Raw genomic sequence first — 70,358 nt, 5'->3', positions numbered from 1 at the left:
ATGTGCCTGTGTCTGTTAGGGGTACTGACTTGCCTATGGGGGGAGCTATCCCAGTCTCCAAGCCGTTGTCTGTGAACAGCCCTGTGTGCTGGGACAAGGGAAATGAAATCCCAAGCTATGTGTCTGTTAAAAGGGAAGGTTTCTCCAGCTCTTCTTTGTCTGTGGAGCAGACAGAAGGGGCCTTTCAGCCTGTGATGGCTAAGGATAGTGCAATTGTCTCAGAGTCGGTTTTGGATTCAACTAAAGCCCAGGAAGGGAATGGTCCTAAGTTTGTGTCTGCTCGGGAGAATGGCACTGTAACTAGGCTGCATCCAGTTAGTGTCCTAAAAAATCCCAGAGACCAGACAATTCTGGTGCTTGTATTTTGCCTGTTGCTAATGTGTTGCTGGAAAAGGTGTAGCAACTCTGTCTGATCAGGGTGAGATCCTAGTCAGGGCACAAGAAGAGCATAAAAGTAATTTGATTGTGTTATCTACTGACAGTTTGGAAACTTGTAGCAAAAAGGAAAACATTCTTGAACTTGTGTGTGGCAAAGGGAAGGAGAATGCTTCTCACCTTTTGACTATGAAATCTAGCAGTTTGCGTAAAAGGGGATTGTGTAGGAGTCCGCCTGATAAGCCAGAGGTGATCTTGGATTTAAGTGAGACCCAGAAAGAGTCTGTTTTTGCTCAGTGTAATGATACTGCCTTTGGTGGGACACTTCTGAGAGTATCAATTCAGGACAAATTGCTTAGAGCAGAGCAGTTACAGCCCAAGGCTGGGGTTTCTCCACTTCTAAGGCACACCAAACCAGCCAGCCAGAGAGGACCATAAGTATTACAAGCAATTCCCTTAGACACTCCAGTTTCCCAGTATCACCACCAATGCCACTCGTTATGGGGGTGAATGGTTATGAAAACCAATGTTCCCGTAAAAGAAAATAGGTTCTGCTGATCCCAAAGGACCAAGCCCAAGACCCAGGTCAATATACAAATCAGATCTTACCCACAAATCATGCTGTTCCCAATCCTTTAGAATCTAAAATCTAAAGGTTTATTCATAAAAGGAAAAAGATATAGATGAGAGCTAAAATTGGTTAAATGGAATCAATTACATACTGTAATGGCAAAGTTCTTGGTTCAGGCTTGTAGCAGTGATGGAATAAACTGCAGGCTCAAATAAAGTTTTGAGTACATCGTGTGGCAAATTGCCGGCACTACTATGATGGGTCTCGTGCGTTCTCTTTTTGCGGGGGGGGGGGTTCAGGGCACCATTTCTTGCCCCTGAACTGGGGTATTAACTGCCCCACTAGTGTCCTAGAAGAGGGGAGTGGAGAGGGAGGGACCCGGGCCTGCCCTCTACTCCAGGTCCCAACCCAGGGGCCCTAGGGATAGCAGTAAACCACTTGAACTAGTGGTTCCTTCCCCTGGGCTACTTCTCTGTCCTGCCCTTCATCTTGTGGGGCTTCCTGCCCTCCTTCTGTACAAACCAGGTGTCCCTTTACCTAGGGTCTTGGTCTTCTTAGCCCACCGCAGCACTTCTCCAAACTCTCCTCTTCTCCTCATGCTTCCCTCCAAACTGCTCTCTGCTCCAACATTCCAATCCATCCAATCCATCCATCCAATCCATTCTGCTTCAACTCCTCCTCTTGTCTGATTGAAGCAGGGGGTTTTTATCATGTGACTGGCTTCAGATGCTCTAATTGGCTTCAGGTGCTTTACTTAATTTATAGCAAACTTTCTTCCCTCTACAGGGAATAAGGCTCCCTTCTTTCACTCTCCTGCTGCCCTCTGGCCATGCTGTATCACATATCCCTCCCCCGCACACACACACACACACACTCAACACCATAGGGTTGGGCTACTTGGGACGAGAGGCAGTGCTGACTTGATAGGCCATCAGCATTGCCGTGTTGGCTTCCGGCCCTATGCTGTACTCAGAAATGAAAGGGTTGCAGAGATAGGAACCACCTAGTCACTCTTGCGTTCTTCTCCTTGTTTCTGTGCATCCACTGGAGTGGGTCATGGTCTGTCATGAGGGTAAACTGCCGCCCCAGTAGGTAGTAGCAGAGAGTCTCCATCGCCCATTTTACCGCCAGACATTCCTTTTCAACGATGGCATACTTTTGTTCCCTGGGGAGGAGTATCCGGCTGAGGTACAAGATCAGGTGTCCTCCTCCCCCACCATCTGCGAAAGGAGGGCTCCTAGCCTTACCTCTGAGGCATCTGTTTGTAGGATGAATTCCTTCTTGAAGTCTGGAGCTATGAGTACTGGATGGCAGCAAAGGGCTGTCCTTTAATCTGCAAATGCTCCTTCTGCCGCATCAGTCCACTTTACTATCTCAGGGTCCCGAGCCTTTATCAAATCCATCAATGGCCCTGCTCTTGCAGCGAAATGAGGGATGAGTTTCCGATCGTATCCTTCTATCCCTAGAAATGCTCTGACCCACTCTTTGCGGACTGGTTGAGGCCAACCTTGTGTTGCCTCCACTTTGTTCTACTGGGGTTTCACCAAACCTCTCCCTACTACATACCCGAGGTATCTGGCCTCAGCTAGTCCGATCACGCACTTGAGAGGGTTGGCAGTGAGGCCAGCCTTCCGTAGGGTGTCTAGAACCGCTTCTACTTTTCCGAGGTGCGTTTCCCAGTCAGGGCTATGGATGACTATGTCGTCTAGATAGGCGGCGGCATACTTAGCATGGGGTGGCAGCAATTTGTCCATAAGTCATTGGAATGTTGCCGGGGCCTCATGGAGTCCGAAAGGGAGGACAGTGTATTGGAACAGGCCATCGGGTGTAGAGAAGACAGTCTTTTCCTTGGCATTCTTGGCCAGGGGAATTTGCCAATATCCTTTGGTCAGGTCCAGAGTGGTTAGGTATCGGGCCTTGCCTAACTGATCAACTAGCTTGTCAATGCGTGGTATTGGATAGGCATCAAATTGGGATACTTCATTCAACTTCCGGAAGTCATTGCAAAACCTCAGGGTGCCGTCAGGCTTGGGGACTAGGACGATAGGGTTGGACCACTGGCTGTGGGATTCTTCAATAACCCCGAGTTCCAGCATCTTCTCGACTTCTGTCCTAATTTCTTCCCTCTTAGCTTCCAGTATTCAGTACAGTCTTATCGTCACCCTTACTCCGGGCCTGGTGACAAAATGATATTGGACCAGTGTTGTACGGCTCGGCTTTGTACAGAAAATGTCCTGGTTCTGTTGGATCATATCAATGACCTCTGTTCATTGTTCTGGAGTTAACTCAGGAGATATCTTCACCTGTCCCTGTGGGTCGTCTGTCTGGGGTGGAGCTCCCCGAATGACCAGACACGTCTCTTGGTCACGCCAGGGCTTCAGTAAGTTGATGTGGTAGATTTTCTCTGGCCTTTGGCGGTCTGGTTGTCTTATAGTCCACCTCCCCAATGGCTTCCAGTATCTCATATGGTCCATGCCAGCTGGCTAGGAGTTTGCACCAGCACCAGCACCTGTTTCCCCAGCTGAAATCTTCGTACTTTCACCCGACATTTGTAATATGTCCGCTGGGCCTCTTGTGCTTTTTCCAAATATTCTTGTACTATAAGGGTTACTCGAGTTATTCACTCTCTCTTCTGTGTCACATGCTCAATGACATTCTTTCCTGGGTTGGGTTGTTCTTCCAAATCTTCCTTGGCAATATCTAATATTCCACGTGAGTGGCGTCCATATAGTAGTTCAAAGGGAGAGAAACCAGTGGACGCCTTGGGGAATTCCCATATGGCAAACATTAGATACGGTAGAAGGGTATCCTATGTCCTGAGCTACCACCTTCCAGATCATACTTTTAAGGGTATGGTTAAACCACTAGTCCAGTCCATCTGTTTGTGGATGGTAGACTGAGGTCCGTATGGCCTGGATGCGGAGTAGGGTACATAAGTCTTAATTTTGACATGAAAGGGATTCCTTGGTCTGTCAGGATCTCCTTAGGGATGCCCACTCTAGCAAAAACCTTGAGTAGTTCTTTTGCTATTGCCTTGGATGTGGGGTTTCTTAAAGGAGTGTCTTCTGGATACCATGTGGGGCATAGTCAAGGATGACTAGTACATTTCGGTGGCCCTGTGCCAGAGGGCCCACTATGTCCATGGTTATCCTCTCGAAAGGGACTTCAATAATAGGCAAAGGTACTAATGGGGCCCACAAGTGAGGTTGAAGGCTATGCAACTGGCATTCAGGGCAGGAGGCACAATGGCGCTGGACCTCTGCTTGTGTTCCTGGCCAATAAAATCTTCTTAGGACTCTATCCAGTGTCTTTCTACTCCTAGATGTCCCCCAAATAGATGTCTGTGAGCTAACTCTAGTACTGCCCCTGTGTTTGTCCATGGGACTAAGAGTTGCTTTACTACTTCCCCTCGTATTTGCGCTGTCTTGTACAACAGATCACATTTGAGCACATAATATGGCCTTGGGCCTTTGGTCTTTCCTTCCACCGGTACGCCATTTACTTCCACTACCTCCTCCCTTACATTTGGAAGTCTCTACCAATTAAGACAGGGTAGGGGAGCCTGGGGACCACCCCTGCAGTCACCCTGGTAGTATTCCCCTGGATCTCAATCCGTACCAGGATTGTGGGGTAGAAATTTAAGGTGCCATGAACGCATGTTACCCCTGTGTTTTTGGCCTGGGTTAGTTGGTCTTGCCCCACCAACTTCCCCAAGACCAACGTGACAGCACTCCCAGAATCTATTAATGCTATGGTCTCAATACTATTCATTTTTACTGATCTTGTATGCCCAAGCGAGGTCATTGTGATTCCTGCTGCATCCGAGTCACCTCCTGTTGGGCGGTTGCTTGGGCTCGGGTAGCCTCCTGCTGGGCTGCGGAGGCTCGTATTAGGGCCTTGACTACATTGTCCATCTTAGAGCTGGGAGGGTTTTGGCTAACCCTGGTTTAAGTCCCCAGCATGTAGATCCCACTGCTCACACCACGGGTGGCAAATTGCCGGTACTACTATGATGAGTCTCACGCTTTCTCTTCTTGGGGAGAGGGACGTTCAGGGCACTATTTCTTGCCCCTGAACTGGGGTATTAACTGCCCCACTAGTATCCTAGAGGAGGGGAGTGGAGAGAAAAGGGAGGGACCCGGGCCCACCCTCTACTCCGGGTCCCAGCCCAGGGGCCCTAGAGATAGCAGTAAACCACTTGAACTAGCAGTTCCTTCCCCTGGGCTACTTCCCTCTCCTGCCCTTCATCTTGTGGGGCTTCCTGTCCTCCCTCTGCACAAACCAGGTGTCCCTTTACCTAGGGTCTTGGTCTTCTTAGCCAACCGCAGCACTTCTCCAAACTCTCCTCTCCTTCCCTCCAAACTGCTCTCTGCTCTAACACCAATCCACTCTGCTTCAACTCCTCCTCTTGTCTGATTGAAGCAGGGGTTTTTTATCTTGTGACTGGCTTCAGCTGCTTTAATTGGCTTCAGGTGCTTTAATTAATTTATAGCAAACTTTCTTCTCTCTACAGGGAATAAGGCTCCCTTCTAACACTCTCCTGCTTCCCTCTGGCCATGCTGTATCACAGTCCACAACTGGGATAGGTCATTCAGGCCTTTGTTTAGAGCTTCAGTTTGTAGCAAGGTTCCTCCAGAGGCAAGAAGCAGGATTGAAGACAAGATGGAGGGGTTTTCAGGGCCTTTTATATTCTCTGCCCGTAGAAGAGTTGTTCTTACTGTGGAAAATCACAACAGCAAGATGGAGTCTGGAGTCACATGGGCAAGTCAAATGTCCATGCCTGACTCAGTTTGCAGGCCGACACCATTGTTTACATGTTAGTTTGAACCTTCCCAGGAAAGCTCAGATGTGGATTGGCATCTCCCTAAGTCCATTGTCAGTTACATGCACTGCTACAAACTAGGGACCGAGTGGCTAGGCAGCAGTTCTGCGGAAAAGGACCTAGGGGTTACAGTGGACAAGAAGCTGGATATGAGTCAACAGTGTGCCTTTGTTGCCAAGAAGGCTAACAGCATTTTGGGCTGTATAAGTAGGAGCATTGCCAGCAGATAGAGGGACGTGATCATTCCCCTCTATTCAGCGTTGGTGAGGCCTCATTTGGAGTACTATGTCCAGTTTTGGGCCCCACACTACAAAAATTATGTAGAAAAATTGGAAAGAGTCCAGCAGAGGGCAACAAAAATGATTAGGGGGCTGGAGCACATGACTTGTGAGGAGAGGCTGAGGGAACTGGGATTGTTTAGTCTGAGGAAGAGAAGAATGAGGGGGATTTGATAGCTGCTTTCAACTACCTGAAAGGGGGTTCCAAAGACGATGGATCTAGACTGTTCTCAGTGTTATCAGATGACAGAACAAGGAGTAATTGTCTCAAGTTGCAGTGGGAGAGGTTTAGGTTGGATATTAGGAAAAACTTTTTCACTAGGAGGGTGGTGAAACACTGGAATGGGTTACTTAGGGAGGTGGTGGAATCTCCTTCCTTTGATGTTTTTAAGATCAGGCTTGACAAAACCCTGGCTGGGATGATTTAGTTGGGGATTGGTCCTGCTTTGAGCAGGGGGTTGGACTGGATGACCTCCTGAGGTCCCTTCCAACCCTGATAGTCTATGAAAACACATTGAGATACAAGTACATATCCAATATTAATAATTTCAACTATAAAAATGATACTCACATACAGACAGCATAATCATAACCAGCAAATCATAACCTCTTTATAGACACCTCACACGACAACCTTTGTACAATATTTGCTGCAAATATATAACAGTGGTTGCAACAATGACCTATACGGTCACAGTTTATGTCAATAACATCACACTCCGGAAAGTGTTCCTTTAGAGCAAGCCCTAGATGAAGAGGGTAAGGGCAGAATTTCTGTGAGGAGTGAGGTTTCAGAGTAGCAGCCGTGTTAGTCTGTATTCGCAAAAAGAAAAGGAGTACTTGTGGCACCTTAGAGACTAACAAATTTATTAGAGCATAAGCTTTCGTGAGCTACAGCTCACTTCATCGGATGCATTTGGTGGAAAAAACAGAGGAGAGATTTATATACACACACACAGAGAACATGAAACAATGGGTTTATCATACACACTGTAAGGAGAGTGATCACTTAAGATAAGCCATCACCAGCAGCAGGGGGGGGAAAGGAGGAAAACCTTTCATGGTGACAAGCAAGGTAGGCTAATTCCAGCAGTTAACAAGAATATCAGAGGAACAGTGGGGGGTGGGGTGGGGGGGAGAAATACCATGGGGAAATAGTTTTACTTTGTGTAATGACTCATCCATTCCCAGTCTCTATTCAAGCCTAAGTTAATTGTATCCAGTTTGCAAATTAATTCCAATTCAGCAGTCTCTCGTTGGAGTCTGTTTTTGAAGCTTTTTTGTTGAAGGATAGCCACTCTTAGGTCTGTGATCGAGTGACCAGAGAGATTGAAGTGTTCTCCAACTGGTTTTTGAATGTTATAATTCTTGACGTCTGATTTGTGTCCATTCATTCTTTTACGTAGAGACTGTCCAGTTTGGCCAATGTACATGGCAGAGGGGCATTGCTGGCACATGATGGCATATATCACATTGGTAGATGCGCAGGTGAACGAGCCTCTGATAGTGTGGCTGATGTGATTAGGCCCTATGATGGTATCCCCTGAATAGATATGTGGACAGAGTTGGCAACGGGTTGGTGATGGCTTATCTTAAGTGATCACTCTCCTTACAGTGTGTATGATAAACCCATTGTTTCATGTTCTCTGTGTGTGTGTATATAAATCTCTCCTCTGTTTTTTCCACCAAATGCATCCGATGAAGTGAGCTGTAGCTCACGAAAGCTTATGCTCTAATAAATTTGTTAGTCTCTAAGGTGCCACAAGTACTCCTTTTCTTTTTGTGAGGAGTGAATTGTTGTTTAGAGAAGCTCCTAGGGAAAGGAATCCTCGTGGTAATCGGTGCAAGCAATTTGCTGTAGCTGTCAGGTGTGGAAGTGATTTGATCAAGGAAGTTTCAGTTCCTGACAGCCAAAAAATTTCTGTTGCGAATGGATCCACTGCCTTTCCTTTTGAAAGATCCAGTGTGGATCACTTAGAGAAGGTCTCAGATGAAATGAAAATTGTCAAGGAATTTAAACAGCCTTATGACCAAGTGGCTGTGTTTGGCCAGTTTGTTGGGAAGACAATGGAGTTGGAACAGGAATGTCTCCATGCTAATTCTTTAAGTGAGCAGTCTGTGCTTCAGGGTCTGAGGACAGATTTGGTTACTGATGTTTCAGAGCAGAACAGTTTTATGGCTGAATGCTTAAGGATGCAGGGGAAAGAAAGCTAACTCTCACCCTTAGGTACTTTGAATTGATTTGGTATCACTTTAAAACAGAATCCAGTCTCTAAGCCCTGGTCTACACTATGAGCTTAGGTCAAATTTAGCAGCGTTAGATCGATTTAACCCTGCACCTGTGCACACGACAAAGGCATTTTTGTTGATTTAAAGGGCTCTTAAAATCAATTTCTGTACTCCTCCCCGCTGAGGGGATTAGTGCTGAAATTGACATCGCCGGGTCAAATTTGGGGTAGTGTGGATGAAATTTGACGGTATTGGCCTCCTGGAGCTATCCCAGAGTGCTCCATTGTGACCGCTCTGGACAGCACTTTCAATTCAAATGCACTAGCCTGGTACAAGGAAAAGCACCGGGAACTTTTGAATTTCATTTCCTGTTCGGCCAGCATGGCGAGCTTATCAGCAGAGGTGACCATGCAGTCCCAGAATTGCAAAAGAGCTCTAGCATGGACCGAATCGGAGGTACTGGATCTGATCGCTGTATGGGGAGAGGAACCCGTGCTATCAGAACTCTGTTCCAAAAGACAAATTGCCAAAATATTTGAAAAAATCTCCAAGGGCATGATGGACAGAGGCTATAACTGGGACCTAGAGCAGTGCCGCGTGAAAATTAAGGCGCTCAGGCAAGCCTACCAAAAAAACAAAGAGGCAAACGGCCCCAGACATGCCACTTCTATGATGAGCTGCATGCAATTCTAAGGGGTGCCCCTACCACTACCCCACCCCTGTCCATGGACACCTGCAAGGGGGGAGTCTCATGCAACAGGGATGAGGATTTTGGGGATGAGGAAGATAATGATGATGAGGAGGAGGATAGCGCACAAAAGGCAAACAGAGAAACCGCTCCCCCGGCAGCCAGGAACTGTTTATCACTATGGAGCCAATCCCCTCCCAACCCTCCCAAGGCGGGCTCCTGGACCATGAAGCCGGAGAAAGCACCTCTGGTGAGTGTATCTTTGTACTTACAATACATGGTTTAAAAGCAAGTGTGTTTAATGATAAATTTGCCCTGAAGACTTGGGATGCATTCGCAGCCAGTACAGCTACTGGAAAAATCTGTTAACGTGTCTGGGGATGGAGCGGAAATCCTCCGGGACATTATTATGGGGACATTCACAGGTAGCCGTTTCTGCTGGGCTGTTTGCCTGTGGCCAAAAAGAAATCATCTCTGCTTTTAGCCATATGGTGGGGGTGGGGAGACCGTTCACGCTGAGCTGTTCGCGTTTGGCTGGCAGGGATCTTCCGTGATACTAGTCACGTGGGAGGTGGGAGGAGGGGTGGGAGAAGGGGTGAAGCGATCATCCCAGAAAATTGGGGGGGAGGGGTTAGTTGGGTTTGTGCTGCACATTAACCCGAAAACCGCATCCCCTCCTTTTAAATGGCCAACCCAACGGGCGCTTGGTGTGGGAAAGGAGGGTGCTGCTATTCGAAACCATTCCCACGTGTTATGAAGGTTGAAGAAGCCGAAAGACTGTGGCTTACCATGACTGCTGCAAGCCGAATTCTGTTGCCTGGCCCTGCGTGTGTGATCTCTCACACCAAACCAGCAGGCCCTCAATATAAGAGGTAAAATGCAACCTTGTACTGAAAGCACATGTGCTATGTAATGTTAACAGCTTGGTTCACCATGAAAGAGTCTACCCATTGTTCTCTAAAATGTGTCTTTTTAAATACTACTCTCCCTTTTTTTCCTCCTGCAGCTGCAAATGTTTCAATGCTCCCCCTATCATCTCCCAGAGGCTAGTGCAGATAAGAAGGCAAAAAAAAAATGCACTCGCGATGAAATGTTCTCTGAGCTCATGCTGTCCTCCCACACTGAAAGAGCTCAGCACAATGCGTCGAGGCAAACAATGGCAGAGTCCAGGAAAGCAGAAAATGAACGCGAGGACAAGAGGGACAAGCAAGATGAAAGGTTGCGGGAGCAAGAGGAGAGGTGGCAGCAGCGCGATGAGAGGAGGCAGGATGCAATGCTGAAGCTACTGGGGGATCAAACTGATATGCTCCATCATCTGCTGGAGCTGCAGGAAAAGCAGCAGGAGCACAGACTGCCACTACAGCCCCTGTGTAACTGCCCGCCTTCCTCCCCAAGTTCTATAACCTCCTCACCCAGACGCCCAAGAACACGCGGGTGGGCGGGGCTCCAGGCACCCAACCACTCCACCCAAGAAGACTGCCCAAGCAACAGAAGTCTGGCATTCAATAAGTTTTGAAGTGCAGTGTGGCCTTGTCCTTCCTCCTCCCCTCCTCCACCACCCCACCCGGTGCTTCCCTCCTCCAGCACCCCTCCTGGGCTACCTTGGCAGTTATCCCCCTATTTGTGTCATGAATTAATAAAGAATGCATAATTTTGAAACAACAATGACTTTATTGCCTCTGCAAGCAATGATCGAAGGGGGGAGGGCAGTTGGCTTACAGGGAAGTAGAGTGAACCAAGGGGGCAGGTTTTCATCAACGAGAATCAAACAGAACTGTCACACCATAGCCTGGCAAGTCATGAAACTGGTTTTCAAAGCTTCTCTGATGCGCAGCATGCCCTGCTGTGCTCTTCTAATCGCCCTGATGTCTGGCTGCACGTAATCAGCAGCCAGGTGATTTGTCTCAACCTCCCACCCTGCCATAAATGTCTCTCCCTTACTTTCACAGATATTGTGGAGCACACAGCAAGCAGCAATAACAATGCGAATACTGGTTTTGCTGAGGTCTAACCGAGTCAGTAAACTGCACCAGCGCACATTTAAACATCCAAATGCACATTCTACCACCATTCTGCACTTGCTCAGCCTATAGTTGAACAACTCCTTACTACGGTCCAGGGTGCTTGTGTATGGCTTCATGAGCCATGGCATTAAGGGGTAGGCTGGGTCCCCAAGGGTTACTATAGGCATTTCAACATCCCCAACAGTTATTTTCTGGTCTGGGAAGTAAGTCCCTTCCTGCAGCTGTTCAAACAGACCAGAGTTCCTGAAGATGCGAGCGTCATGTACGTTTCTCAGCCATCCCACATTGATGTCAGTGAAACCCCCCTTGTGATCCACCAGTGCTTGCAGCACCATTGAAAAATATCCCTTGCGGTTTATGTACTGGCTGCCAACGTGGTCCGGTCCCAAGATAGGGATATGCGTTCCATCTATAGCCCCACCACAGTTAGGGAATCCCATTGCAGCAAAGCCATCCACTATGACCTGCACATTTCCCAGAGTCAATTCCCTTGATAGCAGCAGCTCAGTGATTGCGTTGGCTACTTGGATCACAGCAGCCACCACAGTAGATTTGCCCACACCAAACTGATTCCCGACTGACTGAAGCTGTCTGGTGTTACAAGCTTCCACAGGGCTATCGCTTCTGAACTGTGAGGGCTGCTCTCATCTTGGTATTCTTGCACTTCAGGGCAGGGGAAAGCAGGTCACAAAGTTCCATGAAAGTGCCCTTATGCATGCAAAAGTTTTGGAGCCACTGGGAATCATCCCAGACCTGCAACACTATGTGGTCCCACCACTCTGTGCTTGTTTCCCGGGCCCAGAATCGGCATTCCACTGCATGAGCCTGCCCCATTACAACCAGGATGTCCAAATTGCCGGGGCCCGTACTTTGAGAGAAGTCTGTGTCCATGTCCTCATCACTCTCGTCACTGCACTGCCATTGCCTCCTCACCTGCTTTTGCAGGTTCTGGTTCTGCACATACTGCAGCATAATGCACGAGGTGTTTACAATGCTCATAACTGCCTCGCTGATCTAAGCGGGATCCATGCTTGCTGTGGTATGGCGTCTGCAGGAGAGCAGAGTTGCAGCGGAAGCGATGGCTGATGACAGATGCCACGAGAATAGATATTTATAGAGAACGACGAGAGGACCTGTGAGGTGTATTCATGAGAGCAGAAGAGCGGAGTTGCAGCGGAAGTGGTGGAGGACAATGGTTAGCACCGCGCACATTTCCCGAGGAAGAACACACATACCCGGGAGCCCATGACAGACAACATGGAGAAATTCACTATTGAGACAATAGCAGCAGAGCAGAGTTGCAGCAGAAGAGGTGGATGACAACGGTTAGCAGTTCTTCTGCACCGTCTGCTGAAAGCAGTATGGCATCCGCACAGAAAAAAGGTATGAAACGATTGTCTGCCATTGCTTTCACGGAGGGAGGGGCAACTGACGACGTACTCAAAACCACCCCGACAATGTTTTTGCCCCATCAGGCATTGGGAGCTTAACCCAGAATTCCAAAGGGCGGCGAAGACCGCGGGAACTGTGGGATAGCTACCCACAGTGCACCACTCCATAAGTCGATGCTAACCACGCTAGTGAGGACGCACTCCACCGACTTAATGTGCTTAGTGTGGACATACGCAATCGACTGTGTAAAATCAATTTCTAGAAATCGACTTCTGTAATATCAACCTAATTTCGTAGTGTAGACACACCCTAAGTTGCTGGGGGTGGTAAATTCACATGCAAGTAGGCAGAAGAGCATCTGTGTAGATGTTCAAATACACCTAGCCAGCAAAGGAATTCCTGTGAGCAGCAAGTTTCAGTTTTCAACCTTCTAGAAAAAAGGTCTGTGGGGAAAGAACCCAATCTTGCTAAAGGAAAGATTAAGTGTCCAGCCTTGAAATTGGTAGCAGCTGAGAATTTAAAAGCTAGTGTTTGTGTTGATGCAAATTACCTGACTGACAGGGGGAAGAAAGGTTTCAGATGAAGTGAGCTGTAGCTCACGAAAGCTTATGCTCAAATAAATTTGTTAGTCTCTAAGGTGCCACAAGTCCTCCTTTTCTTTTTGGGGGAAGAAAGACTTGTTAATAGCTGTTAGCACGGAGAGCACACCCAATCAGCCAGTGGATTCTGTTAAGCAAGAGAAATCAGGGTTTTATCCTTCAGGACAAGAAGGAAAAAGAGAAACCCCAATGGTATTGAGCCAAAGGTGTGGCATGACAAAAATGATTGTAAATGGAGACTTGCAATGAATTTGTTGTTATTGCTAATGGTAATTTTTATAACTAATGTGTTGCTATTATCAAGAAACTGTAAAAATGTACAATGTGCCTAATCTTTTGGAAAATCCCTTGAACATGTTAAAAGTGATACATAAAAACACACCTCATGTTAAAAGGCCTTGTAATGCTTATGTTGCACAGTTAGTGCCTGTAAACAGTCTTGGAACTTTTCACAGGAGAAAAGACATTCCAGACCCGATGTGCAGTATGAAGAGGGAAACTGAGCCACACTATTTTATTGCTTTCATGGCTGAATGACAAGATTCCTATAATATGGACAACATATTAGTGAAGCATTTGGTCAGCTTCTTGAGAAGGGGCTATTCTCAGTAAGTGCCCAATCAAGAAAAACTTAACTGACAATGGACTTTGGGAGACGCCAATCCACATCTGAGGTTTCCTGGGAAGGTTCAAACTAACATGTAAATAATGGGGTCAGCCTGTAAAGAACAGTGTCATGCATGGATATGTGACTTGCCCATGTGACTCCAGACTCCATCTTGCTGTTGTGATTTTCCACAGTCAGAACAAAGGGGTGTCCATCCATGGGAAGAGAATATAAAAGGCCCTGAAAACCCTTCCATCTTGTCTTCAATCCTGCTTCTTGCCTCTGGAGGAACCTTGCTACAATCTGAAGCGCTAAACAAAGGATTGAATGACCCATCCAGGCTGTGGATGCACTCCAGAGACTTGATTTGAGCCTGCAGTTTATTCCATCACTGCTACAAGCATGAACCAAGAACTCTGCCATTACTGTATGTAATTGATTCCATTTAACCAATTTTAGCTCTCATCTATATTTTTTTCCTTTTATGAATAAACCTTTAGATTTTAGATTCTAAAGGATAGGGAACAGCATGATTTGTGGGTAAGATCTGATTTGTATATTGACCTGGGTCTGGGGCTGGTCCTTTAGGATTGGGAGAACCTTTTTTCTTTTACTGGGGTATTGGTTTTCATAACCATTCACCCCCATAATGGGTGGCACTGGTGGTGATACTAGGAAATTGGAGTGTCTAAGGGAATTACTTGTGTGACCTATGGTTAGCCAGTGGGGTAAAACCAAAGTCCTCTTTGTTTGGCTGGTTTGGTGTGCCTTGGAGGTGGAAAACCACCAGCCTGGGGCTGTGACTGCCCTCCTCTAAGCAATTTGTCCTGAATTGATACTCTCAGAAGTGTCCCACCAAAGGCAGCAAGCATTGTTACACGGGGATGCAGCCCTCAGCTCCATTCTGGTTGGGCTTTTCTGAGCCCTTTGCTTACTGGGAACATCCCAGGGGCAGGGGAACCCCAGAACTGGATATGGTCCCCACTAGTGGGCTCTGTAATGCCCTGTGCAGCAGTAAGTCCCCCTCCCGACTCCATCTCTGGGTGGGTGTAACCCCTAGCCCCTCTCCCCCGTGGCCACATTTTGCCCCCCCGGCCCCACCCTGGCCCAGCCCCATGGAGCGTTCAGGCCCCTCCATGTCCTGGGGCAGGAAGGAACAATACCCAGGGGTAATGAGTGAAGCACTGTTTTATTGCAGGGAGTCACAGGCAATGAGCAAGGGTCGAAGGAGGGGGAGCTGAGGCAGGGCCAGGAGCAGAGTCGAGTCCAGGGAGCAGGGGTGCCTCCAGCAGGGAAGAGTGGGAAGTCCTATGCTGGCAGAGCGGTGGGGGCAGCAGGACCCCATGGGGGGAGCAGCCCCCTCAGTACTCACAGATAAAGGGAAGGCGAGCCCTGCAGCACACACTTCTCCAATGACCACCTGGCAGAGAGAGAGGGGTTAGTGCCCTCCTGGCTGGCACCTGGAACGCAGCCCCCAGGAAACCCTAGATCCCCTGCCCCAGACCCACATATCCCCAATATCGCCAGATCCCCTGTCCCACACCCTATGGGCCCACCTACGCTTGGATCCCCTGTTCCAGACTCCCAGGGCCCCATGAACCCCAGATCCCCTGCCCACAGATCCCCAGTTCCCCTGCCCCAGGGCTCCTGTTCCCCCAAGCAGTGAATAGATCTCCCTCTCCGCCCTGCCTCCCCCCCCTCCCGGAGGGGGCTTTTCACCTGCGGTGGACAGGGCGACGCACGTTTTCCTAACGTGCTGGGGGTTCTTTCTGGCCCAGTTGGAGTAATTCCAGGAACTGTGGTCGACCCAGCAGGAGTGCAGATGTCGGTGCTATGAGGGAAGGAGCTGGGTTAGGGTCAGTGCTGTCCCATCTGCAGGGCGCCCCGGGGAACTCCCCACCCCCACCTTTGAGGGGCCGGGGCCATCGCTCAGGCTGGGGTCAGGAGCCGTTGGTACATTGGAGCCGGGCAATGGCTGGGGGTCATAGCAAGGAGCTCTGGATTCGCTGGGATGGGGGTCAGGCCCTAGGGTAGGATTCACCCGGCACTTGTTGGCACCAGCCTCTGCCCTGGCAACCTCCCGGGCAACCAAGGTCAACGGGCCCCAAGAAGTCTCCCAGCCATCCGGGGGCAGCTGGACCCACACCTGAGCTGCCCAGGCCTACCTCCCAGGGGGCAAACGGGGGTGGCGTGAGGCTGCCCTGAGCGGGGTCCTAGCTGGGGATGCACTGAGCCGCAGCGGGGGATGGATCCCCCTGTCCGCTCTGCATTGGAGGGGAGGCCAACCTCAGAGGTGGCAGGGCCCCAGTGGGGAAGTCTGGGGGGGGACGGGTTCTGGGCCAGGCCCAGGCAGGGCGGGAATGGGGGCAGCAGGGCCAGACACTCTCCTTACCCGGCGGCAGGTGATGCCTCCGATCCACACCAGGCCCAGCTTGATGTGGGTGTGCGCTATGCAGCGCAGCAGCGCATTGGCCAAATGGCTGTGGATGGAGGCCAGGTGGCCATGGTAGCAGCGAGCACACAGTTTCTGTGGGGAGGGTGAGGGGGACATGAAGCATCCACCAACCACCACCCCGTGCACCATCCACTGCCCCTATGCCCCCTATGTCACCCCCTTCTTCTCCTCCACTGCCTCTATACTGCCTCCGCCACCCCACCACCATCTACTGCCCCTACGCCCCCCTCCACCGCCCCCACGCCTCCTCCACTGCCTCCATGGGCCCCCCATCACCCCTATGCCACCCCTCCACCGCCCCCAACCCCCTCCACTGTCCCCAAGTGCCATTCTCCAGCCCCAAGGGTCTCCCACCCCACTTCCTGACCCGTCTGTGAGTCCTCTCCACCACTCGTCCCCCTTCCCCACTCACCTGGGCTTTCCGAAATCGCTGGTAATTTTTCACAAACACATAGCGAGAAGTGTGAGCCTCCGTGCCAGGCACGATCATCCTAAAGCTCTCGCTCTCTGTGGGACATGGTGGCTCTGGCTCCCCGGGCTCCTCCTCGTCTTGCTCGGCTGGTACGTCCTGCTCCGGGGAGCCCTCATCTGAGGGTGGGTGCAAGAGACACCAGTTGGCCCTTCCAGCAGCAATATGCAGCCCAGATCTCAAACAATCCATGGAGCAGGGAGATGGAGCCGATCTAGTGGCCAGGGACACAGATGTCTGGGATAGAGAGGGTCAGGGTGTCATTGGGGGGCCAGGGGACCCTGATGTTCCAGAAGGAGAGGGTCGTAGGGTTATTGGGGGGGGGGGGTCAGGGGACCCTGGTGTTCAGGCTGCAGTGGGGCTGAAGGTTATTGAGGACAGGGGACTCAGGTGTCCAGAAAAGAATGGGGCTGGGGACTAGCTGAGCACAGGTCTGGGGTTACTGAGCCCCGTACTGTGCTTGCTTGGGTCTGACCCAAGCCCATGGGGCCCATACAGTGTCTGCTGGGGGTGTGGAGGTTCCCACTGGGGGCAGTGACCTGTGGGTCAGGCTCCCCACAGGGTGGAGGAGGGGCGGTAGCCATGGGGACTTCGGCCCCAGGACTTACGGAGCTGGCAAGCAGAGATGGTCCCCAGCAGGACGAGTGCCACGACCAGGAACAGCTTCATCTCAGGCAGACCTGGCGAACTGCTGTGAGACAGAGACAGATTGAGCTCCTTCTACCCAGCCCCCCCGCAAAGTCACTGAGCCCAAACTGACCCCCCTGCCTAGAGCCCATCCCCCTCCCACCACTTCGCTCGGATTGACCCCCGCCCCACCCACCCGTACCTAGGGACCTCCTGCCACTGCACCCTGACCTACCACCAAACCCCTGGGCTGATGACCGCCCTCCAGCCAAGGCAGCCATTCCCAGCTAAGGTAGGGCTGGGCCAAGCAAGGGGGAAGAAGAAAGCCTGGGGCTTTGGCTCAGCTGGTGGGTGGCAGGGGGGCTGTCACTCGCCTGCCCTGTAACAGGGATAATGGGCTATGGGCATCCCTTGACTATGGACAGAAAGTGGCAGAAAGAACCCAGCATGTGCTGCTAGCCTGTGGAACTCCCTGCCACAGGATATAAGGGGCTGAGAGCGCTGAGCAGTGCCAGGCCTTTCTGGGCATCAGAGCAGCCTCAGTGGCCAACAGTGAAGCCTCGTGATCTCAGGATCCAGGGAGGAGCTGAGCAACCCCTGGAGTCAGGCAGCGATCTGCGTCTCCCTGCCACAGAGAGGTGAATAATGGCAGTCACCTCTCCAAGGAAACCAGCACTGACTGCTGTAAGAGCCAGGCCCCAACCGAGTGACTCCACTCTGGAGCGGGTCCCCATCACCCCTGTAGCCCCTGGGGTCACCCAGAGAACACACAAACACACACACACACACACACACACACACACACTCACTCACTCACTCACCTCTGTGATGGCTGTGGGTCCTCAGCAAGCTCCGATGGCTACAGCCATCCCAGCCCCTTATATTGGGCTGGAAGAGGAAGCTGGGGTTGGGGAAAGAGCCGTTATCAGCTCCCAGCCCCTTGTGCTCCTCCTCCCCCCACCCCACGGTTTGTGATACCCCCACACCCAGGCTTGGCTCTGACCCACCAGCTGGCCCATGTCACCCTCCAGGGGCCATCGGAGGAGTTTACAAACGAGCTGTCTACAAAGTGCCCCCAACTCCCATAGAGGGTCCTGGATTCACCCTCTGCTGATGGTAGCAGAGAGCTGGACTCCCAGCCACTCGGGGACCTGCTTTAGAGTGACCCAGACTGTAAGGCTGGGCTAGCAGGGGCTGTGGGTCAGGAGAGATGGGCACTGGCAGAGTTGAGGAGGGGGAGAGCCAGGGCTATGCAAACAGCTGCTGTGGGCAGGATTGAGGAGCGCTGCTGTCACCCCCCCCCCCGTCCCCTCATCACCAGCCCACTCTCAGGCCCTGCTGACTCAGGGCGTCCCTGCAGATAAGCATCTCCCCCAGGTGCTGGGCAGGTTTCACAAGAGGATTTCACAAAGCAACGGCCATGCTGGGACCCCGGGGCTGTTTCACCACTGGCTGCAGCGCTGGGTGCCAGGCCACAGGGAATGGGATAACAGCCAACGGGCTGGTGCCATCTACCCTGTGAGTGCCAACATTAGGGTTCCCTCCCCTCCCGCGGCGGCCCCCTCAGAGCCATGGACCCCCTCCACTGCCATGGGACCCTGCCCAGTGGGGCTGGGACTGGAGTGGGGTGATCACCCAGAGCCTGGCAAGTGGCCCTTCCCTGCCTGGGGTGAGCAGGGGCACTGGGACCCCCAAGTCTGGGGGGGCCAGTGCAGAATCCTGGGGCACAAATGCACCCCCCCAGCTTTCCATAGTGCCACACACACACACAGAGCTAGCTCTGATGCCCCTTGCAGAGTTCATCAGGCCCCATGAGCCCCACTTCCAACCCCCTGGAGAATATGGAGGCTCTGGGGGCCCCGAGTGTGGGCTGAGCGGGGGCTCTGCCACAGAGCTGCCTTTAGTCCCAGCAGAGCTTCATAGACTCCAAGAGCAGGCAGCCCATTGTGCCATCTGTCTGTGCTCCTGCATCACACCAGGCACCGGCCCTGCCCAGGGGCTCCTGCCTCCCACCCCAATGGAGCCAGAGCGCAGCCTCTGGAGAGGGCTGGACTGAAAGTTTCCAAGTGACGGAGCATCTGCTCCCCCGCCCCCCTGCCCCCACCCTCCACAGGCGAGTTATCCCCAGGGTGAGCACCGGGGTTACCCCTGCACCTCCTGGCACCTGCCCAAAGAGCAGCTGGGTCAGGCTGGGCCTTGGCCTGGTGCATCCTGCGAGAATCATTAAGTGAGGAGGTTAAGATGGGCTTAGCTGGCTCAGTGGGCAGGACAGAAGGTGGGAGTCAGGACACCTGGGTTCCTCACCTGGCTTTGCACCCACCTGTGTTGTGACCTGGACCAGTCACATTACATTCCAGTGCCATGCCTCAATTTCCCCTCCCCACCCTTCTCTATTCAGACTGTGAACTCTTTCGGGTAGGGGCTGTCTCTTGATTGTATGTGCAGCACCTAGTACAATGGTGGCCCCGATATCAATCAGGGTCTGTCCGGTGCCTGGCACAAAGGGGGCCCTGACCTTGGTCGGCAAAGCCAGGCTGAAAGGCGGAGGGGATTTGCTGACAATCAGTGCTGAGTGCCAGTTGCCTGGTGGGAGCTTGGGCCCATCCAGAACAGTGAGTTCAGCCAATCTTAAATCTCTGGCAACCAGGAGCTACAGCATGAGGGTAAACTGACACCGTGCTGTGGGAGATAGTAGCAAAATTCCCAGGCCAGTGGTCCTTCCACTAGACCACAAGGTTGCTCTCCAATTCCCCCTACCCCATTCTGTACAGTTTGGTGCAGTGCAATTGAAGCATTTGCAACATGTAGCTGCGAACTGGTCCGCTGTGAGACACCCCACCCCCTCCCGTGGATTCTCTGGTCCCGAACCTTGGCAGTTTGGTGACCCGATTGTCACTGTAGCTGCAAAGGTGTGTGTGGGGATCTCTCTCCTTCTCCACCCCCTGCCCCACCACAGGAAGTCCCCCAACCTTGCCCACTCCCCTCCCCTGCCCAGTCCAGGAAGCCATTCACTAGGTCTGCAGAGTCCCTGAACACGAAAGCGATGGCCCTGGCTGTCTCCTGCCCTAGGCTGTTGTGTGCACCTGTCACAGGCAACTGCTCATTGGGGGGGGCCGCCCGCTGCCGCGTGAGCTTCACAGGGTGTGGGGCCCCCCCACTTTGCTCTCCACCCTTGGTGGGACGCCTGCCCCTGCTGCAACCACGCTTCCCCAGCCCAGGCCCCTCCTCCGAACCCAGCCCCTCTCCCCCCACTCCAGTTGCCCCCCCACCTCCCCAGTGGGCCATTTCCTGCTTTTCAGATGTTCCTGATCCCCTCAGTTCCCCCCTTCCGTCCCCTATCCCAGCACACATGGTGGGCAGGGATGAGGGGCTCAGGCACCCGCAGAGGGACAGAGCCTCTCAGAGCCCCTCCCATCCTAACCCCTCACCTGAGCCTCTTTCCTCCCCTACCACTCATTCACCCCTCCCCGTAATACCCCACCCCTCGCCACAGTCCCAACCCTCTCGCCCCTGCTAGCACCCCAAATCCACCGCCCCGTGAGCATTCCCATGTGCCATTTATCTTCTCTTCCGAAATAGTTTCCACCCATTCTGGCTGATCTGCCCTGCTCAGATCCCCGTGCGAGTCCAAACCCCACACCCTGGATGGAGGTGGCTTTTCCCCACTCGGCTCCGCCTCGTTGACAGATTCCTGCCCAGGGCTAGTTTCAGAGTTGCCTGACCTTTGAACTTTATGAAATGCCGGCATTTTGTTGGGGGCGCTGTATCTCACACTCCATTAAGTGTTTCTTGATTGGCCACTTACTGAGAACAGCCCCTTCTCAAGAAGCTGACCAAATGCTTCACAGAGGCTACTTAAAATTAAAACACATTGATATACAAGTACATAGCCAATATTCATAACTTCAACAACAAAAATGATACATCCATACGATAGCATACTCATAATCAGCAAATCATAACCTTTCCATAGACACTTTACATGGTTAGTGTAAGGTGTCTATGCAACTTAGTTCAATATTTGCTGCAAATATATAACAGTGGTTGCAACAATGATCTATACAGTCACAGGTTATCTCAGTAACATCACAGGGGAGCTCAGGGCTGGGCTACCAGGGGGGCATGGGTGAGGGTTGAAGGAAGTCTGCAGGGCTGGGTGTGTGGGGAGCTCAGGGCTGTGCTAGCAGGGGTCGTGGGTCGGGGTTGAGGGAAGTCTACGGGGCTGGTGTATGGGGAACTCAGGACTGGGCTAGCAGGGTCCATGGGTAGGGTTTGAAGGAAGTCAGCAGGGCTGGGTGTGTGAGGGAGAGTAACAAAAGTGAGAATTGTCTGTAATACTTTTCTCAGGAAGAGGTATCTCCATTCCGCCATTGGCCTTGGCCTGGCCACCTGCTGGGTGCGAAGGGGTTTTCATTCTTCTCCTTGCACAGAGCCAGAGGCACAAGGCCTTTGGGACGGTAGCTGGTTGAGGTGGTAAGAATACACCATGATGAGCTGTTTGCAACTATCACGCACTAACAGAGGAGACAATGGCCACAGCCAATGACCGACTATACCAGCCAGCAGCCCCAGCAGGCTGAATGGGTGTAAAACCTGAGTGCCTACAGCTATGATCCAGGCAATCGCAGAGGGGCTCAAGGCAGCGAGGGGTCCCCTGAAAGCCAGATCTGGCCCGCCTGGCACCAGCTGCTCTGTCCTGCTCACTGTCCTCTGTACAGTGTGACCTGGCAGGTATCATATGTGAGAGCTCACTGGTAGCGGCCCTGGAGTTGCTGTTGGAGCCCTCTGGGACAAACACCGTCACTGTTTCCGGAGACTGTAGGTAGATGGATGGACTCTTTCTTCTGTCTCCCTAGCCATGTCTACACTGGGGGTTAGGTCGGCCTAGCTGTGGTGCTCAGAGGGCAGAGCTGGGGGGGGGGTGCATTTTTCAACACACACACACAGAGTGGCTTAGCTCAGTGGATCTAAATTTGGGGTGTAGGCCTGGGTGAGCTCAGCAGGACTGGAGGGGTCAGGAACCAGCTTTATCAGGACAAGGTTCCCAGACACACAGGAGCTTGGCTTGGGACAGAGGCTGTGTCTACACTACCCAATCTGTGCCAGCACAGCTCCCGGGGTAGACACACCGTAGGCCAGTGGAGGAGCCTTTCCTGCTGCTGTAGAGACACCATCTCCCTGAACAGAGTTCACTAGGCCAATAGCAACACCCGTCCATCGACGTAGTTGAGTCCACTCTGGAGGTTGTGCCAGCACAGCTACTCTGGGTTCCCTGACGTTGCCGTGCCAGTGTTTTAAGTGTAGACCAGGCCTGAGAGGCAAAGGGACGTAGCAAGCCAGAGCCACAGCGTGGCTGGCTGGAGCCCTGGCTGCTGCCAGGCTGAACTCGGTCTCTGTGCCGAGTGAAGTTAGCCCGCTTGGAGCAAGGCTGCCTGGTGCTTATGCGAACACAGGAAGCCTCTGCACCAGGCAGCGCTAGCAGGGAGAAGCTGGAGGGCTGGAGCCTGCAGCCGTGTGGCCTGTCCGTGGGGAAAAGCATGACTTCTTGCGGGGCTGGACAGGAAGAGGCAGACCCAGGAGACCAGGGACAGGGCATAACATATTCCCTGTGAATCCATGACAGGGAGCCCAGGGCTGGGGTGTGCGGGTTGGGATTGAGGGGCACCAGCAGAGCTGGGCGTGTGCCTAGGGATGGGCTAGCAGGGGCTGCGGGGCGGGACTGAGGAGCACTGCTGTCAGTCACAGCCTGAAGCCCTTCCTCCCCTTCCCCCCGCTCCACATCACCACCCCACTCTCAGGCCATGCTGGCTCGGGGCATCCCTGCAGATAAGCATCTCACCGCCGCGCTGGGCAGGTTTCACAAGGGCATTTCATATAGTAACAGCCATGCTGGAACCTCGCACCTGGGTCGTCCTGATAACCCCGGGGCCATTTCACCGCAGGCCACAGCACTGAGCACCCGGCCACAGTGCCCCCTGAGTGCCAGCATTAGGGTCCCCTCCCCTGCCAGCATTCCCTGGGAGGGTTGCCAACCCTTCAGTATTGTCCTGGAGTCCCCAGGAATTAAAGATTAATCTTGAATTAAAGATTATGTCATGTGATGAAATCTCTAGGAATTCATCCAACCAAAGTTGGCAACTCTACTCCCTGGGGCGGCCCCACGGAGCCAGGACCGCCCCCCCATTGCCAGGGGAACCCTGCCCAGTGGAACTGGGACTCGGGAACTGTAAACATGCCCCTGCAGATGCTGGTGGACCTGGGGTGGAGCTGCCCAGCACCCTGGCACCAGCCCTATTCAATGCTGCTATCAGTGCCCAGACCAGGCTGTGGATTGTGCTGTGACCTGGCCTGGCCTGACCCCATCCCTTGCATTCCCACTGCTACCAGCTCCCAGCCTTCCCCAGCCATGGCCACAACCTGCTCACGCGCCCGTCTCTGCCCTGGTCACCACCCTGCTCCCTAACTCTAGCCTGGCGCAGAGAAGCTGTGAGAACTGGGGCAAGCAGAGAGCAGAGCCTGGAGCCCATCCTGGGAGATAGGGGATGGGGGCAGTGGGGCCAACCCTGGTGGAAGATGGGGGGACAGTCGCACGCAGGGCTGGGGGGGCAATGGGGCTGGCCATTGTGGGGAATGGGGGGACAGTCCCATGCAGGGCTGGGGGGGCAATGGGGCCAGCCGTGGCGGAGGATGGGGGGACAGGATTGGGGGAAGGGGCAGTGGGTCAGCCATGGTGGGAGCTTGGTTAGTTCTAGTAGCATTCTTAGACCCACAAGCTGCTGAACACCCTCAGTAGCCCCCTGAGGATGTCCAGGGTGTTACCCTGCCCAACCCCCCCACCCCACCCCAGCAGGGGCATCTCCCCCAGAGATGGTCCCAGGCCTCAGCTCCTGTTCCCACCCGCACTCCTCCCCAGATTGTCCCTCGGGGATCCTGCTCAGAGCTCTCCAGCCAGCAATGTCACGCCAGCCCATCTCACTGGGTTCCCACCTGCCCCCAGCCAGCCCACGGAGCCCAGGCACAGACGCTCCCCCCAGCTCAGGGGCAGCTGGAGTGGGGCGCAGCTGCTCTCGCCTACAAGGGAGCCACAGGAGTCACATGGAGGGCTGAGATCCCACGAGGCCTTTGACCCAGAGGCAAAGGCCCTAGGCACTGTCACGGCAACAAAAGTCAGAGTCCAGCCACTCAACTCTCCTATCCCCACTCGCCCTGGAGCAGGAACTTGAGCTGGGAGCTCGTCTCCTCCCAGCCCTGGGTTCTCACATATCAATTACGGAGATCAGGGTCCCATTGTGCCAGGCACTGCACAGACCCGAACTGAGATCAGGCCCCCATTGCAGGCCTGCCGACAGCAATTCTGGGCCCCAGAGCAGAACAGTCAATGGGCCCCCTAGAAAGGGATGGCTCAGCGTGGCACGGAGCTGGACCACATGCAGCGGCTGGTGCACACACGCACAAGCCGCGCCCCTCGTGGGTTCAGTCCGCCTGACATTTGAGCTGTACTGCACCTGCGCTGGCTGCTGCCCAGTGAACTGCTGCTGGCCGCACTGCTGGTGCCCAGTGAGCTTCTGGCTGCACTGCTGGGCGCACTCTTCCAGCACGGCCAGGGCTTTCACATGCCCATCTGGCTGCCTTTACCACCACCGGTACCACCTCAACACGTGCCTAGGAGCCATGCAGCCCGCCCAGGTGATTGCCCCTTTGCCCTCACCCTCCCCTCTCCCCCGCTGTCGGCAGGCCTGCCCCATTGTGCCAGGTGCTGTACAGACCCGAACTGAGATCATGAGCCTGCTGTGCCAGGCGCTGCCCAGAAGAAAAGCCCTGGCTACCTGAGCTCTCTGTCGACATGACATCTACTGGCAGGTGCCCTGCTAGCTTCCTGCACCTGCTGGGGAGGTCAAATGGAATAGGGGAGGCCCAAGCCCCAGTGGCGTTGCTCCCCCAGCAGGCCCCTTGCCTGAGAGGTCCTGTGAGCTGGGGGTAACCCAGAGAGGCCTCCACCCTCCCCAGGAGGGGTCGCCTCCATGGGAGACAGATGCTCTGCTCTGTATTCTGGCTGGGGCTGCAAACTGAGCCTGCCAGAGGGAGGGGCTTGGGGCTGAGGGTGAACAGGGCATGCACTAGGCAGAGGCCGCTGAGCCCTCTCCAGAGACTGCACCCAGGCCAGGGGATGGGGAAGGATTGAGCTCTGACACAGGATGGAGACACAGAGACAGAGGGAGCTGGGATACATCCAGCAGAGCCAGGGGTCTTGGGGAAGTTGCTTCTGCCCACAGCTGCATCCGTCCTGAGCTTGGCATTGCCTGGCCAATGACGGAGGCATCTCCACTGAGCCAGTCCTTGCTGCCATGCGTGGAAAGGGCCCTGCCGTGTCACAGCAGGACCTCCCTGCCCACTGTGTCTCCCTGATGGGACAAAACCTCTGCCCTGGGGGTCAGAAGCCAGCTGGACGCGCTGCTGAGACAAGGGGAGAGCCAAAGGCAGGAGGGCCTGTCTTGGAGGTGTGTAAAGAGCGAAGCTATGGAGCTCGTCAGCACCAGGGGTGCTCCAAGAGAGACAGATCACAGGCTGGGGCACAGCCCACAGCCTGGGCAGGAGGGGCAGTGAGCCGACCCCGTCCCATGGGAGCAGATCTCTGAGACAAGATGGCTCCAGGCAGTAGTGGCCAAAGGCCGAGTGAGACCCGATGGCCGGAGATGGAGGCTAGACAGATTCAGGGCAAACCTAAGGGGCAGATTTGAACAGTGTAGGGGGTTCTCCCTGGGGACAACTCACCCAGGCGGGGGCAGATGCTCCGTCACTCAGAGTCTTTCAGTCCAGGCTGGGGTCTCTGTCCAGAGGCTGTGCTCTGGCTCTGTTGAGGGGGGAGGCAGGAGCCCCTGGGCAGGGCCGATGCCCGGTATGACGCAGGAGCACAGATAGACGGCGCAATGGGCTGCCTGCTCTTGGAGTTTACGGAGCTCTGCTGGGACTAAAGTCAGCTCCATGGCAGAGCCCCCACATCAGCCCCCACTCAGGGTCCCCCACATTCTCCAGGGGTTGGAAGTGGGCCTCATAGCACCAGATGAACTCTCCAAGGGGCATCAGTGCCAGTCATGTGGGGGGGGGCACTATGGGAAGTGGAAGAAGCCCATTTGTGCCCCAGGGCTCAGCACTGGCTAGTCCTCCCAAGGTTCTGGGGTAGCTCGTAGGTCAGAGCTCAGACTGGGTGTGGGGGTGTCGCAAGCTGTGGGGTGGGGGGAAGGGGGAGGAGCACAAGGGACTGGGAGCTGATTGTGGCTCTTTCCCCAGTTTCCTGTTCCAGCCCAATATAAAGGGCTGGGATGGCTGTAGCCGTCGGAGCTTGCTGAGGACCCACAGCCATCACAGAGGTGTGTGTGGGGGGGTCTCTCTGGGTGACCCCAGGGGCTATGGGGGTGATGGGGACCCGCTCCAGAGTGGGGTCAGTCGGTTAGGGCCTGGCTCTTACAGCAGCCAGTGCTGGTTTCCTTGGAGAGGTGACTGCCATTATTCACCTCTCTGTGGCAGGGAGAAGCAGATCGCTGCCTGACTCCAGGGGCTGCTCAGCTCCCGCCCTGGAGCCTGAGATCACGAGGCCTCACTGTTGGCCACTGAGGCTGCTCTGATGCCCAGAAAGGCCTGGCACTGCTCAGTGCTCTTGGCCCTTTGTATCCTGTGGCAGGATGTTCCACAGGCTAACAGTACGTGCTGGAATTTTCCTGACTGCTTCTGCCCATAGCCAATGTGTGCAGGTACCCCCTTGTTCCTGTGTTTCTGGGCAGGTGAGTGAGAGCCCCTCTGCTCCCACATTGAGCCAAGGACCCGGGTTCCCTCCTCCCTCTCTCGCACCCTCCCTCAGATGAGGGCGTCCCAGAGCAGGAGATACCAGCCAAGCAAGGCGAGGAGGCACTGGGGGAGCCAGAGCCACCATGCCCCACGGAGAGTAAGAGCTTCAGGATGATAGTGCCAAGCACCGCGGGCCACACCTGTCACTATGTGTTTGTTAACAATTGCCAGCCATTTTGGAGAGCCCAAGTGAGTGGGGCAAGGAGACAGGTGGGGAGAGCTATATGGAGCTCTTGCAGAAGAGTCAGAAGGTGGGGTGGGAAGCCCATGGAGCTGGTGGATGGCCCATGGAGGCAGTGGAGGAGGCATGGGGACGGTGGAGGGGTGATGGGGGGGGGCCATGGAGGCAATGGAGGGGGAATGGGGTGGTGGAGGGTTGGCACAGGGATGATGGGGGGCCCATGGAGGGGGCATGGGGGTGGTGGAGGGGTGGCATAGGAGTGATGGGGGGCCCAAAGCGGCAGTGGAGAAGGCATGGGGGCAGTGGATGGGTGGCATATGGGTGATGGGGGCCCATGGAGGCAGTGGAGAAGGCATGGGGCTGGTGGAGGGGTGGCATAGGGGTGATGGGGGGCCCATGGAGGCAGTGGAGGAGGTACGGGGGCGATGGAGGGGGCATTGGGTGGTGGCATAGGGGTGATGGGGTGCCCATGGAGGCAGTGGAGGGGCAGTAGATGGCGGTGGGGTAGTGGAGGCAGTATAGGGGCAGTGGAGGGGAAGAAGAGAGATGGGGGGCATAGGGGCAGTGGATGGTGCATGGGGTGGTGGCCGGTGGATGTGACTCTGTGCCTGGGCCCTGACTGATGGGCGATCCATCCTCCATTGCAGCTCAGTGTGTCCCCAGCTGGGACCCCGCTCAGGGCAGCCTCAGCCCACCCCCAGCTTGTACTATGGAAGGTAGGCCTGGGCAGCTCAGGTGTGGGTCCTAGCTGACCCCCAGATAGCTGGCAGTCTCCTTGTGGCTCATTGACCTTGGCTGCCCATGAGATGCCAGGGCTGGTGCCAGGGCAGAGACTGGTGCCAGCAAGTCACAAGTACTTCCCAGCAAATCCAGAGCCCCTCACTGTGGCCCCCGGCAGGCTCCAGTGCAGGGGCTGGAGGGGAGGGGATTTCCTGGGACACTCTGCAGATGGGACAGCACAGATCCTACTCCAGACACTTTCCCACAGTTCTGGCGTGTGCGCTCCTGCTGGATCGACCACAGTCCCTGGAACTACTCCAGCTGGGCTGGAGGGAACCCCTGGTGCTTTTGGAAAACATGTTTTGCCCTGTGCACTGCAGGTGAGGATCCCCCTGAGGGGGCAGGGCGGAGATGGGGATCTATTCACTGCTTGTGGGAACAAGAACCCTTGGGCAGGGAAACCGGGGATCTGTGGGGCAGGGGATCTGAGCGTAGGTGGGGTCATGGGGTGTAGGGCAGGGGATGCGAGGGGAGGTGGAGCTTTAGGGTGTGAGGCAGGGGATCCAAGGTAGGTGGGGCCGTGGGGTAGGGGATCTGAGGGTAGGTGGAACCATGGGGTGTGGGGCAGGGGATCCAAGGGTAGATGGGGCTGTGGGTTTGGGGCAGGGGATCTGGGGTTAGTGGTGCTATGGGAGTCTGGGGCAAGGGATCCAGGGTTTGCTGTGGGCTGGGTGCCAGGTGCCAGCTGGGAGGGGACTAACCTCTCTCTCCGCCAGATAGTCACTGGAGAAGCGTCAGCTGCCAAACTCGCCTGCCCTTTATCTGCGAGTACTGCAGGGGCTGCTCCCCGCCCCCACGGGATCCTGCTGCCCGCACCTCTCTGCTGGGCTGAGACTCCCCACTCTGCTTTGCCGGAGGCCCTGCTCCCTGGACTCTGCTCTACTCCCGGCCCTGCCCCAGCTCACTGAGGGGGCAGCCCCTACCCTCCACCCTCGCTCATTACCTGTGACTCCCTGCAATAAAACAGTGCTTCACTCATCACCCCTCGGTATTGCTCCTTCCTGCCCCGGGACAAAGAGGGCCCTCCAGGGGGCAGGGGCAGGGTGGGGGGAGGGCAAGAGGTGGCCTGGGGGGAGTGGGGCTGGGGGTTACCTCCACTCAGGGATGGAGGTGGGAGGGGGAGTTACCACTCCACCGGGCATTACAGAGCCCACTAGTTGGAACTGCATCCAGTTCTGGGGTCCCCCTATCCCCAGGTCATTCCCAGCAAGCAAATGGCTCAGAAAAGCCCAACCAGAACGGAGCTGAGGGCTGCAGCCTCTGCCATAGGCCGCACCGTCGGGAAGTGCCAGCCATTTTGTTCAGCAAGAGCAGCTTTGGGGGTTCTTGCGCCCGGTCTGTGCGCCCCATCGGTGGGAGGAGATTTCTCACAGCAGAGGCTCTTCAGTCTTGTAGGGGCTAGGCACAGGCACGCACCAAATTCAGACCAGGAACAGGGGGCATGTTTTTTACATGGAGGGTATCTAACTCCTGGATCCTCTTCCCAAGGGATGGTAGGTTCTCCAGCGCCTGGAGGCACCGAATCAAAACCTGACGCCTGTCTCAGACAATATGCCATACTGGAGCCTCGGGGGGGCGGGGGAGGAGAGCACTGTGGGAGGTTCAGACAGTCAGACAAGATGGGCACAAGCTGGGCAGAGTGGGCCAGGGGCCTCCAGTGACCTCTGGAGAAGGTTAAATGCAGATCTGGATTAGTTCCTCGTTAGCATTTATGTGATTTCAGGGAGGAAGGCGCTGGGGTGTCTCGCTCCCTCGTTTTTTACAAAGAAGCACAGAAATAAATCTCTGTAATAAAAGAGAAGGAAATGGGGGGGATTGAAATACACCCTGCCGATAAGGGGAACTAGAATACACCTCCCATCCCCCCTCCCTCCACCACGCACCCTGGGAGCAGGGAGAGGGAAAGGCTGGATTTATACCAGCCGAGCTATAAAAAAACGTAGAAAATCAAGTATCCGTAAAAATAACCCATCGTGACCCTCCACCCTGCCGCTGGAGAGGAGCGAGTGTATGGCTGGAGCGGATGGTGACAATGCTGGGCTGGAGGGACACAGCCGGGGACTGGCTGGGGCTCAGCTGCACTCCTAATTCCCTTTCCTCATTCCCTTTTGGGGGGGAGAAGCCCCTGAAGATCCCTGCTGGGGGTGGGGAGGTCAGATGGAGGACTCCACACCAGCCTTGGCCAGGGTTAGGGGGGGTGAGTCAATGTGTTGCTTTTTCTGCTCCCTCTCCCGGCGCTGGTACTCCCGCAGCACCACCAGCGGGCTGATGAAGGCCAGGAGGATGACGATGATGAGGCCAATGTTCACCTGGATGGGAAAATCAGGTTCTGAACACCACAGAAAGTGGGGTGTCAATAAAGTTCCCCAGATCCTATATGGGGCACCCCCTGTCTCTCACTGTCGGGTGTTGATAAAGTTCCCTAGGCCCCAGACAGGGCATTCCCCGTCTCTCACTGCTGGGTGTCAATAAAGTTCCCCAGGCCCCGATGGGGCACTCCCTGTCTCTGACTGCAGGGTGTCAATGAAGCTCCCCAGGTTCCAGATGGGACAGGACACTCACATAGAAGGGGTCGTCGCTGAGTGGTCCCTTGATGAGTGCGAAGCAGGGGTACTGGAGGAGTGACACCACGGCTGACATGCCCATCACCAGCCCATATAGCTTCCCAAAATGGTCCAGTGGGAACCTGTGGAGAGCCGACCCGGGGGGGCGGTAGGAGAGGAGGGTGTTATAGATGCGGGGGGCATTGTTGTGAGATAGGCCAGAGGCGTACCCTGCCCCACTGCCAATGGCTTGGCATCTCTGTGCCCTGCGATCCCTCCCCTCCGTTTTCTCCACCCCAGCTCTGCACCCCTGCCTCATTCTGCCCCCTCCATATCGAGGATCTTCCCTCCCTCAGCCTGTGCCCCCCAGGTGACTCACGCGATGGCCAGGAAGGCGGCGTTGCCCCCGTACAGGAAGGAGCGGCTCAGCACCTGCAGGATAAAGGTGACGTACTGCACTGGCAGCACTGGCACGGAGGCACACACTGAGAAGGCCACGCACTGCAGCACCGTCACTGCCAGCGACAGGACGCAGGAGTGCAGGTCCGCCAGGGAGTCCGAGCCACCTGAGAGACAGGAGACACACTGGCAAGAGGCAAGGGAAAGGCATGGGGCACTGGCTGGGGGAAGCTTGCAGCACCGGGAGGAGCAGCAGTGGGCAGAGCTGGGTCCAGCAGCTGGTGACGGATGGGGTGATTACCTTTGGCACTGCCATCCTTGCTCTTCCCACGCTTGTGCCGGTCTAAGATGAGCCCATTCCAGGGGGCGCACAGGACCCCGCAGAGCTGGGTGAAGGCGAAGGCATTGGTGTAGGTGCTCACTGGGAACAGAGACAGGCAGCAAGACATAATGCTTGAGACTCCACCCCGCATGCCCTGCTCACTTCCTGATCCACTGGATGTGAGGATGGCCTGCATTGGCCAGGCACTCCTGGGTCCTGCACCCAGCCCTGGGTGACCTTGGCTAAGCACTGCCCCTCCCCCTGCCTCAGTTTCCCATGTGTGACAATAGTACCAACCTCCTCAGGTCACTCGAGACACTGGGCAGGAAGGGCCAAGGGTTTGTACTTGTTCCAGCCTCCCTCCCCTCCTCTGAAGCCTACCCCATTCTCCCCTTCAGTTCTCCTCACTTCATCCATACCAATAAGTACAATGCATTCATCAGACAGCAGGGGGCAGAACTGCCCAGCTCAGAGACACCACTGCCTATCCAACCTTACCTACAAAATCTCTCCCCATCCCACCTGTTCTGTTTCCTCCCTGGTTCCCTCCATCATCTCTCTTCATCCCTGTCTGCTCCATTCTCTCTGACCTTCCCTCGATCATCTCTCTCCATTCCCGCCTTCTCCATTCCCTCCGTCCTTCCCTCGACCGTCTCTCTCCATCCCTGCCTGCTCCATTACCCAGTCTTCCTCTCAATCATCTCTCGATCCTTCCCTCAATCATCTCTCTCCCTCTCTGCCTGCTCCATTCCCTCCGTCCTTCCCTAGACCATCTTTCTCCAACCTCTGCCTGCTCCGTTGTTATGTTCTCCCCCTTCCCTTGTACCCCCACTGTGGTAGGCCGGGTGCCCTGTACCTAGCGTGGTGTCGCGGGTGGCCAGGTGCTCCAGCATGGGGTTGAGGGTGCCGATGAAGAGGTAGTGCCGCAGCTGCATCACCGACAGCCACATGAGGTGCCAGAAGAAGAGCTTGGAGAAGACACAGGCCCGGAAAGACATGGCAGGGAGCTCTCCGTGGCCTGGCCTGGCGCCCGACTCTCCTGGGGATGGACACAGTGCACTCAGGATTAGCCCTAGATTTGGAGGTGGGCTGGGGGAGGGAGGGAGCCCACACCCAGAGGGGGTGTAGTTTCAGAGTGGGGGCCTGTGCCTAGAATCCAGAAAGACAGGGACGCTGCAGGGGGCCTGCGGGGTGCATGTGACCTGAGGCTGTGAAGGCTGGAAAGAGAATGAGGAGGGAGAGTAGGGATCAGCTCCCGGCCCTGCTGGTTCACCCCACCCCAGCCCAGGTGGCGGTGGCTGTCCATCCTGGGATCCTCCACAAACCATCCCCCAACCTCCCTCGCGGGCTCCTGTGGTCAGAGGTGCCTGCCTAGGAGAGGGCCGACCCCAAGGAGCCCAGAAAGGCGCCTGCATCTGGGCTGTGGCTCTGCTGCACTGGAAGGGGGCACCTCCAGGGGACACTGTCTGCCCGGGAACAAGAACAAAGGGCTGAGGTGGAGGTTAAGGGCGGGGGGGGGTGTTAAATGTGGGCTGTTGTGAGCTGGAGTCTCCCCTGAACTGGGCCAAAAGGAGGGTCAGAGGGCTCAGGGCTGCCCAAGCTGGCCCCCATTTTACCTTTCCGTTCTCTCCAGATGTTGCAGCACTGGCTAGTCACTGCAGAGGCTGGGGGGCTGCCCTGCTCCCTTTGGGGGCACAAGGCTCTCCTCGCACCCATCTCAGATGGAGTCGCTGAAGGGAGCTCGCGGCATGAAGCAGGGGTGCTGGAGGCTCTGAGGTTTGGGCCCCTGAGGCAGTGGCTTACCCCAGTGACAGAGTGAGAGCCTAAAGGGGGGGGGTCCTCCAGGGACTGTCCCAGAGCACCAGACCTGTGGATCCGTGGGGGGCTCACTGGAGGCCATGGGTGCTGCAGAGGGGATTTGGGGGCCTTCCTGGGGGCCATGGGTGCTGCAGGGGCAGATGGGGATTTGGGGGCATTTCTTGGGTGGGGCCCCAGGAGGGAGAGGAGGAATTTGTGGTGGGGGGGAACTTCTCCAACCCTACCTTTGCCCATGATGGCTTTGCCAGCATCAGCACCTCCTGGGCACGGGTCGCTGGGGTCATGGGCTCCATCGCCCAGGCCTGGCCGCTGCTCCTCATGGGTACGGTACGAGCACCCCTGCCTGTGGCACCTCAGCCTGTGGGCACAGCAAGCCAGTCACTGCCCACCACAGCCCAGGACATGGCCAGAGACAGCACCCACCCAGGCCCACCACTAGGGCCAGCGACCCCCATGCAAGAGCTGAGGCTCCCCAGCACCCACCAGTGCTCACCTGCAGCATGGAAGCAACCCCGAGGCAGCATGGCCTGGGGGCCAGGGGAGAATCGCTCCCAGGGGTTCAACACTGGTACTGCCAAGACTGAGCCCCATTCACCCAGCAGAGCCCATTCCCTGAGGGAGGGCAGCAAGGGTGCAGTGGAGTTACGAGACAGACTGCGATGGAGGCATCCGTGGGAAGCAGATGGGGGGGCACAGAGCCCAAATGGGGGACAGAGAGGTCCACAACAGGCAGATGGGGGGGTGGAGGGGCTTGGGGGAGGCAGATGTGGGGACAAAGAGGCGCATGGGACACAGATGGGGGATGAACAGCACAAAGACACCTATTGGAAGCAGATGAGGGGTTATGGGGCCCATGGGGAGCAGAGGGGCCCACAGGAGGCAGATGGGGGATGGAGGGACCCATGGGGGGCAGAGGGACCCAGGGGAGGCGGGGGGGGGGTGGATGGAGAGACCCAGGGGAGGCAGAGGGGCCCACAGGAGGCAGACAGGGGATGGAGGGACCCATGGGGGGCAGATGGTAGGGGTGGAGGGTGACTCACCCGTATGTGTATCCTGGGGGCAGAGGGTAGGGGATGTGCCACCTAGGCATCAGGAAGAAGGTGCGGGTCAGGTGCCAGGCGCTGCAGGCCGAGAGGAAGAGAAACATGGCTCGCAGGGTCAGGCCTTGCTCGTACATCAGCTGGGAGTGAAGGAAGTTGTCAGTGGGTGCATACGGGGCCAACCTAGACTCAGTGACTTGTATTGTTCTTAGGGTGGCTCCCAGAGGCTGCAGCCAGGATCGGGGGCCCCATTGTGCCAGGATCTGCACAGACCCCCACCGAGATCAAGGCCCCCATTTTGCCAGGCCCTCACAGACTCCCACCGAGATCAGGGCCCCCATTGTGCCAGGCCCTGCACAGACACATAGCAAGGGACATCCCGTGCCTTGAAAAACTCAGTCTAAACAGATAAGGGGAAACTGAGGTATGGAGAGGGGAAGTGACTCAACCTGCCCCCGAGTCAGTGACAAGGCCAGGAAAAGCTCCCACATGGCCTGATTTCCAGACCTGTTGTTTAAGCACATCCACACTTTGTCCTGCCTTCATCCCAACAGCCCAGCACCCGACTGCCCCTGAGTGGCTCAGGTGCCCTTCATACATTTCAGCACAGGGCTGGAAGATCATCACGGGATTATTTCTCTCAGCCGGCCCTTGCTGCAGAGACACAACCTCAAGTCGGTTATTCCCACACAGCGTGTAAATCCCATGGCAGTGCATGGCCTGGAGGAGGGTAGGGGGGAGAGGAACTCACAGCCCAAGCAAAGGGAAAGAACATGGAAGCAGTGGGAATCTCCGCAGCTAGGATCTGTGCAGTGTCCAGCCCCACAGGGCCCTGATCTCAGCTGGGGCAGGGTCTGTCTCTCCCTGTGTGTCTGTGCAGCGCCTGGTTCAACAGGGACCTGATCTGAGCTGCGTTCCAGGAGCTACTCTACGTGCTCTAGTGTCACAAAGTGGCTTGCCCATGGGCTGGAGAACCAGGGCTAAGCCAGCCCCTTACAGAATGGGCCCCATCTGGGAGGAAGAAGGGCTTCCGCTGCTCCCAGCATGAGGGGGTGACAGAGAGGAGATGCTCAGGCTGAGCCAGAGACACAAATCTGAGACGCTGTGGCTGGCTTGAAGCAGCAAAACAGAAGCTCCCGCAGAGACACGGCCCAACTCCGGGAACGAGGGCGGGGAACCCCCTAGCTAAGGGGCCTGGAGGGCTGGAGTGTACCACGGGACTGAAGAAATTGGGTGGGAAATGTTTCAATTTTCCTCTGGCCTGTGTGGAGTTGTTGGCATAGGGCGCCCTGTGAAGGAGACCACAGGGGCGGGGTGCCGCAGAGGCATCTCTGACCACCAGGGGTGCACGGGAGGCAGTCAGAGGACAATGTGCTGCACCTGGCTTCAGAAGGGCTGCCTGGGGTGGCTGCAGATGTGCATGGGGTGCGGGGCACCCTAAGCCAGTAAAGCCTCTCTCAGGAAGCTGATCCCAGCTGCATTCGCAGCAGAGAGAAATGAGGTACTGGAGCCTGAAAACTCAGAGGCATAGGGGCCACCTGTCCTGGTGGGGGGCACCCAGCACACTAAAAATGTACCACCAGGGGCAGAGTACCTCAAGGCCTCTATGGAGATCAGAGCCACCCTGTGCTAGGTACTGTAATCCAGAAGGAAACAATTCCCACCAGTGCCATCTACATGGACAAAGGGCAGGAGGGGACACTGAGGCACAGAGAGGGGGTGGGACTGGCCCAAGGTCAGAGCAGGAGATAGAAGCCAGCTGTCCTGAGGTCCAGCTCTGTGCTCTCTCCACTGGGCCACACTGTCTTTCTACTCCCCTGGCTACGGACAGCCCCAGTCCTGCTGCACACACACCAGTGGTTTTCTCTGCCCCTGCTGGGCTAGAGCTGACTTGCAGCCCAATGTTGTTCCCTCAGAGGGACAGCTGGGGCTGGGCGCTGGCTGAGCTCAATCCTGCACAGGTGAGTCCAGTCTGGGGGAACAAGAACACAATGTGATCCTCAGAGGGCGTGCAGGAAGGGTGATAAGAACCTGAACATTTGCATGTCACAAGGTTTAGGAGGTGGCTCTATCTAGGGAACTCCTTGCTTAATGGACCCCAAATTTGCACATTTAACCCTGCTCTCGGCCCCCATGCAGCAGAGCAAATTTTGATACAATCCAAGTTGGCACGTGGGCGCTAAGACAAAACAGTGCTTAGACAATGCAAGAGCTGCACGCTTAACTCTAGCAGCTGCCTCTTGTCGCTGGGCCAGCCAACATGAAATTCACCCCAGCGCTACCAGGTCAGGGGTTTTGAGGGGAACCCCAGAACACACCCAGCATTCCCCCTGGTCAGCTGTCTCCCTCTGGGGGATCCCAGAGCAGGCCCCGCATTCCCAGGGGCTCAGCCCTCTCTCTCTCCGGGGGATCCCAGAACACACCCCTCATTCCCAGGGTCTCTGGGGGGATCCCAGAGCTAATCCCACATTCCCAGGAGCTCAGGCCTCTCCCTCCGAGGGATCCCAGAACCCACCCCGCATTCCCAAGGGCTCAGGCATCTCCCTCTGGGGGCTCTCAAAATACATCCCACGTTCCCTAGGACTCAGGCATCTCCTTCCGGGGAACCCCAGAACACACCCTGCATTCTCCAGGGCTCAGCTCTCTCCCTCCGGGGGACCCCAGAACACACCCTGCATTCCTAGGGTGTCTGGGGGGATCCCAGAGCACATCCTACATTCCAAAGGGCTCAACCCTCTCCCTCCGGGGGGATCCCAACCCTCCAGTTCTGGCTAACTCCATCATTGGTGGGCCTTGGGACCTGCCAGATCCAGATTGATGACAGAGGAGACATTATCTGATATTGTGACACTCAGGCTGGGGTTTCCAGGAGGTGTTCTGACCCACTCCTCCCACCCTCCCTATTGCTCTTTCCTCCAGCCACCTCCTCTCCCCCGTCCCAGGAGCTACAGCCCAGGGGCTCACCTTGACCACTAGGAAGACGGCGGAGGATGAGTCGAAGGCCCCATTGTAGAGGGTGATGATGGTCGAGCGGTGCTTCCCAAACAGGTTCCCCACCTGAAGGAACGATACATCTCCACACCCAATTAACATCGCCCAGGGCACCCCAGTCCTGCCGGGCTACCGGGACCATGGGATGGGGGCTGATTGAGCACTGTGGGGTCTGGGACCCACAGGGAGCTGGATGGGGGAGGGTGGCACCATGTGGCCTGGGGTGCCTGGGGAGCTGGGCTGCGGGCTCCTGCAGGGTCAGGGTTCCCCCAGGAGGCTGGGATGTGGGAGTGGCACTATGGGGTACGGAGTTGGTCTGAGGGGGGCGCTATGGAGTTGGAGATCTCCCAGGGAGCCATGCTGGGGGGTGCTATGTGGGCTGGGGTCTCTGGGGAGCTGGGCTGAAGGAGGGCCTGTTCTCTGCCTCCATTACTCAACTGGCAGCAGTTCTGGCAGGGCAGCTGGAGCTGGGGGCATCTGCTCCCATGAGGACCCCCTCACCCCCAGCTCTCTGCTTTTCTGCAGGGGGCTCTGATTCTATATACTATATATAAGTGGGATTTTGATTGGATTCATGCTAACATAAAAAAAAAACAAAACAATCATTTGTGGCCCCTGCTGACACTGATTTTGTCCCCGTTTCTGAAGCTTCCACACTTCAAGTGTAATTAATTTTTTTCAGAGACTTTTAGTTGCTGGAGACAGGGGTGTGAATTAGTGGCACTAATTGTCAGTTTCCGGCTGCTAGTGGTAGTACTGCACAGTGCTTTATTAGTAAAAAGAAAAGTAGTACTTGTGGCACCTTAGAGACTAACAAATTTATTTGAGCATAAGCTTTCGTGAGCTACAGCTCACTTCATCAGATGCATTAGGTGGAAAATACAGAGGGGAGATTTATATACACACACAGAGAACATGAAACAATGGGTTTATCATACACACTGTAAGGAGAGTGATCACTTAAGATGAGCCATCACCAGCAGCGGGGGGGGGGGAGGGGGAAGGAGGAAAACCTTTCATGGTGACAAGCAAGGTAGGCTATTTCCAGCAGTTAACAAGAACATCTGAGGAACAGTGGGGGGTGGGTTGGGGGGGGGGAGAAATACCATGGGGAAATAGTTTTACTTTGTGTAATGACTCATCCATTCCCAGTCTCTATTCAAGCCTAAGTTAATTGTATCCAGTTTGCAAATTAATTCCAATTCAGCAGTCTCTCATTGGAGTCTGTTTTTGAAGTTTTTTGTTGAAGTATAGCCACCCTCAGGTCTGTAATCGAGTGACCAGAGAGATTGAAGTGTTCTCCGACTGGTTTTTGAATGTTATAATTCTTGACATCTGATTTGTGTCCCTTTATTCTTTTACGTAGAGACTGCCCAGTTTGACCAATGTACATGGCAGAAGGGCATTGCTGGCACACGATGGCATATATCACATTGGTAGATGCACAGGTCAATGAGCCTCTGATAGTGTGGCTGATGTGATTAGGCCCTATGATGGTGTCCCCTGAATAGATATGTGGACAGAGTTGGCAACGGGCTTTGTTGCAAGGATAGGTTCATGGGTTAGTGGTTCTGTTGTGTGGTGTGTGGTTGCTGGTGAGTATTTGCTTCAGGTTGGGGGGCTGTCTGTAAGCAAGGACTGGCCTGTCTCCCAAGATCTGTGAGAGTGATGGGTCGTCCTTCAGGATAGGTTATAGATCCTTGATGATGCGTTGGAGAGGTTTTAGTTGGGAGCTTAAGGTGATGGCTAGTGGCGTTCTGTTATTTTCTTTGTTGGGCCTGTCCTGTAGTAGGTGACTTCTGGGTACTCTTCTGGCTCTGTCAATCTGTTTCTTCACTTCAGCAGGTGGGTATTGTAGTTGTAAGAATGCATGATAGAGATCTTGTAGGTGTTTGTCTCTGTCTGAGGGGTTGGAGCAAATGGGGAATTCCACCATGATTTCAACAATTTCCATCCCACCATCAACCTCAGCCTGGACCAGTCCACACAAGAGATCCACTTCCTGGACACTACGGTGCAAATACGCGATGGTCACATAAACACCACCCTATATCGGAAACCTACTGACCGCTATTCCTACCTACATTCCTCTAGCTTTCATCCAGATCATACCACACGATCCATTGTCTACAGCCAAGCTCTATGATATAACCGCATTTGCTCCAACCCCTCAGACATCCTACTTGTTGAAAACAATCTGTGATGAGTTCATTGAGCCAATGGGATGTAAGGTTTTGGAATTCTTTGTAAGTGAAGTCAAAGAGGTAAAATACTACTCTTTGATCATAGGTACAACTCCTACTATCACTCATGTTGAACAGTTATCTGTCATTTTCCGATATGACTTGCTCATATCTGGCACTGTGTGTCTCGTTGGGTTTATACCCATCAAAAGCCACACAGCAAAGTCACTCTTCCAGCCCGCGGACCCTTTATTGGACACAGACAACACTGCTATTGAAAACTGCAGAGGTCAATCCAATGATAATGCAAGTTACAGGTCTGGAAAGTATGAAGGTCTTCAAGCTCAGATCAAAAGACTAAGCCCATTAGCTGGGTATGTACCACACACAGCTCATTCTCTGAATGTAGCTGGAATATGTAGCATTGATGCATGCATGAAAGCCATAAACTTTCTCTGTTTTGTTCAGAAACTAAAATGTTTTTGTTTTGTTTTGCAGCATCACCCAGGCAATGGCAGCATCTGAGCAAGAAGCTGACCAAGAGTGACCAAGTAACTCTCCTTGTCCTGAAAACCCTGCCAGATACGAGCTGGTCCTGTCAGGCTGAATCTTGTAAAGCAATTGTAGTGAACCGTAAGGACATTCAACATTGTTTCAAAGAACAATGGACAACGCCGAGGAAAAAAGTGGAACTCAAAGGAAAGCGCAACCATCTGCACCTTGTGAGTACCCTATGGAATGGGATATTAGAAAGGTTGGACAAAACTAGCCTAAGGATTCAAAAGCCAGGCCTGGGTCTTGTCATTGCTGTTCACTTGCTGCCTTCCTTGCAAGAATTCACCCCAAGCTTCCAATCTCGATTTGACTATTTTGAGATGCAAGCGAAAAGAATTGGGAAGTGAAGGTGATGAGTCCTACATGGAAACCACAAATGTACTGTAACCCAAATACTTCCAGATGGCAAAGTGAGGAAGTAGGAAATCGGAAGTTGAGTGCTGTTCTCCTCTCCTCCACCAGCTAAGTTGGGAACTGAAAAGAAGAAGTGAACATTATGCTGAATTGTCATGCATGCCAGCACTACTTGACGCTTACCCAAATGATTTAGAGCCTCTGCTTGTCCCCGAAATGGATAAATTTTCAGTGTTTGTAAGATACTGTGATGTGCAGGATGAGTATGCTCCTGAAATCATCACATTTTTTGCACGACCAAGGCCTGAGTAATGTCTTCCTGACTGTTTGCATCATGTTGAGGCTGTATTGGGCTGTGCCCATTGCCAGCTGCGGAGCAGAGCGAGCCCGTTCTCAAAGCTTGCCTTAATACAAAAACGTCTTCTGCCAACAATGGCAGTAGCAAAGCCCTGAGCTTTTGCTATGGTGGCAGCTGAACGGGATGCATTTCGCACGCTGCCGTTTGAGGGTACAGTTGCTGAATTTTGTGGCACTTAAAGCTTGCAAGATGCCAGTTGAAACGTTCAGCCTTTCATTTGACTCACATTGTTCTATGTTTATCCAGGCAGTATGTACCCTGCTCAGCATCTTCACTTCTCTTTCTGTGTCGCGACCGGGTGGGCCTTTCTCTGGGGCCATCTCAGTATCCCCTCCTTTTCCAAAATTCTCTCCCGCTTCGGAACCGTACTCCAGCTTTCCTGGGTTCTCCGCTGTGGGGGTCTCCCACTTCAGGGGACGTTCAGTCTCATAGGCTCCTTATAAAGATCTGATTAATATATGGTGGTCCGGCACGACTGGCCCCTGGGTGTCTGTTGCGGGGCAACAACTCACTGCTGCGGCGACCTCCTGTTGGTTGTCCAGGGAATTAGCTCTTTTCAGCCAAGAGCACCCTCCGCTGGTTGGTGTCTCACCTGCCGCTGGCACTGTGCCCGTCCCGGACCCTGGTGCCCTTCTAGATTAGGGTTCTGCCCCCTGGCAGTACCCCCTTAGTCTGGGTCTCCCCGACCCGGGGGAACCTCCAACCCCTTATCCCTTCTTGCCTCAGTGGCTATTGTCAGACATCATCTAGCCCCCGCTCCCTGGGGCAGACTGCAGCCTGTACCACTCATCATCAGCATGGGCGGGTCAGATCAGCTGCCTCGGTCTGGGTCTGGGCTGCTCCTCTGCAGCCCTAGTTCCCTTTCGTGGGCCTTTCCCTCGGCCTGCAGCCTGGGGCTCTGCTAGGCTGGAGCTCCCCAGCTCCCTCTGCCCTTCCCCAGCATGGCTCTGCCCTGGGTACCCTCCTCAGCTTCCCCAGCAGCCAGGCCCTCTTCTCTCCATAGCTAGAGAGAGTGTCTCTCCTTCTGGCCCACTGCCCTGTTTTCCTAAACAGCCCAGTTTTTTTCCCCTCTCAGCCCTCTCCCAGGCATGGGAGCCCTTCAAGGCATGGCGGGGACCACCCCACCACAGTGTCCCATGGTGATGAGTTTACCCTGGATCTCCTAAGTCCATGTGGGCTGCCGAAGCTTGTCAGCTGTTCCCTCTCTCCGCTCGGGTGCAAGAGAAGGCTACCTTTCCTCCTGGCTGCCACCCCATCTGTGCCAAGCTCCCCTTTTAACCTTGCTGCCTCGGGCTCTGCAGCTGGGCCGATCCAGTAGCGCTTGAGGCCAGAGGAGCTCCTGAACCTTGCCCAGATCAGGGTGGGGGCATGTTCCATCCCAGCCCTTATTCAGTCATGTACAGGACTTGTTGATTGCCTCCAAAAACCATTAGCCCTGGGCTTCCAATCTCATCAATCCAGCCTTGCTTTCCCCAGGGGGACCAATAGGAGGCAGCAAACCCGGCCCCTCTCAGTAGGCCCCTTCCTCAGTGCCCAGCTAGAGATCACTCAGCCATTGCCTGGGGAAGCCCCCACCCCATGGCTGGCACCCCCGGGGGAGCCCAGACGGAGGGGAGTGGAAGGGTCAGACCTGCATGTTGGTGAGGATGAGGAGGATCCCACCGATGGAGAGCAGACACATAGCCGGGAAGAGGATCAGCGCCGTGGCTGCAGGGGCACACAAGCACCGCATGTCAGGGAGCTGCACACCACAGACATGCACCATACACCACACACGCCAAGGCACCGGGCACGCACACAGACAGCAAGTGCAACACACACACAGGGACATACACTATCGGGCTTTTCAACAAGCCCCAGTGAGTGTAACACACACACACACACACGCACAATCATGAGATATAACAATTCCTTGCGAGTGTAGCACACACACCCGTCTGGCCTCAACAAACCCCAGTGAATGTACACACACACACACACACAAAGAGTCAGGTCTCATAACAAGATGCAGCATAACACACACATGCACACACACAAAAGTAGGCCACATAACAAGCCCCAGCGAGTGTTTCACACACACACATACAAACACACACACACACACACACACACCCTGTCGGGCCTCCTAACAAGCCCCAGCTAGTGTCACACACACAAAATTGGACCTCATAACAAGCCCCAGTGAGTGTCACACATACACAGACCCTGTCAGGCCTCGTAACAAGCCCCAGCAAATGTCACACACACACACACACACACACACACACTCTGTCAGACCTCATACAAGCCCCAGCGAGTGTCACACACGCACACACACACACCCTGTTGGGCCTCATAACAAGCCCCAGCTAGTGTCACACACACAGACACAGATACATCTGTCAGGCCTCATAACAAGCCCCAGCGAGTGTCACACACACATACACAAAGACACACACACACACGCCCTGTCCGACCTCATAACAAGCCCCAGCGAATGTTACACACACAGACACAAACACAGACACATCTGTCAGGCCTTGTAACAAGCCCCAGCGAGTGTCACACACACAGACACAGACACATCTGTCAGGCCTTGTAACAAGCCCCAGCGAGTGTCACACACACACACACACACACACACATACACACACACCCTGTCAGACTTCATAACAAGCCCCAGCGAGTGTCACACACACACACACACACTGTCAGACCTCATAACAAGCCCCAGTGAGTGTCACACACACACACAGACACACACACACGCCCTGTCAGACCTCATAACAAGCCCCAGCGAATGTCACACACACAGACACATCTGTCAGGCCTTGTAACAAGCCCCAGCGAGTGTCACACACACAGACACGGAGGTAGGTGCCCAGCCACACTCGCCCAGATGGGACTCCGAGTGACGTTGGCTCAGGACTGGCTCTCTCTGCCCAGCAGGAGGCAGAGCTGCACCCAGAGCCCGATCACAAGTGGAGGCAGAGTTACCGGCCCAGTGAGGGTGCTCCTACACTGAAGGGCTGGGTCCCCCCAGTGCTGCCATGAGGGGGTGCCCCAACCCCAGCTCGGGTCATCATGAGGTACCCTGCTCCATCTCGCCCCACATGCAAAGGCCTCACCTGCTGTGGAGAAGGCAATAAGCAGCGTGCCACCGGTGTAGAGGGATCTGAAACACACAGACACAGGGCTATGCTGGGGGAGTGACAGAGGGTGTGGGGCAGAGGACACCCCCTCCCCACTGTGGCTCCTGTCCCACATGAGGAGGCTGCAGCTCCCATCACAGCTCCAGGGGTGGGGGGAGCTAGAGGGGGGTTAGCTGAAGGCAGCGGTTGAGTAGACAGTGGGGTAGCTAGACACTTGGGGTGCAACGGGGGCAGGGAGAGAGAGTGGAAGGAAGAAGAAGGACAGGGAAGGGGTGATGGTGGGGAAGGGGGGCAGGGAAGGATGGGGGACAGAGGCAAGATTTAACCCCACAGTCAAGGCAGTGGAGGGCAGGAGACAGGGCTGGGAGGGGAGCCCAAGTGAGCCAGGAGCTGCAGGCCGGAAGCTGCAAACACTGGTTGTACCCCAGGGGATGCTGGGAGCAATAAGAGCGGGTTGGCTGCGCACAACAAGGCACGCTGGCGGAAGGGATGGAACAGATGATACTGCGTGGTGGCTGGAGCAGAGCTGGGTTGGGGTCAGGGGGCTATTGGTGGGTGTTGGCAACCGGGGCACAAATGGGCACAGCATGGCCCTGGACACTGGGGCTCAGGCCATCCAGCTTGTCTGCACCTGGGAGACTGACTCCAGTACTACACTGCTCTAAAGAGTGAAGAACTGGGTCCCCCAGGGACTTACCCTGGTCTCAGGACAGCCAGGAATGGTACAGCCTGACTGGTAAATATACCTGGGCAGACCTGCCCACAGTTAGTGCCCTTCCTGAATGGGATAGATAGATGGCTAGATGGATGGGGTGCTTGTAGACGGATGGATGGATGGATGGGGTATATGTCAATAGATGGATGGATAGATGGATGGATTGGGTGTATGTAGATGGATGGATAGATGGATGGATGGGGTGTATGTAGATGGATGATGGATGGATGGGGTGTATGGATGGGGTGTATGTGGGTGGAGGGATATATGGGATGGATGGATAGATGGATGGATGGGGTGTATGTGGGTGGAGAGATGGATGGATGGATGGATGGATGGATGGATGGATGGATGGATGGATGGATGGATGGATGGATGGGGTGTATATGGGTGGAGGGATGGATGGGATAGATGGATAGATAGGGTGTATGTGGGTGGAGGGATGGATTGGATAGATGGATGGATGGGGTGTATGTGGGTGGAGGGATGTATGGGATGGATGGATAGATGGATGGTTGGGGTATATGTCAATAGATGGATGGATAGATGGATGGATGGGGTGTATGTAGATGGATGGATAGATGGATGGATGGGGTGTATGGATGGGGTGTATGTAGGTGGAGGGATGTATGGGATGTATGGGATGGATAGATGGATGGATGGATGGATGGATGGATGGATGGGGTGTATGTAAATGGATGGATGGGGTGTATGTAGGTGGAGGGATGGATGGGGTGTATGTGGGTGGAGGGATGGATGGATAGATGGATGGATGGATGGGTGGGATGTATGGATGGGGTGTATGTGGCTGGAGGGATGTATGGGATGGATAGATGGATGGATGGATGGGGTGTATGTAGATGGATGGATGGAGTGTATGTGGGTGGGGGGATGGTTGGGATAGATGGATAGATGGATGGATGGGGTCTATGTGGGTGGAGGGATGGATGGATAGATGGATGGATGGGGTGTATGTGGGTGGAGGGATGGATTGGATAGATGGATGGATGGGGTGTATGTGGGTGGAGGGATGGATGGGATGGATGGATGGATGGGGTGTATGTGGGTGGAGGGATGGATGGATGGGGTGTATGGATGGGGTGTATGTGGGTGGAGGGATGGATAGATAGATGGATGGATGGATGGGGTGTATGTAGATGGATGGATAGATGGATGGATGGATGGATGGGGGGTATAGATGGGGTGCATGTGGATGGATGGATGGATGGATGGATGGATGGGTGGGGTGTATGGATGGGGTGTATGTGGGTGGATGGATGGATGGATGGATGGATGGATGGATGGGGTGTATGTGGGTGGGGGGATGGATGGGATGGATGGATAGATGGATGGATGGGGAGGGCAAAGGCATGTGTCAGAGGCTCAGGCGGTGGGTGGCTAACCTTAGCTCTGTGGCTGGGCCTGGATCCCTAGGAGGGGGCTGGCTGAACCCTGCCAAGCACAGGGGGAGTGGATGAGCCCTAGTGGGGGCAGGTGGCACCTGGAGCCTTTTGCCTGGAGGCCAGTGGGTCCAGTTAGTGCCAGTACCCCCCACCTCATAGCCGGAGCCTCCTCCCCAGCCCAGGCAGCAGGCCTTTGCTTTGACTGCCATGGGTTCTGGGGCTGGCCCACAGCGTCCTGGTGAGGGAGCTCAGCTGAGCGGGAGGGACTGGAGCTGCAGAGCTCCCAGCAGAGCCCCAGAAGCAGCAGCCTCAGCTCTGCAGCGTGGATGGATGAGGGAACAGCTTGTGGGGAAGCAAGCAGCGAGCACTTCCTTCCGGGCACTTGTGCAACCTTAGCAGTAGCCTGCTGGCCATGCTGTGGAGTGCAGGGGAGTTAGCCCAGAGCCAGCTGCACCAGTGCCCCTGGGCCCAGTCGCATACAGGACCTGCTGACTTAATCCCTGGCCAGTTAACAGATACTAACTCAGCCAAGGAGAAACAAATGAGCTGCAGGTTCCCTGGAGCCCTAAGGGCAAGGGACAGCTGGCAAACACCGGTCCCAGCTGTGGGGAGGGGCCTGTGCTGGGGGGGGCTGACCCTGTGAAAGTGTGAAGGGGGGCTGTGCTGGGGGACAGTGGTCTGTGAGACTGGCTGCTACAGGCACTGATCTGTGGGCCCAGGCAGGGCTGTGCTTGGGGGGAGGCAGATGGGCTCACTGGATAACCTGGGCTGGGCATGGTCCCTGATTTTCACCGCATTGTGGGGAGAGCGAGGAAGAGAAACAACCAAAGAAAGAAAGAGTGGGGAGGGATGGGGATCCTGTCCTGGGGGACCTTCTCCCCTCCCCCCGACTCCATGGGGTTGATCCCACACACACACACTAGCCAGACTCATGGAGATGAGGCCTGGCTCCAGGGGGGGAGAGCGCCCCATCCCCCACCCCCGGGTCCCCAGGGATCCTAGGGGAGGGGTTCCGGAGGGGATTCAGTTCAGGGGGAGGGATCCAGGAGGAGGGTCCCAGTGGGGTGGGTGGGACCCAGAAAAGGTCCTAGTGGAGGGGGGTAAGGGTTGCAGTGGGGGTGGTGCAGCGGCCCAGTGGGAGTATCCCATGGCGTGGATCCCTGGCTCCCCCCCTACTTACATGGCCAGCAAGCGGGCTGGCATAGTGCCAAAGCGGTCAAAGATGTAGCCAGTGGGGAAGGTCATGAAGTTGTTCATGAAGGAGCCAACCGTGAAGATGAGTGACAGCTGCTCGTCCTGTGCCCGGCAGTCTGGGGAGAGCATGGCCTGAGACACTGAACTGACCAACCCACCCCCACAGCTCCCACATGCCCCTCACGGACTCTGACATCCCCATGCTCACACACCCCCACCTGGATCCCAACACCCATACAGGACCCTAACATGGATTCACCCCCAGACATGTACCCCCTGCCCTGACACCCCATCCCATCGCATACACATGGCCCCCAGCCCCGATACCCTCCCTCACACCGTTCACTCATGGCCCCTCACATGCCCTCTCCTCCGCCACACCCATTGCCCAAGAGTGTGTCTAGGGGAAATGGGTGGCACTGGGCCGGAGGGGAGTTCAAGGTTGGGAACCAGAAAAGGAAGGAATCTTAATTTAGGGATATGCAAATGAGACAATGCATAGTCCTGAATATGCAAATAAGGGTGTTGCTTTATTTGCATATCCTCATCAGCCTTTTGGCCCCGGTGCAGCACCTGAGATAGAGACATCCCCCTGGACCCTGCTTTGCTGCCCCATCCCCCTCCAGCACTGCCCACTCCCCTGCAGCGCTCACCCCTGCCACTCTCGTTCTGCCCCCTGCCATACCTGGGCCCTGCGTGCCATTGCCCGTGCCATTAGCCGCTGGCACACACAGCTCCTCGAAGTAGTCCATGTCCTTGAGCACATACACCAATGAGGCCCAGCCAAAGATGATGCCGGCAAAACACATGCATTCCAGCAGGCCCGAGAGCAGCGTGCCCAGCCGCTTGGCCAGCCCTGCGCCCTGCTCCTCCATGGCACCCTGCCCGCTTCCCTTCTGCTCCTGGGAGGGTCCCTTTCTGAGCCTGGAACCACAAAGAGACACTCCAGGAGGTCAACGCTTTGCAGAGAGAGCCCATGCCCGGTGCTGAGATGCAGCTGCTTCTGGGGAAGGGGGGTCAATCAGATGTTCATACAGGATTCCCCCACCCAACACGGAGATGCAGCTGCCTCAGGGGAAAACCTGTATCCTAATATGCGGGCTAGAAAAGAAGTTGGTAAAGTACAGGTGAGGAACAGTCAAATGCAAGCATCCCATTTAAACACAACACATGGAGGCAAGCAACTGCATATAGACAACATGCACAAGTGCTTATACACAGATGCTAGACATCTAAATACTAAGCTGGATGAACCTGAGTGCCTGGCATTAGTGCCAGTATCCCCCACCTGATATAACAGGCAGCACAGAAATTTGATGGAATGAGGATAATCCATGGGACACAGAAATACCAGGTAGGAAGGTATGAGAGAGCAGGTCATGCTGGTGGGGGAGTGGCACTGTATGGGAAAGAAAGCAACAAGTCAAATAAAGTAAAAATCTTAAACGAATCAAACAGTTCTATGGAATCTCTTTGGATAGAAACTCCATGCTTGAACAATGAGAGTACAGCAGCAAGGATATACTACCAAACATATGATTGTGAAATGCTCAGGGACATCAGGGAAGCTAAAATAACAGAAAACCCAATAATAATGGGGATTTCAACTTTCCTCATATTGACTGGGTACATGTCACCCAGGACAGCATGCGGAGATAAAGTTTATAGACACCATAAATGACAGCTTCTTGGAGCAGCTAGTCCTGGAACCCACAAGGGGAAAGAGGATTCTTGATTTAGTCCTCAGTGGCACACAGAATCTGACCTTGGGGTGAATACAGCTGAACCACTTGGTAATAGTGGCCATAATGTGGTTAAACTTTGCAGCCATGTAGGGGAGGAAATACCAAAAAACCCACCACACTCATACGTAACTTTACAAAGGGGAACAACAAAAATGAGGATGGTAGTTAGATGGAAATTAAAAAGAGTAGTGCTAAGGGTAAAACACCTGCAAGCAGCATGGAGATACTTACAAACACCTTCCTAGAGGCTCAGACAAAACCCATCCCCCAAATCCAAAAAGATGGCAGGAGGGCTAAACAGCGAAGTAATGGAGACTGCTAGAGGCAAAAGTAAGGAACATAAACTTTGGCAAGTAAAATGTGAAAGTCTAACAAGAGAGGCCATAAAAGGATTTAAGAAGGAACTTGCTAAAGATGCAACAACTAACAGTAAAAAGTTTTAAGTACACTGGAAGCAGGAAGCCTGCCAAACAGTCAGTGGGGCCACTGGACAACAGAGGTGTTCAAGGAGCACTCAAGGAAGACAAGGAGGTTGCAGAGAAGCTAAATGAATTCTCTGCATCAATCTTCACTGCAGAAGATGTGAGGGAGATTCCCACACCTGGGCCATGCTTTTTAGGTGACAAATCTGAGGAATTGCCCCAAATTGAGATGTTGATAGAGAAGGTTTTGGAACAAATTGATAAATTAAAAAGTAATGGCCCTGGGACCAGATGGGATTCACCCAAGAGTTCTGAAGGAGCTTACGTATGAAACTGCAGAACTCCTAACCATGGTATGTAACCTACTGCTTAAATTGTCCTCTTTACTATATCACTGGAGGATAGCTAATGTAACACTGATTTTTTAAAAGGGCTCCAGAGCACTCTTGGCAATTACAGGCCACTAAGCCTAACTTCAGTACCAGGGAAATTGCTTGAAACTTTAGTAAAGAACAGAATTACCACACACATATATGAACATGATTTGTTGGGGAAGAGTCAACACGGCTTTTGTAAAGGGAAATCATACCTCACCAATCTATTACAATTATTTGAGAGGGTCAACAAAAACGTGGGCAAGGGTGAGCCAGGCAATACAGCGTATGTGGATTTTCAGATAACCTTTGATAAGGTAACCAGGGACTAAGCGGGACGGTCCCCTCATGAATCAGTAACTGGTTCATAGATAGGAAACAAAGGGGACAAATAAATGGGCAGTTTTCACAATAGAGAAAGATAAATAGCAGGGTCCCCCAAAGATCTTCACTGGGACCAGTTCTGTTCAACATATTCATAAATGCTCTGGAAAAGGGGTGAACAGTGAAGTTGCAAAGTTTGCAGATGCTACAAAATTACTCAAGATAGTTCCATCCAATACTGACTGTGAAGAGTTACAAAGGGACATCAGGGACAAACATCACAAACATCACAAAACTGGGTTACTGGACAACAAAATAGCAGATAAAATTCAACTTTGATAAGTGCAAAGGAATACACATTGGAAAATGTAATCCCACCTATATGTACAACATGATGGGATCTAAATTAACTGTTACCACCCAAGAAAGAGATCTTGGAGTCATCATGGATAGTTCTCTGAAAATGTCCACTCAGTATACAGCAGGGCTCAAAAAGGCTAACAGAATGTTAGGAACTATTAGGAAAGGGATAGATAATAAGACAGAAAATATCATAATGCCACTATGTAAATCCAGGGTGTGCTCACACCTTGAATACTGTGTCCAGTTCTTGTGGTCTCATCTCAAAAGGGTGATGTGGAACTGGAAAAGGTTCAAGGAAGGGCAACAAAGATGATCACGGGTATAGAACAGCTTCCAGACAAGGAGAGTCTAAAAAGACTGGGGCTGTTCAGCTTGGAAGAGATGACTCAGAGGGGATATGAGAGAGGTCTATAAAATCATGAATGGTGCAGATAAAGTGAATAGAGAAGTGTTAATTACCCCTTCACGCATACAAAACCTGGGGTCACCCAGTGAAATCATTAGGCAACTGTGTGACACTCTGTATCTCGGGGGAACACCCTACACCCCCATGTTCATCTTTATAAAATGATTGTGTGGTATCCAATCCAAAGTTTGTCATGTTGGGTGTCTTCGAAAGACTCATGATGCACTGAGCATGGTTGTTATAGTGATGTTATAATAATTGTTACAATAATGTTCTAGGTTATAACTTCATGTATATAGTTATGAGACTGAAAATGTATCCTCATGGCTTAAAGCAAGCCCAGGCAAAACCTCTCCAAGAACAGAGAGGCAGTTCACACCTCATCAGGGCAGGATGGGACAAACCCAGCCCAGCCTCACAGGAACAAAGGGCGCTGGCCTAGGCAGCAACAAAAGAATCTGTTGGACACTTGAGTGACTCACCCCGCTTTCTTTGGCAGGTTTGGGACTGCAATGAGGTAATGCTCACCTGACTCTGAAGGGCGGGGCAAAGCCAAGAGGGAAGAAAGGACATGATAAAAGGGAGAGACGTTTGCCATGCTCTCTCTCTCTCTTCCACCTACATCTACAGACACCACACCAAGCAACTGAAGCACTGATCAAAAGGGAGAGCCTGGCTGAAGAACAACCAGCCAGCCTGTGGTGAGAAGCATCTAAGTTTGTAAGGGCATTGAAAGTGTTAAGACGCTTAGAATGTGTTTTTCTTTTCTTTCGTGTGACCAAATCTGACTTGTTATGTTTTGACTTATAATCACTTAAAATCTATCTTTATAGTTAATCAATCTGTTTGTTTATTCTACCTGAAGCAATGCATTTGGTTTGAAGTGTCTCAGAGACTCTCCTTGGGATTACAAGCCTGGTACATAACAATTTCTTTGTTAAATTGATGAACTCATATAAACTTGCAGTGTCCAGCTGGCATAGCTGGACACTGCAAGACGGAGGTCCCTAGGGTTGTGTCTGGGACCGTAGATATTGGCTAGTGTCATTCGGTTGCACAATCCATGGACCAGCTTATATGCCAGAGGCTGTGAGTGAACAGCCCAGGAGTGGGGGTTCTCACAGCAGAGCAGGGTAAGGCTGGGTCCCAGAGTCAAGGATTGGAGTGACCTAACAGATCACCGGTCCAGATAATACCAGAGGGGAACATCACAAACAGGTTTAATAAAAACAAGAGGCAGGACTTTTTCACGCAATGCACAGCTAACCCATGGGATGCAGTGAAGGCCAATGGTATACCTGCCTTCAGAAAAGAACTGGCTAAGTTCATGGAGGACAGATCCATCAATGGTATTAGCCAAGATGGTCAGAAACACCAGCCCATGATCTTGGTGTCCCTAAACATCTGACTGCCAGAAGCTGTGTGTGGAAGACAGGGATGGATCACTCAATCTTTGCTCCTTGCTGTACAATCCCCCTGCAGCTCTGGCACAGGCCACTGTCAGAGACAGGACACTGGCAATATGGACCATGGTCTGACCCAGTGTGTCAGCTCTTATGTTCTTTTATATTCTTATGGAGCATAGCAGCTGTTTACAGATGGATCCACCACCCAACACTGAGATGCAGCTACCACTGGGGTGGAGTATAGCAGCTATTTGTAGATGACTTTCTTGACCAGTGCTGAGATATGGTTAACTCTGGGTTGAGTAGTGGCAGCTGTTTACCAGCCACACCACATCACCACGCAGGGATCACTCATCCAGCACTGCAAAGCAGCCACCTCTGGGGTGGGGTTTAGCAGCTGCTTATAAAAAGATCCCTTACCCATCACTACAGGGAGACCACACCTGAGGTGGGGTACAGCAGCTGTTTATGCAGGGGTTCCTTACCCAGCACAGTGGTGCGGCTGCCTCTGGGGTGGGATGCAGAAGCTGTACTGAAGCAGCGCACAAGAGCTGAAGACTGGATGTATCCAGCTGGAACCACAGGGAAATTGAGTGTGGCAAACTGGTATTAACCCTCTGGGAAACAGGCCAGCGCATGGGGGGAGGTCTTGTGAAAAATGCCACTGGATCCTCCATGCCCTTGGAAAGTTCAAGAGACCTTGGTAGCATTGGGATTAGTACTGACTGTGTGAGGACAGCACCCCCTACTGATCCTCTGCCCCGCTCCCTGCAGCACAGCACCCCCTAGCATCACACTGGGGCACTGGTGTCAGCACTGACTGTGCAGGGACAGCGCCCCCTCCTGAGCCCCTGCCCTGCTCCCTGAAGCACAGCGCCCCCTAGCGCTCAGGTCTGCATTGACTCTGAGGAGAGTGTGCCCTCTACAGAACCATTTGGGTTTCTCCCAGTCCCCCATCCCAGAGCTCCCCCAACTTAGTGGGAGGCCTGTAGGGTCAGAGCAAGTGTCACTTCCCCAGCAGAGATGTCTGCATTAGCTGCCACCTGCTCAGAGCCAGGGGCGGATGGGGGATCAGTAGGGGACACGTGCTGAGCTCAGTGCAATTGAATGTGGTGGTGGGGAAAATGAGGGACATGGATCAGGGTACCAACAAAAGCCTCCCCTCCATCTCCCATGTTCCTCGCCCCTCCTTCTCTCTGTGCCTCTTTGCCCAGCCTGGACTATGTTGGGGCTCTGGCACTGTGCCCAGGCTGAGGCGGAGCCAGCTGGGTTACTCCCTGCCCCCCAGTGCCGAGAATCAGCTCCTCGCCCTGGGCAGGCTGTGCTCTGGGGACGATAAGGGCCTGGCCGGTGCTGGCCGAGTGCAGGAGCCAGCGCCTTGGGTACTGGCAAAGACAATCCTGTCAGCAGGATTTTAATGCTGAGCTAGGAAGGACACAGGGGTCACTCGGGGACAGGGCCACAGGCAGTGATTTATGGCATCCCCAGGGGACCAGCTCCCTTGAGCCCCTTGGCAGGGTGACCTGGACTCAGCACTCCAGGCCCTGGTGGGATTGTAGAGACAGAGCTGGGGGGTCAGAGGCAGAATGGCCCAGGGTCTAAATCACTAGCCTGCCGCTCAGGAGATTGGGTTCTAGTCCTGCCTCTGCTGGGTCAAGTCTCTGCCTATGGGCAAGTCACTGCCCTGCTCTGTGCCTCTGTTTCCCCATCTGTCTTGTCTATTTGGAGTGTGAACTCTTTGGGGCAGGGCCTGACTCTCACTGTGTCTGTGCAGTGCCTGGCACAACAGGGCCCTGATCTCAGATAGGGCAGGGCCTGTCTCTTGCTGTGTGTCTGGGCAGTATCTGGTGCAAAGGGGCCCAGATCTCACTTGGTGCAGGGCCTGTCTCTCGCTGTATGTCTGTGCAGCACCTGGCACAATGGGGGTCTGATCTCTGGTTGCTATTGAAATAGAAACAGCAGCCAAGCAGCAGATGCCCGCAGAGCCCAACAAATTGTTCCCACTGAATTGTTTACTCTGAGCATTTCCATCAGCCCCAGTCACAGGGGATCCGTCTGCAGGGCTGTGACCAGGAGGCTGGTGGGAATCCAGGCAGGGCCGCCCACACAGTGCAGTTTGTGATCCCCGCTTGGGCTCATGTGATGTAGCCACGCGGCACGAAAACTGCAATCGCCAGCTCCATGAGGACAGAGCCCATCTGGAAACCAGCTGTTAGTGCCAGCAGAGCCCCTGGGCTGTGTAAAGGGACCAGGAGCAGGGCGGGGCTGGAATGTGCTTCAATAGTGCCAGGGAGAGGGGTCACAGGATGCCCTGCTACCCACCCACCCATCACCTCTCCCTTTATCTATTCCATATGCACCCACTAGCCTTCCACCCTTCTGTTCGTGTTTTCCATCCGCACCTGCCAACCCCACACACTGCACCTGTACCCTACTCACCCTCTGTCTATCCATCCAGCCCCATATACCTCATCTTTCTTCCCATCTTTCTCCCTCTCTTCATATAATGGTCATTGTCACACTGTCTGACCGCAGTATATACACTAGCAGGTAGGAAGAGGCAGGTGTATTCTTTAGATAGATAGATAGATAGATAGATAGATATCCCAGCCCCTAGGTGACAGCCTTCCCCAGCTCTGGCCTCTAGACTGGGGTTGCATGGGTGACTCATTAATGGCACGTTGCTGTACTGAAGCCTGTTCCTCTCAGCTGTGGGTGGTGGGAAATGTTATAAATAATCATCTGCATTTCTATGGCAGCGTCACATGCCACTCGCCAGGCGCTCCCCCCCCCCATGCATGGAGCCCTATCCCCGTGGGATGTGCCTGCTCCCCAACTCCCCGAAGGGGAAACTCAGGCACAACCAGGGGCTGTCTCATTCCAGGCTACACACCCTGGAGTGAAGGCCAGATCCCCCTTAGCCCTGACCCCCATGCACCCTGTGTGAGTTGGCATGCATATGTGTGACACAACTGCCATGCAGCCTTTGTTAGATATCACGCATGTGTGTGTTACAACTGCCATGCAGTGGGTGTGTGGTGTTATGTGTGTGTCATACAACTGCCATGCAGCGTCTGTCAGGTGTCACATTGTATCAGACATGACTGCCATGCAGCATGTGAGATGTCATGTGTGCGATACAACTGACATGCAGTGTGTATGAGAGGTGTCACATGTGTGCAATGAGACCCTATGTGGCATGTGTGCAACACAACTGCCATGCAGTGTGTGTGCAACAGGTCACATGGATTTGTGTGACATGACAACCAGGCATTGTGTGTGTCATGCCCCCTTGCACAACCCTATGAAATGCGTATGTGCAATGTCACATGCATGTGTAACATGGCAACTGTGCAGCCTGTGTGTGACCCAACAGCTGTGCAAAGTGTATGGAGATAGATAGATAGATCCTATCTATCAAGGGTCAGGATGGATTCTCCATCACTGACAATTTTTCAATCAAGAGGGGCTGGTTTCTAATGATTTGGGGGCAGGTCTCTGGCCTGTGTTATCAAGGAGGTCAGACTAGATGATCACAACGGTCCCGTCTGGCTTTGGAATCTATACGTGTGTAACACAGCAGCCACGCAGAGTGCCTGACACCAACCTGTGCAGCATACATGTGCCATGTCACTTGTGTTACTCGACCTCTGTGCACCATGTGAACCTGGGATTCTTCGCTTGCCGTCACCACCAGGGGCCCTGCTTTGCCCCAGGGCAAATGCCCACCCAACTCGCAGCCCCCAGCTTTCCCTGCAAGGAGCAGCCTTCCGGCCTGACACAGCCCAAAAGACATAACGTGTATTGCCCTGGGGGAGGAATGGCAGTGTCGGGACCAGCTGGCTGCCAGCCCCCCACTCCCTACGCGTGTCACTAGGCATCGCTGCTCTCTGCCCTTGCACATGCTCTGAGCTAGACAGACACAAACCTAGGGACATCCTCCCCACTTCCCAGGGAGTCTGAGATCCCACATATAGGGCAGGGACACTACCAAATGCCCTGTCCCCATCTGCCCTGGCTGGGGCACAGGGTCAGCGAGCATCCCAGGGGTGGGGGCTGGAAGGATGACGGCACCAAGGCACTGACCATGGCCAGTGGCCTGGCTGCCCTGCTCCACATGCAACCCAGCCCTCTCTTGGTGTCTCTCCCACTTACCTGATCATCTACCAACTCCATGCATACCCCTCCATCTATCCATCCACCCGCAACACCCCATCTATCCATCCATCCAGCCATAGCATCATAGAATATCAGGGTTAGAACGGACCCCAGGAGGCCATCTAGTCCAACCCCCTGCTCAAAGCAGGACCAATCCCCAACTAAATCATCCCAGCCAGGGCTTTGTCAAGCCTGATCTTAAAAATCTCTAAGGAAGGAGATTCCACCACCTCCCTAAGTAACCCATTCCAGTGCTTCACCACCCTCCTTGTGAAAAAGTTTTCCCTAATATCCAAACCAGACCTCCCCCACTGCAACTTGAGACCATTACTCCTCATTCTGTCATCTGCTACCACTGAGAACAGTCTAGATCCAGCCTCTTTGGAACCCCCTTTCAGGTAGTTGAAAGCAGCTATCAAATCCCCCCTCATTCTTCTCTTCCGCAGACTAAATAATCCCAGTTCCCTCAGCCTCTCCTCATAAGTCATGTGTTCCAGTCCCCTAATCATTTTTGTTGCCCTCCGCTGGACTCTTTCCAATTTTTCCAGATCCTTCTTGTAGTGTGGGGTCCAAAACTGGACACAGTACTCCAGCCGAGGCCTCACCAATGTCGAATAGAGGGGAACGATCACGTCCCGCGATCTGCTGGCAATGCTCCTACTTATACAGCCCAAAATGCCGTTAGCCTTCTTGGCAACAAGGGCACACTGTTGGCTCATATCCAGCTTCTTGTCCACTGTAACCCCTAGGTCCTTTTCTGCAAAACTGCTGCGTAGCTATTCGGTCCCTAATCTGTAGTGGTGCATGGGATTCTTCCGTCCTAAGTGCAGGACTCTGCACTTGTCCTTGTGAACCTCATCAGCTTTCTTTTGGCCCAATCCTCTAATTTGTCTAGGGCCCTCTGTATCCTATCCCTACCCTCCAGTATATCTACCTCTCCTCCCAGTTTAGTGTCATCTGCAGACTTGCTGAGGGTGCAATCCACACCATCCTCCAGATCATTAATGAAGATATTGAACAAAACCAGCCCCAGGACTGATCCTTGGGGCACTCCGCTTGATACTGGCTGCCAACTAGACATGGAGTCATTGATCGCTATCCATTGAGCCCGACAATCTAGCCAGCTTTCTATCCACTTTATAGTCCAATCCATCCATCCATCCGCATACAATATATCTATCTACATACACCCCTCTATCGAACTATCTGCATGCTCCCCATCCGTCTATCTGCAGATACCTCTATCAATCTATCTGCTTACACCCTATCTAATCTATCTATCCCATGCACACCCCTTCTTTCTTTCTTTCTTTCTTTCTTTCTTTCTTTCTTTCTTTCTTTCTTTCTTTCTTTCTTTCTTTCTTTCAATTCTCCTCTCTCCCTCTCTCTGTCCCTCATTCCCAGATTATCTGGGAATCTCCTGAACAGTAACGCCTTCCTGTCTCTCCCCTGTTAGCGCCCCATGCCCACCCCCAGTGTCTGAGTCACTCATCCTTAGTAGCAGCCAGAGCCACTCACCCCTTTCCCACATCACTCACGATGCATCTGGTTTCTCTTAGGCTATCTCTACACTAGCACTTTTGTCCGTAAAACTTTGTCACTCAGGGGTGTGATAAAAACAAACCCCGACTGACATACGTTTCACCAGTAAAAGTGCCAGTGTGGACAGTGCTGGGTCGGCGGGACATAGCTACCGCCACTCATTGGCGTTGGTTTAATTAGGCTGGCAGGAGACTCTCTCCCATGGGCATAGAGCAGCTATGTGGGAGAGGTTACATGGCGCAGCTGCTGCGGTATAGCTGTGCCGCAGGAAGGTCGGTAGTGTAGACATAGCCTGAGCCACGTCACCAACTAAGTATTTCCAAAGCTCCCCACACCCTTGCCCCTCCCCTATCCGCCCTTCCCTGTGTTGCCCCCCAGGTGCCTGGCTGGGTACTTGTGAGATCTGGGGTGGAGGGTGTCAAGCAATGGGGCAGCAGATGGCAGGGGGGCAGCAGTACCAGAGGGACACAGCCTACCGGACCCCTGCACAACCAGCATCCCCCTCCTCTGCTCTTGCCCCTCCTCCCACAAATCTCTGGGCCCCTCCCAAAACAGGTGGACGGGGAGACTCACCGTGGGTCACCAGCTCAGGAGCAGGACTGTTTGCATGGGACTACCAACAGCATGAGAGTTCAGCCAAGAAACTCCAGGCACGCCCTTTCCTCCCTCCCCGCTCTGTCCCTCTCCCCAGCTCCACCCCTGCCTCTGCCCCCTCCCAGGAAACAGATGTTGGAATGAGCACTCACTGCTCGCACGCACACATGCTCATGCATGCACACAACATGCACACACAGCACACACATTTGTATGTGCACACACAGCACATACGGATACATGCACACACATACATACACCCAGCATGTATACACATACACTCCACTCATACATGTACACACATGCACATACATGCTGCATGCACACACAACACGCGCTCACACACACACATGCAAACACACACACACTGTTGCAAATCCCTGCTACCTCCCCCCACACCCCCAATGCCCAGTTGCTCTCAGGGGCTGTCACAGGGCACTGTTGAAAAGGGATTGTCCCTTTTGCATGTCACAACATTGTATCAGACATGGCCCACTGAGCTACCCCTTCTTTCATGGCCATCAGGTGTCAAAAAGTCCTCAGTACTGCCCTTGTTTACCTGGTGTACCTTTGGCCCCAGCCCTCCATGAGGGGCAAGTTTATAGCCCTTAGCCTCCTGGCTGGGGCTGACAATAGCACTCTGGGCAGAACAGAAGAGTCTATATCAATGATCCCTGGCTGTAATGCCTAGTGGCAAGCACTGGGTGAGGGTAGGGGTTCCCGGGTCCACCCTACTCCACTGGGTTCTGACAGGTGCTTAATTTGTGACAGGGCTTGGCAGGGCTGAGCTCTAGCACCTCCGGGCTTGGCAGTTAACAGTCCCAGCCCCACTGGCCTTGGCAGTTCACAGCCCCGGCACCTCTGAGCTTGGCAGTTCATAGCTCCGGCACCTCTAGGCTTGGCAGTTCACAGGCCCAGCACCTCTGAGCTTGGCAGTTCACAGCCCCATCACTTCTGAGGTTGGCCATTCATACCCCAGCACCTCTGTGGGCCTGCCGTGGCAGTTATGAATATAAAAAAAATTGCTTAAGCCCCAGCACCTCTTTCATTACAAATTACGCCCTGGTTCTGACCCAGGGTCCTGTGAAACCTGTAACCTGCTTATTAAGTATTCAAGCGTCGGCTCCCAATGCAGTCTCTGGGTCACTTCTTATCCTTGAGACTTCCGCAGGTTTGTCTTCCCTGGGCAGCGGCTTGGTGTCTCGTAGCTGGTGGATCCCCTGAGGGGTAGTCTGCGATACCCACCTCAGCAGTCTGGAGAGCTGACAGTTCTCCAGGAGCCTGCGGCATGTCCAGCCTCTTCCTCAGCCAGCCCCGACTGAACTGACCAGTTGCCTTTTATTTGTTCTCTCCACCAGGAGCATGCACAGCAGGGGCGAGAGGGCATGGCCTCCTCTGCCCAAAGTGATTTGTTACCCCCTCCTGGCCAGTGCTGGGTTTATACACCCTGTCGCACATCCTCCCCCTCAAGTTAGGGCCCGATGTTACCCCCTCTCACTCAGGAGAAGAAGTCAGCATTCGCATGAGCCCTACCCAGATGATGAAGGACCTGGAACTCATAGGGCCGGAGGGAGAGGTACAACCTGGTAACCCTGGCATTGGTGTCCTTTGTGGAGTTAATGCACCGAAGGAGTGTGTGGTCAGTAATGAGTTGGAAAGGGGTCCCCAGCAGGTAATACCATAGGGCTTCGACTGCCCACTTGACTCCCAGGGCCTCTTTTTCAATTGTAGAATATTTAGTTTCATGGGGGAATAACTTCCTGCTTAAGTAAAGTATGGGGTGCGCCTCCCCATCCCCCTAGTGGGATGGAACAGGACTGGTTCCTGACTCTTTAGGACCTGGAAGGCCTGTTCAGACTCCTTTGATCACTGTACTTTCCATGGCCAGGAGTTTTTCGTCTTTCTGTAAGGGGCGCAGCTAGGTGGCGAACTCGGGCAAAAAGCGTCTGTAGTAGCCAGTCAGCCAGAGAAACTGCCTCACTGCCTCGTGGTCATGGGCGGTCTCTCAGGGCTTGGATCTTTTCCACAATCAGGTGTAACTGACCCTATCCCACCATGTACCCTAGGTATGTTACCTCCCTTTGCCCTAGGTGACATTTAGCCAGGTTCACAGTTAGCCCGGCTTCCCCGAGTGTTTGCAGCACTGTGGTGAGGTGTCATAGATGATCTTCCCAGCTGGTATTGTAAATCACGATATCAGCAACATAAGCCGCTGTGTACTGGTTATGAGTCATCAGGTCCTGTTCTCTCAGATGAAAGAAGGGTACCATGACGTGGGTGGACAATGGAAGCTGTCAAGGTTCCTTCTCCACTCTGAACTCTAGGGTACAGATGTGGGGACCTGCATGAAAGACCCCCTAAGCTTATTTTTTCCAGCTTAGGTTAAAAACTTCCCCAAGGTACAAACTTTTGCCTTGTGCTTGAACAGTATGCTGTCACCACCAAGCGTTTTAAACAAAGAACAGGGAAAGAGCCCACTTGGAGATGTCTTCCCCCAAATTATCCCCCCAAGCCCTACACCCCCTTTCCTGGGGAAGGCTTGATAATAATCCTCACCAATTGGTACAGGTGAACACAGACCCAAACCCTTGGTCTTAAGAACAATGAAAAATCAATCAGGTTCTTAAAAGAAGAATTTTAATTAAAGAAAAGGTAAAAGAATCACCTCTGTAAAATCAGGATGGTAAATACCTTACAGGGTAATCAGATTCAAAACACAGAGAATCCCTCTAGGCAAAACCTTAAGTTACAAAAAAACACACAAAAACAGGAATATACATTCCTCCAGCACAGCTTATTTTACAAGCCATTAAACAAAAGAAAATCTAACGCATTTTCTAGCTAGATTACCTACTAACTTAACAGGAGTTGTAAGGCTGCATTCCTGATCTGTTCCCGGCAAAAGCATCACACAGACAGACAAAACCCTTTGTTTGTCTCCCCCCCTCCAGATTTGAAAGTATCTTGTCCCCTCATTGGTCATTTTGGGTCAGGTGCCAGCGAGGTTACCTTAGCTTCTTAACCCTTTACAGGTGAAAGGGTTTTGCCTCTGGCCAGGAGGGATTTTATAGCACTGTATACAGAAAGGTGGTTACCCTTCCCTTTATATTTATGACAGAAGCATTATAAGGACTTGCTGAAGGACAACCTAAAAAAAATGTAATATTGACATTGATACTTGGGAGACACTTGCCCAGGATCGCTTAAAATGTAGTGAAGTCCTACGAGATGGTCCCCTGCATTTTGAACTTGCTCACTGACAAGCCAAAGAGGACAAGAGGCTCAGGAGGATGGAGAGACTGGTCTCCAGTCATGGTCAACAGCCTCCTGCTGAGCCTGAAAACATCTGCCCTCATTGTAATAGAACTTGTGGTTCAAGGATTGGCCTTATTAGTCACCTGAGGACCCATAACTCCCATGAAAGATGATCATACTTGGTAATGAGTGATTGCCCATCATTGGTTATGAGGTGCAGCAGCTGGTTCGTTAGCCATTGGAAGGTCGCTGCGGCCCCATGGAGTACAAACAGCAAGGTTATACACTGGAAAAGGAATGGCAAAGGCTGTTTTTTCCCGTGACGCTGGGGTCAGGGGAATTTGCCAGTATCCCTTTGGATATATATATCAGCATGGATATAAATTCCTTAGAGGTTTGAGTAGCTTGCGGCATTGAGGTTTGAATAAGTATTGAAATGCAAGACAACACCGACTTTCCTAAAGTCGATGCAGAATCTCATTGACACAAATACAATGGGGCTCCTGCACTCCCTTCAAGACTCTTCTATGACCCCCAGGGCCAGCATTGCTTTGAGCTGCTCTTGGATGACTACCCACATCTTCTTGGGAAGTGGTCTTGAACCCTCTTCCCTGGGCTGGTGGCTATGTGATAGTGCGTTAGGTTCATCCATCCAGGGCAGGACGATAGGATGGCTACAACAGATTGGACCAGTTGTCGCATCTACTGCTGCTGCTCTCCACTGAGCTCATGTATGATTGACACGGGAGTCGGATCAGATAAGCCTAACACTATTGGCACCAGTTCTGGTTCAGAGGGGTAGGGGGCAATCAACAAACCCTCATGGGCCTTCCAGGCCTTCAAGAGGTTAACATGGTACATACAGGTACATACCTCTCGTCAATGACGTCAACTGGACTTCATGGTCTACCAGCCCCACCCTTCGGGTCACTTCCAATGGTCCTTGCCACTTGATTAACAACTTGGACTTGCCTGAGGGCAGCAATAATAGGACTTGGTCCCCGGGGTTTGAAGGTCTGTAATTTGGTCCCATGGCTGTATCTATGCTCCTGGGACTGCTGGGCTCATAGTAGTTTCTCCCGGGAAAATTCCCCAAGCTTGTTAGGAATTCACAAAGTTGTAAGATGCATGGAACCGACCCCATGACTCAGGCCTCCTGTTCCTCCCAGGTCTCATGGAGGAGGTACAGGATTCCCCTGGGGTCTCTCCCATAGAGCAGTTCGAATGAGGAAAACCTCATGAAGGCTTGGGCGACCTCTTGTACAGCGAACAATAAGGCAGGTAGTAGTTTTTCCCGGTGTCATGGATCATTGTCGACGAACTTCCTGAGCCTTGATTTCAGGGTCCCTTTCTACTAGGCCACCCGTTTATGGTTTGTAGACAGATATCTTAAGGCCATGGATGTCCAATAGCCTGGACAGATCTGCCATGAACTGGGATGATGAGTTAGTCCCCCTGTTCTTCAGTATCTCTCTTGGTATCCTGACCCAGGCGAAGATGTTCAGGAGCTCTGCCACTATCATAGGTGCCATAGCCATACACAATGGAACAGCTTCGGGATACAAGGTTGCATAGTCTACTACCATAAGTATTTGGCAGAACCTCAACCCGCTTCTTTCCAGGGTCCCCACTAGATGCATGCCGATCCTTTTGAAAGGCACTCTGACCACAGGGAAGGGGATCAGGGAGGCCTTGGGTATACCTTGGGGACCAGCATGTTGGTATGTTGGGCATGAGGCACAAAAATCACTCACCTCCTTATGAATGCCAGGCCAGAACCGAGGTGCCACTCACTATAAGGTCTTCTCTCTCCCAATATACCAGGCCCAGGGCACCAAGTGAGCTAAATGCAGCAGACTCCATCAGAATCTCCAGGTTACCAGTGGCTGTTGGTGTATCTCTTGGGTTTGCAGGTTCCTGGGATAATCGGTTGTTGTGGACCTCAAAGCGGGGCTCTGGGGTATCCGTCAGTTGGCACTCCCCTCCTCTTCAGAGTCAGTCACTTCTTCCCAAGCTTGACTTAATGTTGGGTCTTCCTTCTGCTCCCTCACAAAATCTCCATCAACAGCTAGTCTGGCTCCACCCGGTGTCTGTCTTGTCAGGAAGTGGTTCAGGATCTTATCATAGAATCATAGAATATCAGGGTTGGAAGGAACCTCAGGAGGTCATCTAGTCCAACCCCCTGCTCAAAGCAGGACCAATCCCCAACTAAATCATCCCAGCCAGGGCTTTGTCAAGCCTGACCTTAAAAACTTCTAAGGAAGGAGATTCCACCACCTCCCTAGGTAACGCATTCCAATGTTTCACCACCCTCCTAGTGAAAAAGTTTTTCCTAATATCCAACCTAAACCTTCCCCACTGCAACTTGAGACCATTACTCCTTGTTCTGTCATCTGCTACCACTGAGAACAGTCTAGATCCATCCTCTTTGGAACCCCCTTTCAGGTAGTTGAAAGCAGCTATCAAATCCCCCCTCATTCTTCTCTTCCGCAGACTAAACAGCTTTTTATCCACCTTGTCGTCCATTCATCCAGCCCATACTTCTTTAACTTACTGGCAAGAATACTGTGGGAGACCGTGTCAAAAGCTTTGCTAAAGTCAAGGAACAACACGTCCACTGCTTGCCCGTCATCCACAGAGCCAGTTATCTCATCATAGAAGGCAATTAGATTAGTCAGGCATGACTTGCCCTTGGTGAATCCATGCTGACTGTTCCTGATCACTTTCCTCTCCTCTAAGTGCTTCAGAATTGATTCCTTGAGGACCTGCTCCATGATTTTTCCAGGGACTGAGGTGAGGTTGACTGACCTGTAGTTCCCAGGATCCTCCTTCTTCCCTTTTTTAAAGATGGGCACTACATTAGCCTTTTTCCAGTTGTCCGGGACCTCCCCCGATCACCATGAGTTTTCAAAGATAATGGCCAATGGCTCTGCAATCACATCCGCCAACTCCTTTAGCACTCTCGGATGCAGCGCATCTGGCCCCATTGACTTCTGCTCATCCAGCTTTTCTAAATAGTCCCGAACCACTTCTTCTTCACAGAAGGCTGGTCACCTCCTCCCCATGCTGTGCTGCTCAGTGCAGCAGCCTGGGAGCTGACCTTGTTCATGAAGACAGAGGCAAAAAAAGCATTGAGTACATTAGCTTTTTCCACATCCTCTCTCACTAGGTTGCCTCCCTCATTCAGTAAGGGGCCCACACTTTCCTTGACTTTCTTCTTGTTGCTAACATACCTAAAGAAAGCCTTCTTGTTACTCTTAACATCTCTTGCTAGCTGCACCTCCAGGTGTGATTTGGCCTTCCTGATTTCACTCCTGCATGCCCAAGCAATATTTTTATACTCTTCCTTGGTCATTTGTCCAATCTTCCACTTCTTATAAGCTTCTCTTTTGTGTTTAAGATCAGCAAGGATTTCACTGTTAAGCCAAGCTGGTCGCTTGCCATATTTACTATTCTTTCTCCACATCGGGATGGTTTGTCCCTGGAACCTCAATAAGGATTCTTTAAAATACTGCCAGCTCTCCTGGACTCCTTTCCCCCTCATGTTATTCTCCCAGGGGATCCTGCCCATCAGATCCCTGAGGTTGTCAAAGTCTGCTTTTCTGAAGTCAAGGGTCCATATTCTGCTGCTCTCCTTTCTTCCTTGTGTCAGGATCCTGAACTCTACCATCTCATGGTGACTGCCTCCCAGGTTCCCATCCACTTTTGCTTCCCCTACTAATTCTTCCCGGTTTGTGAGCAGCAGGTCAAGAAGAGCTCTGCCCTTAGTTGGTTCCTCCAGCATTTGCACCAGGAAATTGTCCCTTACACTTTCCAAAAACTTCCTGGATTGTCTGTGCACCGCTGTATTGCTCTCCCAGCAGATATCAGGGTGATTGAAGTCTCCCATGAGAACCAGGGTCTGCGATCTAGTAACTTTCATGAGTTGCCGGAAGAAAGCTTCGTCCACCTCATCCCCCTGATCTGGTGGTCTATAGCAGACTCCCACCATGACATCACCCTTGTTGCTCATGCTTCTAAACTTAATCCAGAGACTCTCAGGTTTTTCTGCAGTTTCATACCGTAGCTCTGAGCAGTCATACTGCTCTCTTACATACAATGCAACTCCCCCACCCTTTCTGCCCTGCCTGTCCTTCCTGAACAGTTTATATCCACCCATGACAGTACTCCAGTCATGTGAGTTATCCCACCAAGTCTCTGTTATTCCAATCACATCATAATTCCTTGACTGTGCCAGGACTTCCAGTTCTCCCTGCTTGTTTCCCAGGCTTCTTGCATTTGTGTATAGGCACTTGAGATAACTTGCTGTTTGTCCTGCTTTCTTAGTATGAGGCAGGAGCCCTCCCCTTTCGGGTTCTCCTGCTCGTGCTTCCTCCCGGTATCCCACATCCCCACTTATCTCAGGGCTTTGGTCTCCTTCCCCCAGTGAACCTAATTTAAAGCCCTCCTCACTAGGTTAGCCAGCCTGCTTGCGAAGATGCTCTTCCCTCTCTTCGTTAGGTGGAGCCTGTCTCTGCCTAGCACTCCTCCTTCTTGGAACACTGTCCCATGGTCAAAGAATCCAAAGCCTTCTCTCTGACACCACCTGCATAGCCATTCGTTGATTTCCACGATTCGACGGTCTCTACCCAGGCCTTTTCCTTCCACAGGGAGGATGAACGAGAGCATCACTTGCATCAAACTCCTTTATCCTTCTTCCCAGAGCCACGTAGTCTGCAGTGATCTGCTCAAGGTCATTCTTGGCAGTATCATTGGTGCCCACATGGAGAAGCAGGAAGGGGTAGTGATCCAAGGGCTTGATGAGTCTCGGCAGTCTCTCCATCACACCGTGAATCCTAGCTCCTGGCAAGCAGCAGACTTCTCGGTTTTCCCGGTCGGGGCGGCAGATAGATGACTCAGTCCCCCTGAGGAAAGAGTCCCTGACCACCACCACCCCCCTCCTCCTCTTCGGAGCGGTGGTCGTGGAACCCCCGTCCCCTAGGACAGTGCATCTCATGCCTTCCAATCGGCGGAGTCTCCTTCTGTTCCCTTATCTCAGATGTATCATCTAGTCCACTCTCCGTATTAGTACCTGTGAAGAGAACATGAAAATGGTTGCTTACCTGTATCTGCGCTGCAGGTACTTGGACGCTCCCTTTTCTTCTTCTGGAGGTCACGTTCTGCCAAATTTCTTCACCGTTCTCCTGTCACCACTGCGCAGCCTGCTCTGAATCTTCAGAACGTTGTGCCCGTAGAAGCATATCCTGACGTCTGTCCAGGAAATCTTCAGTTTCTTTTATGCAACGCAGGGTCGATACTTGTTTCTCCAGACCTTGAACCTTCTCTTCCAATATGGAGACGAGCTTGCACTTTGTACAGACGAAGTTGCTTCTGTCCTGTGGAAGAAAGACAAACATGGCACATCCAGTGCAGGTCACAACAGCTGTACGCTCCCCATCCATACTACCTTCCTTCTACGAGCTTCCTCAGGAGTTGTAAAAAGAAATGGAGTACTTGCGGCACCTTAGAGACTAACAAATTTAGTAGTAGTAACTACTCAGAGAAGCCGGCAAGATGTAAGCCTGGGTGGGCTCTCCCCAGGTGAACTCCCAGGCAAACTCCCTCTGTTAGCCTCTCTGCTGTTCGCCACTCAGCTGGTTTGCAGCTGACTGGCTTTTTATAACAGTCAGGCCCACTCAAGGCTCACCTGGAACAAAGCACTCCCAATTCACACTTCACAAACAAACAACCAATCAAGCACATGGTCAAACTGTCAAACTGACCCCACAACAGACACTCAGATTCTCACCAACATAGCCTCCCTAATGCAGCCCTTAGCGTACCTCCTCTCTTCCCTCTGTTCCTTTGGTCTCACTCTGGCCCAGGTCTCAGATTTGTTTCTGCCAGCAGTTGGCCTCCCCATTTATGCAAAGCCTCCCCAAACCATCTCCAGTCACATCCCAGGATCACAGGTACGAAAGTGCCATGGCCAAGCCAACCCAGCACATTTTATCATGTCCAGGATGGTTGCCTTCATCATAGAGTAATCAAGTGTGTCCGCGGAGTCTACTTACTGATAAGAGGTCTGCACAGGCCTGGTCAAGTATGGGGCCACTATTGTAGACCAATGCTCCGGAAGCCAGCCGATCGCAGTGGTGACCCAGTCGATAGAAACCAGAAAGGCCTCCAGGTCATCCCCGGGCCCCATCTTGGCTAGTCATTACGGTAACCCAGTTGAAGTGTTCTCCATCCCGATACACACCTCTCCATCTACCCATTCATACCCATACACACTCCTCCGCTACCCATCAATCCCCATACACACCACTTCAGCCACCCATCCATCTGTACCCATGCACATCCCTCCTGCTTTGTAAAGTGCAGTGAGATTGAGGCATTATGATTGGATAGGGGCATTACCTCAAGCCCCTTCAAGGTCTGAGCTCATCCAGCATGCCTGCCACAACATCCGTGCTGCTAGCTTCAGCATGCTAATGCGTGTGTCTGCCTTACTTGGGCTGGGAGATTGGCACCCAGCTGAAGCCCAGATATACCCTGTGGGCTCTGGGGTAATGGATTTGGCTACAATGAAGGATATGATTGAGTCACATAGCGTCATTTTTCCTCCTACAGAGGGAAAGTCCCAAGCCAAGTTGATCCTGTGGGTAACTCACCTGATATTGGTTGGAATATAAGAGATGGTTTCATAAAATCATAGAACTGGAAGGGATCTTGAGAGGTCATCTAGTCCAGTCCCCTGCACTCAAGGCAGGACTAAGTATTATCTAAGTATAATCTTATTATAATATTATATAATATATTGTATTAATTATATATTAATTATTAAATTATATATAATATTATAATACTACCTAAGTATTATCTAGACCATCCCTGACAGGTGTTGAATGGAAAACTTGTCTTATGAAAGGAGACTTAAGGAGCTTGGCTTGTTTAGCCTAACTAAAAGAAGGTTGAGGGGAAATATGATTGCTCTCTATAAATATATCAGGGGGATAAATACAGGAGAGGGAGAGGAATTATTTCAGCTCAGCACCAATGTGGACACAAGAACAAATGGGTATAAACTGGCCACCAGGAAGTTTAGACTTGAAATTAGACGAAGGTTTCTAACCATCAGAGGAGTGAAGTTTTGGAATAGCCTTCCAAGGGAAGCAGTGGGGACAAAAGACCTATCCGGTTTTAAGATTCTAATCGATAAGCTTATGGAGGAGATGGTATGATGGGATAATGGGATTTTGGTAAGTAATTGATCTTTAAATATTCAGGGTAAATAGGACTAATCCCCTGAGATGGGATATTAGATGGATGGGATCTGAGTTACCCAGGAAAGAATTTTCTGTAGTATCTGGCTGGTGAATCTTGCCCATATGCTCAGGGTTTAGCTGATCGCCATATTTGGGGTCGGGAAGGAATTTTCCTCCAGGGCAGATTAGAGAGGCCCTGGAGGTTTTTCGCCTTCCTCTGTAGCATGGGGCATGGGTAACTTGAGGGAGGCTTCTCTGCTCCTTGAAGTCTTTAAACCATGATTTGAGGACTTCAATAGCTCAGACATAGGTGAGGTTTTTCGTAGGAGTGGGTGGGTGAGATTCTGTGGCCTGCGCTGTGCAGGAGGTCGGACTAGATGATCAGAATGGTCCCTTCTGACCTTAGTATCTATGAATCTATGAATTTAGGTGTTCATCCAACCTGCTCTTAAAAATCCCCAATGATGGAGATTCCACAACCTCCCTAGGCAATTTATTCCAGTGCTTAACCACCCTGACAGTTAGGAAGTTTTTCCTAATGTCCAACCTAAACCCCCCTTGCTGCAATTTAAGCCCATTGCTTCTTGTCCTATCCTCAGAGGTTAGGAAGAACAATTTTTCTCCCTCTTCCTTGTAACAGCCTTTTATGTACTTGAAAATTGTTATCACGTCCCCTCTCAGTCCTCTCTTCTCTAGACTAAACAAACCCAATTTTTTCAATCTTCCCTCATAGGTCATGTTTTCTAGACCTTTAATCATTTTTGTTGCTCTTCTCTGGACTTTCTCCAATTTGTCCACATCTTTCCTGAAATGTGGCGCCCGGAACTGGACACAATACTCCAGCTGAGGCCTAATCAGCATGGAGTAGAGCGGAAGAGTTATTTCTCGTGTCTTGCTTACAATACTCCTGCTAATACATCCCAGAATGATGTTTGCTTTTTTTGCAACCGCGTTACACTGTTGACTCATATTTAGCTTGTGATCCACTATGACCCCCAGATCCCTTTCCGCAGTACTCTTTCCTAGGCAGTCATTTCCCATTTTGTATGTTGCAACCGATTGTTCCTTCCTAAGTGGAGTACTTTGCATTTGTCCTTATTGAATTTCATCCTATTTACTTCAGATCATTTCTCCAGTTTGTCCAGATCATTTTGAATTTTAATCCTATCCTCCAAAGCACTTGAAAGCCCTCCCAACTTGGTATCGTCTGCAAAGTTTATAAGTGTACTCTCTATACCATTATCTAAATCATTGATGAAAATATTGAACAGAACCGGATCCAGAACCAATCCCTGAGGGACCCCACTTATTATGCCCTTCCAGCATGACTGTGAACCACTGATAGCAACTCTCTGGGAATGATTTTCCAACCAGTTATGCACCCACCTTATAGTAGCTCCATCTAGGTTGTATTTCCCTAGTTTGTTTATGAGAAGGTTATGCGAGACAGTATCAAAAGCCTTACTAAAGTCAAGATATACCACATCTACCTACAAGGCTTCCTCCCTACCCAACTGTTGGAAATGGGCCACATCATCAGAAGCACAACTGATAAAGAGAGCTTTAAACTAGGAAT

General features: G+C 53.0%; 2 protein-coding genes across 4 annotated transcripts; both read right to left on the bottom strand.

The window, feature by feature from the left end:
* Positions 1-14,755: 14,755 nt before the first annotated feature.
* Positions 14,756-18,030, bottom strand: LOC119857723 (proteoglycan 3-like). 2 transcript variants are annotated; one of them, XM_038407016.2, is made up of 6 exons: positions 17,958-18,030; positions 17,118-17,200; positions 16,453-16,628; positions 15,978-16,112; positions 15,305-15,416; positions 14,756-15,005 (listed from the first exon to the last, which is right to left on the bottom strand). In XM_038407016.2, exons 2-6 carry the CDS (start codon positions 17,176-17,178, stop codon positions 14,947-14,949), a joined length of 543 nt encoding a protein of 180 aa, XP_038262944.1. In that variant the 5' UTR covers positions 17,179-17,200; positions 17,958-18,030; the 3' UTR covers positions 14,756-14,946. The 2 variants fall into 2 exon arrangements, with proteins under 2 accessions (XP_038262944.1, XP_038262945.1); XM_038407017.2 differs by having other exon boundaries at positions 17,118-17,197; positions 17,958-18,020.
* An 11,601-nt stretch (positions 18,031-29,631) lies between these two features.
* Positions 29,632-58,359, bottom strand: SLC43A3 (solute carrier family 43 member 3). 2 transcript variants are annotated; one of them, XM_043516647.1, is made up of 14 exons: positions 58,260-58,359; positions 47,632-47,870; positions 46,933-47,062; positions 43,611-43,657; positions 42,134-42,210; positions 37,027-37,119; positions 34,063-34,202; positions 33,247-33,380; positions 32,061-32,243; positions 31,184-31,303; positions 30,863-31,049; positions 30,503-30,626; positions 30,168-30,249; positions 29,632-29,725 (listed from the first exon to the last, which is right to left on the bottom strand). In XM_043516647.1, exons 2-14 carry the CDS (start codon positions 47,819-47,821, stop codon positions 29,700-29,702), a joined length of 1,533 nt encoding a protein of 510 aa, XP_043372582.1. In that variant the 5' UTR covers positions 47,822-47,870; positions 58,260-58,359; the 3' UTR covers positions 29,632-29,699. The 2 variants fall into 2 exon arrangements, with proteins under 2 accessions (XP_043372582.1, XP_038263921.1); XM_038407993.2 differs by having other exon boundaries at positions 29,632-30,249.
* Between the last annotated feature and the right edge of the window lie 11,999 nt (positions 58,360-70,358).

The sequence above is a fragment of the Dermochelys coriacea genome, chromosome 6 (genome assembly GCF_009764565.3).
Source record: "Dermochelys coriacea isolate rDerCor1 chromosome 6, rDerCor1.pri.v4, whole genome shotgun sequence".
NCBI classification, from domain to species: domain Eukaryota; kingdom Metazoa; phylum Chordata; order Testudines; family Dermochelyidae; genus Dermochelys; species Dermochelys coriacea.
This window is presented reverse-complemented; position numbering and strand designations above follow the sequence as displayed.

Bases quoted from the DNA above. Each gene is read 5' to 3' on its own strand.
- LOC119857723 (XM_038407016.2), bottom strand. From the start codon at position 17,178: ATGAAGCTGTTCCTGGTCGTGGCACTCGTCCTGCTGGGGACCATCTCT. The intron at 16,629-17,117 runs GTAAGTCCTGGG...ACCCACCCTCAG, and splicing joins CATCTCTGCTTGCCAGCTCC to ATGAGGGCTCCCCGGAGCAG. The intron at 15,417-15,977 runs GTAAGGAGAGTG...CTTCCCTCATAG, and splicing joins GAGGCATCACCTGCCGCCGG to CACCGACATCTGCACTCCTG.
- SLC43A3 (XM_038407993.2), bottom strand. From the start codon at position 47,821: ATGGAGGAGCAGGGCGCAGGGCTGGCCAAGCGGCTGGGCACGCTGCTC. The intron at 43,658-46,932 runs GTAAGTAGGGGG...TGTGTGTTTCAG, and splicing joins CCAGCCCGCTTGCTGGCCAT to ATCCCTCTACACCGGTGGCA. The intron at 34,203-37,026 runs GTGAGCCCCTGG...CTTCACTCCCAG, and splicing joins CCGTCTTCCTAGTGGTCAAG to CTGATGTACGAGCAAGGCCT.